This window comes from Phyllobates terribilis, unplaced genomic scaffold (genome assembly GCF_046119375.1).
Source record: "Phyllobates terribilis strain yellow unplaced genomic scaffold, ASM4611937v1 Scaffold_8__6_contigs__length_399053987, whole genome shotgun sequence".
NCBI lineage: Eukaryota > Metazoa > Chordata > Amphibia > Anura > Dendrobatidae > Phyllobates > Phyllobates terribilis.
In genome coordinates this window covers 80,875,983-80,938,029 of record NW_027362768.1, presented here as the reverse complement: position 1 = coordinate 80,938,029, position 62,047 = coordinate 80,875,983, and the positions used below count along the sequence as shown (strand labels likewise).

General features: G+C 43.6%; 2 protein-coding genes across 3 annotated transcripts; one reads left to right on the top strand and one right to left on the bottom strand.

Moving 5' to 3' along the window:
* Positions 1 to 1,443: 1,443 nt before the first annotated feature.
* Positions 1,444 to 18,153, bottom strand: DBT (dihydrolipoamide branched chain transacylase E2). Its single transcript, XM_073643041.1, has 11 exons — positions 18,024 to 18,153; positions 15,432 to 15,540; positions 15,121 to 15,196; positions 13,394 to 13,575; positions 9,372 to 9,496; positions 7,814 to 8,054; positions 5,106 to 5,272; positions 4,440 to 4,517; positions 4,158 to 4,349; positions 3,989 to 4,060; positions 1,444 to 2,291 (listed from the first exon to the last, which is right to left on the bottom strand). The coding sequence occupies exons 1-11, from the start codon at positions 18,072 to 18,074 to the stop codon at positions 2,124 to 2,126; spliced, it is 1,461 nt and encodes a 486-aa protein (XP_073499142.1). The 5' UTR covers positions 18,075 to 18,153; the 3' UTR covers positions 1,444 to 2,123.
* Positions 18,154 to 18,452: 299 nt separating this feature from the next.
* On the top strand, positions 18,453 to 49,056 carry RTCA (RNA 3'-terminal phosphate cyclase). 2 transcript variants are annotated; one of them, XM_073643040.1, is made up of 12 exons: positions 18,453 to 18,698; positions 20,381 to 20,482; positions 22,762 to 22,862; positions 24,557 to 24,700; positions 26,103 to 26,226; positions 29,472 to 29,530; positions 32,187 to 32,328; positions 39,860 to 39,984; positions 40,301 to 40,359; positions 40,489 to 40,583; positions 41,448 to 41,552; positions 47,028 to 49,056. In XM_073643040.1, the coding sequence occupies exons 2-12, from the start codon at positions 20,432 to 20,434 to the stop codon at positions 47,118 to 47,120; spliced, it is 1,098 nt and encodes a 365-aa protein (XP_073499141.1). In that variant the 5' UTR covers positions 18,453 to 18,698; positions 20,381 to 20,431; the 3' UTR covers positions 47,121 to 49,056. The 2 variants fall into 2 exon arrangements, with proteins under 2 accessions (XP_073499141.1, XP_073499140.1); XM_073643039.1 differs by having other exon boundaries at positions 18,456 to 18,698; positions 20,384 to 20,482.
* Positions 49,057 to 62,047: the final 12,991 nt, after the last annotated feature.

The following is a 62,047-nucleotide window of genomic DNA, read 5'->3' as shown; positions in this document are numbered from 1 at the left end:
ACTTTTAAGGACATAAGGATTCAATCAATTTTTTTAAACAAATTTTTGTTTGTTAGGCAGCTGTAAGGGTTAAAAGTTGACCTGCGATTTCTCATTTTTACAAAACCATTTTTAGGGACCACATCACATTTGATGTGACTGAGGGGTCTTTATGACAGAAAATACCCAAAAGTGACACCATTCTAAAAACTGCACCCCTCAAGGTGCTCAAAACCACATTCAAGAAGTTTATTAACCATTCATGTGCTTCACAGGAACTGAATCAACGTGGAAGGAAAAAATGAACATTAACTTTTTTCACAAATTTTACTTCAGACCCCAATTTTTTTTTTTTAAGTTTCACAAGGGTAAGGAGAGAAAATGGACCCCAAAATTTGTTGTGCAATTTCTCCTGAGCCCGCAGATACCCCATTATGTGAGGGAAAACCACTTTTTGAGCGCACGGCAGGGCTCGGAAGGGAAGTAGCGCCATTTGACTTTTTGAATGCAAAATTGACTGGAGTCTAGAGTGGACGCCATGTCGCGTTTGGGGAGCCCCTGATATGGGGGGTTTCCACTGTTTAGACACAAGTGACCCCATTTTGGAAACTAGACCCCTCGAGGATTTTATCAAGGGGTATAGTGAACATTTTGAACCCAGAGGTACGACACAGAATTTGATAACTTATTCAATATGATGACCTAATGTTGTCATTAGTCTTGAGCGCAAGTGCTCGCTACTTGAGTTTGCATCGGGTACTCAGGTATGCACCAAGTATCGCAGGTGCTCGAGTCCCCACCCACATGTTTCACAGTTATTAGACACCCAAAAAAAAACATGCGGGGATCGCAGGCAATACCCGCGTGTCTTTCTTGGCTGTATAACATCTGCAAAACATTGGGGCGGAGACTCGAGCATGTCACTCGAGCACCCACTATACTCTGTGCATACTCAAGTAGCGAGCACTTGCGCTCAACACTAGTCGCCATATCATTTTTTTTTCTTTCCTCTTGAAAAAATCCCAATCCTAACCCCAAACCCCAACGGCAAAGAATGGAAAAAAATAGATAAAAATTCTAAAATAAAAAATATATAACTAACGGGGGTGAAAAAGGGGGATTTGATTTACTAATTTTTTGCTTTTGATCATTGTGATAGACCCTGTAGAGAGAAATCATTGTAAGCAGGGGGTACACTTTTTTCTCTGTGATCACGTTATCGGGGACAGGAAAAACCGGCCTTGATCACGTTCTCCGCTACCCCTAGCAGCTTAGACCCCAGAGACTTTCCGACTCTGGGGGGGGGGGGGGGGGGGGGCGCTACAGTCTTATCCTCGATCGCCTTTTTAAAACGGCAATACAGCAATGAGGGAATAAGGCCCCTTAATGGTCACCATTTTAATTCGTATCCGCGGTCGTTAAGGGGTTAAAAAAACAACAAAAGAAACACAAAACAAAAAAGAAAACATTTTTCAACGGTCCCATTTTATTCATTTGCACCAGCAGCGTTGAGACGTACGGGGACATGGAGTGCAAGTCTCTTTTTAGTATCACTCTGCACAAATCTACACATTATTACATCCCACAGTATTACAGACACAGGCACACTCAGCACAGTAATCACAAGGTTTGGATTGATCGGTATGTAGTGTAACAGTCTGGGATGCCGTCCTCCCACTGAATGACCTAGAACCTCAATGTCTGATGAGGCTCATGCAGCAGCGGTGGCAGACCTAGGTTTGTTCCGCCTTAAGAATGGGCTCCAGTACATTTCAGGGCAGATTTCTTCCATGGCTGGTTTATAACACTAACACTTACAACCGGACGTCCATATTGGAAGAACACAATAAAGAGGGAAACTTACATTAGCGTGTTGTACTGGTGGGCACTGCCTGATGTCCGTATAGCAGATGTCCTTCAAAAACCATTTTTTGGTGTATGAACACATACTAAGAGTTAAAGGACCCAACCCCCGAGCAGCTGGCCTGTACTTGTGCTTATGACATATTTGCCTGTAAGGCAGTCAGATTTAGGTGGCTCCCACTGGGTGGGAAAACAAGTTGAGGTTTTGTTATGGTGGGATGAGACCCCTATCCCTGTTGATGGAGGAAAAATAAACGCCTCCTCCCCTCCCTTCACAGATTTCATTTTAAATCCAGGAGCATGGCAGAGGGATTCTCCAAGTACGTTTTCCATAGGTTAGAAAATCGGGACATCGTCGCACCGTCGATAATCCTGTGATCTGCGGACCAGCTGATGTTGAGGATTTGGGCTTTCACAACCTGCCCCTTAGAGTCAAACCGTGGTACAACCTGTAAAGTAGAAAAGTGAGAATTATATATTTTCTTTCTTTTATATATAGTCTTATCCACAAGGAAGAAATAAAAGAATACTGTTGCAGAAGCATAGCAAAGACAAGACACAGCAATAATGCAGAAGCTAATAGTCCAGAGTTGTAATGTGGGAACAATGGATCGCATGCAAATTAATAGGCAATTAGTGAATAGCTGGGGGTTTGTCCGGGGACCAGACAACACCTCCTGCCTGACAGCATCCGTGGCTCTTCTTTTGATTAGCGGACCTGGCGCTACGTCATCGTTGGGGTGTGACGCACAGGCGACATCGCACCAGGCTGAATAATCAAAAGTAGAGCTATGGATGCAGTCAGGCAGGAGGCGGTACTCAGGGCCCCCATCCAGTTACTACAGATTACCGATGCTGCCAATGGACAGAGTCCTGGGAAACAATTCGCACCAACTCAAATACTAAACAGTGTAGGTCATGGCAGGTGGCCATCTGATTGTTATAAATCAGGAAGATCACCTTCTTTAAAAAGCAAATATTTGGGGATTTGAATCCTGCATTTCTAGAAATCCAACTTTTAATTTTTCCACTGATATGGGCAAATTCTAGCTTGTTTTTTTAGCAGGATGAGATAGATTTTTAAAAGCTTAATTGTTGGGGTACAATTTATTATTATCAGCATAACACAGTTGTATGTGCTCTTCTACAGTTTACCCCTTCACCCTGCTAGACAAAAGGATGTGTGTTATACTGACAAGAACGATACACTGCAATACATAAGTATACAGACATATGAAGATTATGTTCTTTTGTTTCAGGCCCATTATGAGGTTTGTTATGTAATATATTTATATTTTTATTTCACTGTGCGAGATAGATAGATATATATATATATATATATATTCGTTCTCGTAAAAGTTTTATGTGGGGCTATAATAAAAAGGTAGAAAAAATAAATTTGTGCCCCAAATATTAAGCCTTTAAAAATCTCTCTCATCCTGTAAAATCTATCATCAAAACTAAATTTATACGACTATATAACGTCCAGATTTTCTCATTTGCAAATCGTGGTCCAACAGGTGTAAGGGTGCTTTCACATTGTGTTCAGGCCACACCTGTTCGGGCGCCCTTTGCAGGCTTATGTCTCAGACTATAAATGGTGCCGGCAGAGTGAACGAGCGTCAATTTTGAACATGTACGCCTACTGGAGGCGGCTATCAGACGTAGTCCACTACATCTGGGTGTCCGCCTCCGGTAGGCGTACACTCTTGAAAATTATGTACGGCAGAACGTGCGTTCGCTCTGCAGGCACCATTATAGTCTATGGCCTTGTCGGTGCATATGTCCGAATCCCGCTTTGGGGGGTGCGGGCAGGTTCAGATATAAGCCTCCAATTGGCCACCAAATAGGTGCCTGAACGCAATGTGAAAGCACCCTTAGACAACAGCTAAGGCATGTGTATATTCAGCTTATCTATGGCTGAATGATTACATTGGGAAGACTACACTGCTGGAGCCGGGACCTCTCCACTTCTGAACTCTGGTAGTAAGATGCAGTGCGGCTAACAAGATGGATGAGATTTTCTAATGGTCCTATCACCATGTGATATAACTGTCCAGCTGGCTTAGAAACATGCACAAAAGAAAAAAAGTAACAAACAAGAATATTACTTTAAAAAAAAAAAGAAAACAAAAAAGGTACCAACCTGCAGTTTCCCAATGGCTCCAATTGCCACCTCCGGGGGCATAATTACAGGCTTTGCATATGTACCTCCAATCTACAAAAGGGAACCAAACAAAGAACAGTATAGTCATTACCCTGGGCTAAGATTTTGCATGTTTTTGTGGATATGAAGATTGGAGCAGCCATCTTACCGAACCAATGTTGGAGAGAGTAAAGGTGCCTCCTGTCAGGTCTGCAGCCCCCAGCTGTCCTAAAGACCCAAGTTTCTGCAAGCGGTTCAGCTCCACAGCAATATCAAAAATGCTCCGGACTTGTATATTCTTCACATTAGGGACAATGAGCCCCTGTTGGGTATCCATTGCAACCCCAATATTGTGAGCAGCCTAGGAGACACAATATTTTCTTCAATGACCTCTCACAATCTGGACTCCTACGGATGTGACAAACGTTGGGTTTCAGGATTAAGAACCAACCTTATAGGTGATATTCTGACAGTTGTCATCCACTGAGGCATTGAGTATTGGGTACTGCAGAAGTCCAAGGCTGGCTGCCTGTGGAAACAACGACCAGAATGAAAATTTTCAGGTCCAACTTATGCCAATGGGGCTCATGTAGTTGGGGTTGTCCAATCTGTGCTGGGGATAGACGTGGCTCCCCGTGACGAAGCCCTCATCTATCAGACATTTATGGCCTATCCTGCCAAGCCTCCCAACAATTACACTTAGTCAATAAATCCTCACTTATTTGTTTTTTCTATGGAGCGAGGCCTTTTCTTTGAAGCTTCAGTTGTGAGGACCTTATGCATTGCAACAGCCCAGACTCTCATACACAAAGATTCTCCATTTCTCATCATTAATACATACCTTTTTCCAACACTAAAACCTGTGGGTGATGAATGGCAGACAAATGGCATCCAACATACGTAAAGGTTTATAGAGTAACCATCACACAGATATCAGGATCTGGATGAGCAGCACATAGGAGCAACCAATTAGGTAAACTCATACATTTCTATACGCCTTCGACCATTTCTGTGCAGAGGTATCAGATATTATTGTGAGTGCTGTGTGGATTCCTTCCATGTTATCGGCACTGCTACGGTATACATATTTATTTAGGACTGTTTGCTTAAAACTCACCTTGAGGAAAAAAGGCATAAATGACAGCCGGACTCCACGAGATTCAGCCCAAGGCTTGAGGTCCTCTCGGAGCTTGACAAGTGTGGTCATATCCACCTCATCACAGTAACCAAAGTGGGGTATTTTTAGGGCCGAGGTCATAGTTTTCACCATGGCTTTGTGGAAACCTGAGAATAAAGAACACAGAAAAAGAAAGCATCAGAGAAAGAACTAGTACGAGAAAAATGCTAGAAGGCAGCATAATACAAGGAGACAGATAAGTGCTAGGTGCGATAGACCATACATTCACTATTAGTGACTTTATTCTAGGCTAACAGGGGCAGATCTATTAAATGTGCCTCAATGGTAATACTTTAGGAGCCCTTAGATATAATTGTGTTTGCCACACCACTGATGCCCCCTACAATGCACAGCCTCAACAGCTGCAGTTAGCAGTAGTAGGTCTACTACATTACGTTTAAATCATAACGGAGTTTAAGACTACGTTCAAACAATGAGTATTTGGCGAGGTTTTGATGTTGCAGATTTTTTGCACTATTTCTGTCATGGGGATACCGTGACAGAGAGGGGCCAGAACTCCTGCACTTATTAGAACTGCTTTACCATCCTATTAAAACAGTGCAGGTTTCCTTGCTGTCATGGCAAGGGTTAATCAGTTCAGTTGATCTCCTGGAGCTCTCCATCCCGAATTGTCTCAGCTGTTCTGTGTTGGCCACTCCCCTCTGGTATACATGCTCGGCACTTGGGAGTTGCCAGTTACTGTTCTACTTCCTGGTTTGGTGGTAAAGGAGAAAGTTCAGTGTTTGGACTTGGCTCCTGGAGAGTTTTTCTGGAGGTTGCTGTGTGGAGTTTAGTTTGCGTGTTTTTCTTTATCCTCTTACATTTGGTTTCCTCTTCCTATACCTCCTCTGTTTCCCACTGTTGTTTTGTGAGTATTTGTATGATTGTAGTTTTCTTTTATCCCTGTGTTAACCCTGTCTGTCTGGTTAGTGTTTTCCTATACACTTCAATCTATCACCTCCCTGGGTGGGGGAGTGATCAGATAAGGGTTAAGATAGGAGCATAGCAAGGTAAGTGACCCCGGCGTCTCCACCTTCAGGAGTAATCCGGGGGACAGTGATAAATTAGGGCGCCTTGAGTTTGACAGATCGGGTAAGTGCCCACAATCCCTCGTCACTACATGACAATTTCTGCACTTCGTAAATTAGGTGCGTTTTTTTCATTGCGTCTGAGTGATTTTTTTTATTGCGCTTTTGACTATTTTTTGGACTCTTATTGGCATGTCAGGTTGTAAATACAGCTGCTTCATTCATAGTAATGGTGTAATTTAACCCCTAACTAACGTTTCTAGTAAACGGCCAGGATAGGCCATCAATGATTAGGTCATCACCCATTTAAAAATGTATATTCTTTCATAATACACTGCTCAAAAAAAATAAAGGGAACACTCAAACAACACATCCTAGACAACTCCTGGACAGTCTGTGGTGCAACATGACAATGGTGGATGGAGCGAGACATGATGTCCCAGATGTGCTCAATCGGATTCAGGTCTGGGGAACGGGCGGCCAGTCCATAGCTTCAATGCCTTCATCTTGCAGGAACTGCTGACACACTCCAGCCACATGAGGTCTGGTATTGTCCTGCATTAGGAGGAACCCAGCGCCAACCGCACCAGCATATGGTCTCACAAGGGGTCTGAGGATCTCATCTCGGTACCTAACGGCAGTCAGGCTACCTCTGGAGAGCACATGGAGGACTGTACGGCCCTCCAAAGAAATGACACCCCACACCATTACTGACCCACTGCCAAACCGGTCATGCTGAAGGATGTTGCAGGCAGCAGATCGCTCTTCACGGCATCTCCAGACTGTCACATGTGCTCAGTGTGAACCTGCTTTCATCTGTGAAGAGCACAGGGCGCCAGTGGCGACTTTGCCAATCCTGGTGTTCTGTGGCAAGTGCCAAGCGTCCTGCACGGTGTTGGGCTGTGAGCACAACCCCCATCTGTGGACGTCGGGCCCTCATACCACCCTCATGGAGTCGGTTTCTAACCGTTTGTGCAGACACATGCACATTTGTGGCCTGCTGGAGGTCATTTTGCAGGGCTCTGGCAGTGCTCCTCCTATTCCTCCTTGCACAAAGGTGGAGGTAGCGATACTGCTGCTGGGTTGTCGCCCTCCTATGGCTCCCTCCACGTCTCCTGGTGTATTGGCCTGTCTCCTGGTAGCGCCTCCAGCCTCTGGACACTACGCTGACAGACACAGCAAACCTTCTTGCCACAGCTCGCATTGATGTGCCAGTCTGGATGAGCTGCACTACCTGAGCAACGTCTGTGAGTTGTATAGTCCGTCTCATGCTACCACGAGTGTGAAAGCACAACCAACATTCAAAAGTAACCAAAACATCAGCCAGAAAGCATTGGTACTGAGATGTGGTCTGTGGTTCCCACCTGCAGAACCACTCCTTTATTGAGGGTGTCTTGATAATTGCCAATAATTTCCATCTATTGTCCATTCCATTTGCACAACAGCATGTGAAATTGATTGTCAATCAGTGTTGCTTCCTAAGTGGACAGTTTGATTTCACAGAAGTTTGATTTACTTGGAGTTATATTCTGTATTTTAAGTGTTCCCTTTATTTTTTTTGAGCAGTGTAGTAGGAGAAAATGTTGCTAGAAAAACTTAGCACATTATTATGTCCATTACCTTTCAAGGGCTCGGTGACATCCTTTCCTGAGAACACGATTGGTTGGGTAAAGGATACTGGAATGGCGGGAGCTTTTTCTTGCTGTATTGGTTTGGAGACTTCTTTTTTGGGAGGCGGTGGTATGTCCATTTTGGGAGAAGGTGGCAATATGGCGCCTGTTTGCTTAGCCAAAAAGTTAAGAATGTCCTCTTTTAAAATACGTCCATCCCGGCCGGTGGCCACCACTTCACTAAGCTTTATCTGAAGAAATTGGACAGCAAACACACAAAACACAGTAAATCTTTCTACCCATCATCAAGAGTGATTTATGCATGATCTCAAGTGTCAAGTCATTTATTAGTGTCCCTTAATTAACGTTCTACCGATTTCCTGTGGGTGCAGCCACCTTTGCAAACAGTAAAACCCCAGCAGCTTGCGGTGGCAGAAGATGGCATTCAATGGATACATATTTCTATGGCTAGGTTTGAATTCAACATGGCCAATATCGAGCAGTAATTGTGGTTGCATTTACATTTATATTGAGGGAGAACCAAGACAGAGTGATTAAAACCAACATTGAGCTTAGTCAGCAATATTACTATTCAAATTCATTTTATTTTCACTCCAATATTCTGTAGTATTAATGAATTAAACCCACAGGAATAGCTTTGGGTAGTAAGTAGTGAGGATGCATCAGTTTTCTTTATTTACTGGTCAATTCCTCCCCAGAATAACAACTTAAAATTCAAACACTGCCTCCTAACAGGTTTCACCTGTCCAGGCATCTTCAGGGGTTACTGTGGTAATAGCGTTGTATGAGGTGCAGACAGAACTTTAAAAGCTCATATTTCATGTCAGTAGGGTTTGTCTGGATGGAGAATAATTGTATGAGCTCTATAAAGGACAAGTAATATAAACTAACATACACAACTGGTGGATAGCGCAAGATGTAGCAAAATTCGCCAGCTTGTTTGAAGTGCCAATCAACTTAATTACAGGAGGTGGCATCCCAGTTCGGGGTATGATTAGCTAGTGACCTTACCCGTTACTGACAAACACAAACTCTTAGAAAGGGCTGGCTGCACCTCACATAATATAATAGCCTTAGTAACCCCTGAAGAAGCCTGGACAAATGAAACACGTTGAGGCTTAGTGGGCAGAATTTTAACTTGGCCTATAATTAAACAAATTATGCACTGAAAATATACACTACTCTCACAGTGATTGTAAGTTTTCATTCATTGATACTCCAGTATGCAGGATTGAAAATAGAGTGAATATGAAGAAGTAAAAACAGCTGACTCCACAGAGTTCCTTAATCACTCTTTCAATATAATTGTAAATAAAAGTTACGTTTTATTATAATTGACAATGCATAATATTAATAGAGCAGGGATAATAGACAATTTTTGCTTCAGATTGCACGGATATCAACTAAAATCAAAAACAGTATTTTAGACTTGAATACATGGAGGACATTGAGCCAGAATAGCAATCTTTGGTAGCCATCAGAAGCCCTGCCAATGTTCTCATCTATTAATCATGGGGCCTTTTCTAACAGAAACCAAGGAGACTTACATTGTTCTCCAACGCGAGGCGTCTAACAGAAGGAGTGGCCAGCGTTTTATGTCCCTTTATTTCTTGGTGTGTGTGCTCCTGGCAGATTGGAGGAGTCTCCACCACATCTTCTTCAGATGCCACATCTAGGGAGTGTAAATCACTTTTTAATAAAACACGTGCAGAGAAAGCATGGCTTATACATGGCTAACATCCAGAACATTTTAACTTTAACTACTGCAATACTCAGCTCCAAGGTGCGGCAAAACTCTGATATTCCATGTGAAAAATTGCATAACTTAGAGGCTTTCCAAAATAGTCACCAGGGACCATAGCCATCACATTTAATGAATGTCCCCCTAAAATTTCACTAAGGCTGGTGATAGTAAAAAGTGTGTAGAGTGCGTCTCCGATAAAAAGCAGAGACAAATCATCTGACTGTACAGCGCGTTTCTAGGTTTAATCAGGTTAAAAAAAAAAAAATGGGAATGCGATATTTCTACTGCAAGGGGGCACAAAGGGAGACATCACTGCTGTAATGTATTATATTTTTGAGATACTGTTACTGGGAGAGGGGAGGACAAAAGCAAGGTACTGTAGGGTACCAGGGTGGCACTAAGGCATGTGGGGAGGGTGCGCTAGCAGCCATTGAGGTCTGTGCCTTACATTCTGCAGGGACGAGTCGTGGCTGGTAGGAGTTATGGCGGTCTGCGCCGGATGAAAAAGAAAAGCCAATTACTTCAACTGGAGACGTCACTGGATGCATCTGTACTGTATACATATAAATGTTCTGCATACCACCTATGTATAACTGGTATCTACCACCACAAGGTCACTGGGGTAATATCATTCTAAGTTCAGGGTTTTTAGTTAATCAGCATGGTGGGATTATTCAGTCATTAGTGTATAAGTAGGTAACATATGGTCATAGTGAGGCTATATGTCTCCCTTGTATGTAGTATTATTGGTATATTAGGTTATGTTCAGTAACAAGATGGCGGTTAAAAACAAAACGGGGAAACAAACGTTTCTTTATAGACTCCAGCAATGCCACCAGCACCAGGGCCATGCATCTCAGTAGGATGCTGGTGGTTCAGCTGGGGGCCGGGTCCTTGTTATTTTTCTCCCAGGGCTCATAACACTCTAGTTATGCCACTGGCTTAGGAAGCCTTTACTGTACATTATGGCTTGCTAAAGTAGGAGAAGCCCCTATAAAAAGGTATATGCATGACCCTTATACTTTCCAATGTTTTTTTACCCCTTGTAAAGGCAACACACAATCCAATTTTCAGCCAATAGAAGAAAAATAGTAAGCTTGGAAACTTTGGGTAGGAGCACAAGTTAAGTATTTACTGCAGACATTTCTGCATCAAAAATGTGTGTCCTGGCAGGAAAACTGCTGCCTTGCAAAAGAATGTTTTTTTGTATGCGTTTTTTCCCCCCTCAGTTATTACAGTGAAAAAAGCTTCAAGAATTTGCATGCTGCAGATTTGAAACTGCTAAAAATATGCAAGGAAAAAATAAGCAATGTATGCATGAGACTTCAGGAATGTCATCCGCTTTGCTGGTACTAGGAAATCCTTCATTTTTTTGTGACAAAACTTCACAGAAAAAAAAAAGCAGCAATATCACAGGAAATACTTAAACGTGTGCACATAACCCTAGGAGTATAACTTGTGATGAGCCCAACTGAATGTTACCAGAGAGTAGTCTCTGGGGGCGTGTACTTCTTCTGCATGAGGTTGACCAATCGTAGGCAGGCAGCATCATGCAGGGGAGAAAAGAAAACGCCCCCTTCTATTTGACATAGAATTAAAGGACATGAGCATTTTTTTTTTTTGAACAGCTGAATATTTTTAATTATGCCATATTGCAAAAGGTTTTGTTTTTTAACCAAAAATATAAGTATTTATGCAGAGATATAGGGAAAAAATATATAGTACAGACCAAAAGTTTGGACACACCTTCTCATTTAAAGAAATTTCTGTATTTTCATGCCTTTGAAAATTGTACATTCACACTGAAGGCATCAAAACTATGAATTACCACATGTGGAATTATATACTTAACAAAAAAGTGTGAAACAACTGAAAATATGTCTTATATTCTAGGTTCTTCAAAGTAGCCACCTTTTGCTTTGATGACTGCTTTGCACACTCTTGGCATTCTCTTGATGAGCTTCAAGAGGTAGTCACCGGAAATGGTTTTCACTTCACAGGTGTGCCCTGTCAGGTTTAATAAGTGGGAATTCTTGCCTTATAAATGGGGTTGGGACCATCAGTTGTGTTGTGCAGAAGTCTGGTGGATACACAGCTGATAGTCCTACTGAATAGACTGTTAGAATTTGTATTATGGCAAGAATAAAGCAGCTAAGTAAAGAAAAACGAGTGGCCATCATTACTTTAAGAAATGAAAGTCAGTCAGTCCGAAAAATTGGGAAAACTTTGAAAGTGTCCCCAAGTGCAGTTGCAAAAACCATCAAACGCTACAAAGAAACTGGCTCACATGAGGACCGCCCCAGGAAAGGAAGACCAAGAGTCACCTCTGCTTCTGAGGATAAGTTTATCCGAGTCACCAGCCTCAGAAATCGCAGGTTAACAGCAGCTCAGATTAGAGACCAGGTCAATACCACACAGAGTTCTAGCAGCAGACACATCTCTACAACAACTGCTAAGAGGAGACTTTGTGCAGCAGGCCTTCATGGTAAAATAACTGCTAGGAAACCACTGCTAAGGACAGGCAACAAGCAGAAGAGACTTGTTTGGGCTAAAGAACACAAGGAATGGACATTAGACCAGTGGAAATCTGTGCTTTGGTCTGATGAGTCCAAATTTGAGATCTTTGGTTCAAACCACCGTGTCTTTGTGCGACGCAGAAAAGGTGAACGGATGGACTCTACATGCCTGGTTCCCACCGTGAAGCATGGAGGAGGAGGTATGATGGTGTGGGGGAGCTTTGCTGGTGACACTGTTGGGGATTTATTCAAAATTGAAGGCATACTGAACCAGCATGGCTACCACAGCATCTTGCAGTGGCATGCTATTCCATCCTGTTTGCGTTTAGTTGGACCATCATTTATTTTTCAACAGGACAATGACCCCAAACACACCTCCAGGCTGTGTAAGGGCTATCTGACCAAGAGGGAGAGTGATGGGGTGCTGCGCCAGATGACCTGGCCTCCACAGTCACCAGACCTGAACCCAATCGAGATGGTTTGGGGTGAGCTGGACCGCAGAGTGAAGGCAAAAGGGCCAACAAATGCTAAGCATCTCTGGGAACTCCTTCAAGATTGTTGGAAGACCATTTCCGGTGACTACCTCTTGAAGCTCATCAAGAGAATGCCAAGAGTGTGCAAAGCAGTCATCACAGCAAAAGGTGGCTGCTTTGAAGAACCTAGAATATAAGACATATTTTCAGTTGTTTCACACTTTTTTGTTAAGTATATAATTCCACATGTGGTAATTCATAGTTTTGATGCCTTCAGTGTGAATGTACAATTTTCAAAGTCATGAAAATACAGAAAAATCTTTAAATGAGAAGTTGTGTCCAAACTTTTGGTCTGTACAGTATATATATATATATATATATATATATATATATATATATATATATATATATATATATATATATATATATATATATATATATATTTTTTTGTACTGTGTTAGCCAGTAGATCGAAAAATATTTAGATTTGAGAGTCCTCAGTGGTTGATACCGTTTAATGGCTAACTGAAAAGATGGTAACAGATTGCAAGCTTTCAGTTAGCCATTAAACGGTATCAACCACTGAGGACTCTCAAATCTAAATATTTTTTTTATGCAGAGAAAAACTTTCCTTCAAATTGTTCAGATTTGTATTTTTACTAATTGAATGCTGTGTTAGGGATGGGGCTCATATTCAATTCCTGACAGCACTAGGATGGGAATGGTGCAGTATTATTCTGAATTAAGTATATGACTGTAAAAATCAAACTAAGGTGGAGATGTCATTTTATTAAAAATCTGGACGAGACGTCTGACACAGCAGACTTATTCACAAACCTTTCACAACATCTGTTTCAATGTCCACCAAAGGTTTCCCAACCAGAGCAGTGTCCTCTACATTGTAATACAGCTTCCTGACAACCCCATCATAGCGGCTGGTGATGGTCACTGAGGCTTTGTCACTTTGAACTTCACAGATACTATCAAACTGGGACACTGTATCGCCTTCCTTCACATACCTAAAAAACAAACAGAACTTGATAATTAAAGAGGTTGTCCACTACTTTAGCATTTATAACAGCGGATCGGTGGGGGTGCTGGAGCCTGACCGATCAGATATTAATGACCGTTCCTAAGGAAAGGTCATCAATAGTGATGAGTAGGGTTGAGCGAGTATGTTCTGTCCGAGTATGCTCGGGCTGAGCTCCGAGTATTTACAGCTGCTCGGTGATCAGGTTAAATCCTCCCGTGTGCATGATTTGCGACTGTTTGACAGTTTTAATACATGTGAGGAAAGTCTGCTTCTTACACATTCCTCACATGTATTAAACTTGTCAAACAGTTGCAAATCATGCACACGGGAGTGATTCAAACATATCACCGAGCAGCTATAAATACTCGGAGCTCGGCCCAAGCATACTCGCTGAAAGGGTTAATAGAACATACTCGCTCAACACTAGTCATCAGAGGAAGTATATACGGTATACTCCAGGGATGAGGACATAAATGTTGATAGTCATCAAGGAGGTCTTATCTTCCTCAACCCTCGTCAGGAACATTCTTACTCTCAACTAGACATCTAAATTCATACGTTTGCAAACAAGGGAATTTTACCCATTATTGACTCCATGCCATCTACAGAAGTAATTTTAAAAGGAAAAGGGGTACTGGTCACTAGTAGATGAGCAAATAAATTTGCAGGATCCTGGTCCAGCCGCCATGTCAGTATTTTGTGGTCACCAGACAGGAGTCCTGCGAATACCCTCCTGACAGCCGGCATCCTCGGCCCTTCTTCTGATTGTAGGCCTCCAACTTTGCCATTGTTGCAGTTATAAGACAGACCTAAAAATCATAAGAGGCAACAAAGATGCCGGCATGTAGGCTCCCATGCGGTGACCACAGAATACTAACATGGCCACTGGTCCAGGCCTTGGAAATGGATTTGCTCAGCTCTACTGGTCATGTGAAACTACAGATTAGCTCAAGATTTCTCTTCCAATTTATGAAGCCTCAAAAGTACAACCTTGACAAATTATCTTCAAAGGTGTCCATAAAACAGAGTATGAGGTCAGTATTAGGTATATAGTTCCTCCAGTTTTTTTTTTTTTTTTTTTTACAAATTCTCTTGAAGTTTTGCCTTGTTTTATTGCATGTATCCAAGAAAGGAGAAAAGATTTGCGTCCCACATCTGGTGGGCTCACTCTACAGTTTGTTGATTCCCATTTCATGACTGTCTAGGTTACCTGACAAAGCTGCAGGTTATCAGATGTGGCAGATCTCCTAGACAAGGAGTACAGCACTTGCAAGCTCTTTATTAGTGTTTGTAAGCGCTGCTCTGAAAGTGGCCGAGTTGCTGGATCTGTCCAGCTTCAGTACCCCCCGAAGTCCTCTGGTGCCGAGGCAAAGCTCGGCTTGCAGCATTGGAGAATACACAGTACAGGCAAGCAGGGCAACTATGCTGCTGGTCCAAATGGTCAATCAGGAGGTAAGCACAAAGCAGGGAGGCTGGGGAGCAGTGTGCTCCTGAAGATCAATCACAAGAACAACCACTTTTAGGGGCTTACCAATCCTTCACCGTAACCTCCCGGATTCCCTCTCCAATGTCGGACAACTTGAACTGCACGATCGAGCCATTCAAGGCTGAAAAATAGAGACAGGTCATCAGATGCTCAACGCTGTGGTAAGGCTTTGAGCGAAAACACTCAATAGTATCGAGCATATATTTCTGATAATGTCACATATCTGGGAAATTCAGCTTATAGCATAACAAGTAAAGTAGATAATATGGCTGCCAGTACAATGTCCCTCCTATACAGTCATTTCACTAGAAGTCACATATCACGTTGCTTGCTAACAGCAGATATTTGGTGCTTACCAGAGGCAGTTCTGAAGTGTCTCAGCTGCAGACTCACAGAAGGAGGCCGCTTCTTGCAGGACTTCACTAGTAAAAACCGGTTACATAGGATCACTTGTCTAACACTGGTCTGGGGAGGAGAGTGTCCAAGATGGTGATCAAAGGCAAAAACATGAAAAATAAAGGTGAAACAGAACCGCAAAAGGTAAACATTATACCACCATCACCTTCTAGTATTCGATCATTCTATATGTGTGATCTAATAGCAGAACCGGTCCAGACAGAGGGGAATCACATTCTGTCCCGCTTTATTTTGTCCATTAAGCCGCAGGTCACTCATTCAGCCTACAGCTGTCTCTCCAGCCTCCTCCCCATACAAATGCATGCTCTATTTGTCAGGGTGTGCATGTGTTTTCAATGGAGAATAAACAAAATGCCCCGACATGCATCCCTGCTCTATGTGATTGCTGGAGAGAGTACAGTGCTCAACTTTTACCAGCAGTCCCATAGAGAACGAATGCACAGCCTTGTTCTCAAATCAGTGGGGGTCCCAGCAGTTAGACCCAAATATCTCCTAACGAATAGATAACTTCTAAAGATGAGCATAACCTTTTAATGTGTATGGGAGTCTACACTGATTGCAAGGAGGACCCTGCTAAAATGATAAAGAAAACAAAAGAGGAAAGAGCAATTGCTACTACGCTAATAACCTACAGCGGAAGGATGAGAACTTAGGGTGACTTTACACTGTCCGACCCATGGCTGCCGTAGATAACATCTAAGTGCAGCAAGTATGTGGTGCTTGATCTTGGATGTGGTGCTTGATCTTGGGCTTTGACCTCACGTAATTAAATTGATGGCTAAGGTTAAATCTCCTGTAATTATGTCTGACACGTCTGGAGAAGATAGAGATTTATCAGAGAGCACAATGCAGCCAACAGAACCACTGGAATTGTTAATGCTTTTTGTGACGACACCGCGTTTATTCTTAATTATGCAAGACGTATTACTCAGTAAGTCCAGGGACATGAGCTATTTGTTCATACGAGCCTGAATGCTGAATTGATGTTTGTTGAATGGTTGCTGATTATCTATTGTATCAGTCCTTGCAGCTTATTGTTCTACTATCCTTGAGGGACAAAGGTGCAGGTTAATTGAACAATCGATGTTTGTTAATTTGGTGAATGCCTGCTGACTACCTATTGTATCAGTTCATGCAGCTTGCTGTTCTGCAAACATTGAAGGACAAAAAATGCAGGTTAGTTGAACGCTTGAACAATAAGAGATGACCTCCTCCCACCCTGTGGATAATTGCCTGAAGGATAGATGTGGGTATAAAAAGGGACCTCTATCCTTCTACAGAGAGACTCTAGAGGACAGCAGCCAAGGCACCATGGCTCCAACCGGAAGAATACAGATTTGATCCACTGCCCATCACTGAACCCGTGGAGACATTTGGAGAACCCAGGTTGGGACAATCAGGTCACCTGTGCACTTTCCTCGGTGTACTCTATCAGCTTCCTAAGCTTGCCGCTATCTTCTCTCTGTGGGTGCCCACCAAAAGAGGGGTGCTACTGGTTGGGGGAGTTGGCCCTGGAAGCCCCAAAGTCGCAGAAGTTCTAATTCCTGGCGAGCCAGAGAAGGGTGACGCTGTCATTTGGACCATCTTGTGTGTTTACTGGCACAGTACTATGTTGTCTGTTGGTGATCCAATAAATTATTACTGCAGTGCGTTACCCTCACCCTGTGTTGTCGGAGCAGTATCCTGCCCACGGTTAAGCAGAAAGGGCGTTCAGTGGGATGAGCCCTGGTCCATGTGGTCTTTTTAAAGACAGCCAGGCCAGCGGACGAGAGCACCCACTGACCCTCATGTCTCCACACTTTTGTATGACCTGGCAATCACATGATTGCTGGGCCTTTGTCGACAGAGCAGTCAGATCCTAGCAGACCCAGATCAGCTTTACCAGGGGACTTCTGTCACTATAGAGAGCAATTTTCCCCTGTAACTAGGATAGATATAGATATAGATTTTTTTTATATATATATATATATATATATATATATATCTATATCTATATATATATATACATACACACACATATACTAGCAGCCCGAGTTCCAGAACAAATAAGTTTCAGGAGCTAGAAAAGTGTGCTCTACATACTAAAAACTAACTCAAATGACCCATGTCTATTCACTTTCAGCCTTTTTACACGATAAACAACAAAGTATCTGTGTGGAAATCTCTCTGTATGCCTTATCACCTTCAGCTGATCCTGTTAAAATCTCGGCCTCAAGAACATTTCTATTCAATGATGTTACAACTAATCGTGTACCATTGCTACAACATGATAATGCTGCCCACCTTAAGTCTAAGGCAATGACTCGGCATGCCTGATGGGGTTAAGCTATTTAAAAATTCAATAGGAAAATGTTCCCTTTCATAGCAGTCATCTCCCCCAGTGCTCAGGGGAGGCTCTATCACACAACCCTGGTCTCCTTCGAGCATACAAGGCACAGGACGCCCGGTGTACGGCACTGTGCACACAGCTGACGGTCACGTCTGTAGCCGCCGCCTCACACCTATAACAATGGACACACTGCTAATCTCACCAGGCGGCCGAATGACCGGCTGCAGCTCCTCAGCGCCCTCACAGCCGCCATCTTACCCGGAAACGCTGAGAGCACCAATCCCGTTAGGAATACTCTTCAAACAACCAATCAGCAGAGATCAGGGGGAACAATGTGTCAACTCCAAGGAGAAGGGGGCGGGAGAGAGGTGTGCGAGGCCGGCAGCCAATCAGAGTGTGAGCACACCACTGCCCGGCTGTCACTGATGAGGGCGGGGCTTGCAGACAGATCAGCCTGATCGCTCCATTAGTGGGCGGGGTCTTATCTAATGTGTCGCCACACTGGGGAACGGCCGCCATGTTTTTGGCTATCTATAATTGTGACTATATTATACACGTTTGATCACACTATGCGGATATTACACGTTACGTTTCTCGTCATCACACACGGTCGTCCCTCTCAATAATATCACTTAGGTAAACATAAGCCGTGTAGCGTCCTGTGCTGTGATCTCGGCCTTCCTATAATGATTGTATTGCTCGGTGCGGCTCAGATGTAACTCCCGGGTTACTCTCTGCAGAAAGACTGTCGGTGTCCGGTATCTTTCCGGCGATAAGAGGGTTAAACACCTAACAGGAAGGGGCGGGAACTACAAGTGTCTGGAGCCGGCGGCTGCACAGAGCAGAGGGTCGGGAGCAGCGGCTGCAGAGCCGGGAGGTGGGTGCTGCCGGCGGATCTGTACCTATATACCCCCCCATCTACCCCATCTATATACCCCCACGTGTCCGGGTGAGGATGGGCGAGCCATGACTGTAGACATCTTTGTAGTCTGTGGCTCTTGGATAACTACAGCTCCCAGCATGCCCGGCTGTACTAGTATATACTGTATAGTACCAGGACACGGCTCTTACAGGAGATTTCCACCCCTGGATCCCCCTTTCTTAAACCCTATAGTCTCCCATATGTAAAATACCCCTGATCACTCCCGGGAATGCGCCATTGCAGCGATGTCAGCACTGTGTCTCCCAGCAGATATGTGATGTTATGTCATGTGAGCACTGCAGCCAATCAACTGCCACTGATGGGTTGCAGCGTTCTGTCAGGCTGCAGCTCATCGGTGGCAGCAGCAGTGCTCACATAACATCACACATGTGCTGGGAGACGCAGTGCTGACATCACTGCAGCGGCGCAGATCTGGGAGTGATCAGATTTTTTATTTAATGTGGGGGATTGTAGGGTTGTCCAGTCAGTAGTGGCCGTCCGCCTATAATCATTGAATTCAATTTATCATTCAGTCCCATTGCTAGAAGTGTATAAAATCCAAGCCTCCTCTTGTATTAACCCTGCCGGGAGCTTTATGTCTTGGGTTTCCATGGCCGAGCAGCTGCATGCAGCCTTACACCACCAAGCGCAATGCCAAGCGTTGGATGGAGTGGTATAAAGCCGCCATCACTGGACTCTGTGCAGTAATGGATCATACTCTTCTGTCTGGCATCTGATGGACAGCCCAGGTGTAGTGAATGCCAGGAGAGCGCTGCCTCACGGTGCGGAGTAGGAGTTATTCTATGGGGATGCTTTTCAGGGGTCGGCTCCAGTGAAGGGAAATCTTAATACTTTCAAGACATTTTAGACAATTGTAGCCTCCAATTTTGTGATGACCCTTCTCTGTTCCCCATGACGGTGCAGAAGGACATAGTTGGGGGTGTCTGGTGTAGAAGAACATGGCCGACTGCACAGTGTCCTGACCACAACCTCAGCAAACACCCTTGGGATGAATGGAGATTACGATCCCGGCCCTCCCTTCCTACATCAGCGTCTGACCTGATAAATGGGTAAAATGCCCACAGATGCCAAAATCTTCCCAGAGGAGAGGAAGCTGTTAGCTGCAGAGGGAAGACCAACTCCATGTTAGTTCCAATGGATCTACAATGGGAGGTGGTAAACGTTCCTGTAGGTGCGATGTGTATATGGATGACCGTGCGCGAGTGCGATGTGTATATAGATGACCGTGCGCGAGTTCGATGGCTGTGGGGTCGGCTTACATATCATTACATAGGGTTAGCTTCACACATATTTCCATTGAATGCACCAATCACAGACTTTTTTTTTTTTTTGCTGGTGCGACATCCATATTTCCCGGCATTTTCTGCAGCTGTCAATCACTCAGGACTGTTTAGGGTGAGATTTGTGACAGTTTTCTGGTGCGGTGGTGTTGTGACTTTTATGCCCACCTCTGATACATGTGTCTGCCCATGAATCTACGATAACTGATGCTTTGTACCTCAGTGGTGCAGCGGGACAGGCCGACATCTGCAGCCACAACATGGCCGGACCAGTTAGGACAGTGATGTAACAGTCTGTGCACTGTATTCCCTATGTCATGGCTCCTATTCTATCAGCAGATACTCATCTGAAGCGTCAGAGACAAATCGAGGACGAAATCGAGGACGATGGCAGAAGAAGGTGGACCAGTGGACGTTGATGGCAGCATTATGGAGGGGGTGAGGGAGTGCAGACAGACTTATGACAATACATCATAGAGACGTTTAAAGAGACCCGGTCTTTGTAGAGTAGCTGTCAATTTATAAAAGCTCTTATATATTACAGAAACTGGATGGTATTGATGATTATAGGTGGGGTCCCTCCCCACCCGAAGCTCAGTCAAAACACAGCGCTGAAGTGCGCAGCTCCTGCATGAGCCTCAAGCACAGGCACTGTATGGGTTAATATACATTAAACCTCTAAGAGCGGTTTATGTGCCCATAGACTTTATTTTGAGCCTCATCAACTCCTCCCAGGTGGGAGCTGCGCACTTCAAAGCGGTCTTTTGACTGATTGGTCGGGGTCTCAAGACCTGTACCCCCCACAGATCAGCAGCACATGACAACACCTGTAATGTAGCAAATCTTTTATTAAAATGATAGTTACACTTAAGGCTAGGTGCACAGTGCACCTGTGGCCACTGTTGGGCATATACAACTCAAGAGGTATACATTCAATGGTGGCCACAGTCTAGATGATGGATGCATAGGTGTCCGTCTACTATAGGGGACCATTGCGAAACAAATGGTAAGCAGGTGCATTACTGTTATATGGAGACTGAAAGAACCCACTTTTGGCTTCAAATTGCTAAATGAGGATCTATTATTAAAGGCTTTGTAGATCTTCACACAGATTTTTATTTTTTTTTTCATTGTTCATTTACTCCCTAAATGCAAGGTTAGGCTATGTTCACACATCTTGGGTTTTTCAGCGTTTTTTGCTGCAAATTTTTATGCAAATTTTCAGCTGCATTTTGCAGTACCAGCAAAGTCTGAGAAACCAGAATTCTCTGTTCACACATCGTGTTTTTTTTTTTTGTTGTATTTTGTGCCTTGGTTGGCTTTTTGGAAAATAGAGCATGTCACTTCTTTCTGTGTTTTTTCACCCATAGGAAGTAATGGGTGGTGAAGGAAAAAAAAAAAAAAACGCTGGAAAAAACGCACCAAAATTTGCATCAGCGTTTTTTTTCAGCATTTTTGATGGTGAAATAGAATGGGGATTCTTTTTTTTTTCTTCACAGAACTTTATGTACATGCATAAATAGAAACAGAAGGACAGTGAAAAAAACGCAGCAAAACCTGGGTTTTTGACGCAGCTGATTTCCTGCCAGAGATCAGTTTTGCTGCAGATTTGTGACGTAAAAAAAAAAACAACACGTGTGAACAATTTTCTAAGTATTCTTTATTAATATGTCCTGCCATTGTCCTGCTGCAGTGTCTTGTGTCTGTAAGTCCTTTATCTAGTGAGTAGAGATGAGCGAACACAAACTTAAACGTTGGGGGTTCGTAAGTGTCCGGTGCTAAACTCCGAACATGGACTTCTCCCGGAATTCTGTTTTACTGTAGAGTTCGAGATCAAGCTGGTACCCAACCCGAACTTTAGACTATAGTTCGGGTTGGGTACCAGAACCTGGACTTCCATCCCTACTAGTGAGTGCTCTGTAAAACAGACACAAATCAAAGCTCCTGCTATTGACTCTCTGCTTCCTATTCCCTCCTCTGTGTTGGGCCTCTTTCAGACATCTGTTTTCTGTGTATGGGTGCAATCTCGGTTATCCATGGATAGCACTCAAACCTATAAGAGTGAATGGGGTCATTCACATGTCTGTGACTTCCCACGGACTTGGTGATCCACACAGAATCCCAGAGTCATGTCCGATTGTGATCCTAGTATTGGATCAAAATCAACAATACAAGTCTATTGTTCAGTAAAAAAACTGAAACTCTGTCAGTCTGAATGAGGCCATAGAAATAGCAGCAAGGAGATGGTTGTACACAGATCTCAAGATTGTGGAGAGGAGAGAAATTATCTGTAGTCCTAGGGAGGGCAGAGAAAACGAGCTGCAGATGAACAGTAAGTGCGGGATAGAAGCTGTGCTGATATGTGTAGTGAAGACAGCAGCACACTGGACACACAATGACCTTCCTATATTACTGGGAGAGACACTCGAAAGAGAAAAATCTGAAACCTGGATTTGACGGCAAACTGCACATCATGAGGTCTGAAAATAATGAAGTCTGCAGTATGAAACTGCAATATTCTAATTAAAGGTCATTTCTCATGCGTAAAACATTAATTTTTCCCATGTCAAAGGTATCCATCATTTTTAAACTATACACCAGGTAAACCTATCTACGAATGCCCTTAGCCCCACAGAGTTGCACTGCTAGTACATTTCTATAATACAGGTGACAATAGCTCACGTGCTTCTTTTTTTCTCTTAATCGTCGTGTTATAGGGAGGTCAGATCCTGCGTATCTGCACTGCCCTGAGCTGTCTTCTGGGTATTCGAGTGCGAGTGTCAAAGATCCGAGCAGGGCGAAGCACGCCGGGATTAAGGTAGATCGTTTTTTTTGTCATGTTTCATTACTGTGAGGAACAGGTCACTGCTTTGTTGTGCTGTTTTGATACGGTTTTAGAAAAACAAAGGGCATGCAACTTATCAAAACTCCAGCATTTATTTATTTTTTTTAGATTTTTTTTATAAGAGCTCAACAAGGCTGCTAGCTATGTACATCAGACGGTTAATGCGTTTAACAACTTCTTTTTAAAACGTAGATAGAATCTGCTTTTAAATAAAAGTATGAATGTAAGACATGTACATCTTTTTAGTGGTTCCATCTTCGCTTCTGCCCCCTCTCTGCATGTGACAAGTTACGTGATCAAAGGATTATTCCCAAAATCACTATGTGGTCTTATAATAATGTACACATGTATTCATTTGTGTCAACATAACCATTGTGTTTTTATTGTTTTTTTTTAATCTGCCACATTTGGTCCATTTAACCCTCCAATGGCTGCCCCTCCAGTCTATATTTACTCTCCAGTTGCCATTAAAACCATCCTGCTGTAGTTCCATTTCTCCTGGTCGATCATGCGCAGTGCAAGGTCTCTGGCTTCCTGCCAGGAAAGCTCGGCTCTACCTCCACTTCTGACATAATATATGCTACTTGTAGAATACACTCTATGCTCCTGTGCACTTTATGCCTGACCCGTTTTATCTTCTGCCATCTGCATCAGTACAGCTTCCTGTGCTTTTACATCGTTGCTCTATTAGTTGGTTTTCAGCAGAGCGCCACTGTCCTCCACTCCTCCACAAAGAAGGTTGTAATAACTTGGCTCAGCAGAGCTGTCACAGGCAGAGCTGAGCTGTGTTTGATGTCTGCAACAGACAACTCAGTGATGTGAAACTGCAAATGCTGCTCTATTGATGCATATGGGAGAAGATAAAATATGTCAAATACATGACCATATAGTGCAAAGAGGAATATAGTGAATTAGCTTGATGATGTGCCAAATATCTTTGGTGGATGCAACTCTGTATGGTGGGGATAGTCACTAACACAAAGGAGAGGCAGGCAGGGGTCTGCAGAACTGAGGAAAAGCAGGGTGCTGTTCAGGAATATGGTTTTAGCAGTGTAAGAATAGGATTGCTCATTCTGCTACATGAAGCTGGATGCATAAAGGGGAAACAAAGAATTATTAACAATAAGTATGCATTTACTGTGCTTTGTGAAAAATAATATAATTGGTAGAATAACCCTTTAAGAGTCTAACTGATGGGTTCAATTTATTAGCGGTGTTGGACTCTTTTTCGTCCCTGTATCTGATGTGATGGAGAAGGGTGCTGGCTTATCTAATTAACTGAGCCATAGTCACATCATTAGCCATATGCCTGTATGGAAAGGAGGAGAAGGCTTCCTGCCTGTGTTGCAATATTCATAGAAGAGGCGTTTCCAGCACCAGGACAGGGGTGCTGGAATAGTACAATCTGCACAGATTTAGATAAAGTATATTAGTAAACTCAATTCTTGCATTTTAACTACAGTAAATATTCTTTTTCTCCCATTGGACAACCCCTTTAATGCACATACCGCACACTACCTTTAGGTAAAATTGTATTCTATAATGTTAAGAAGCTTCAGTGTAGGGAATCGTCAACCATCTATTTGCCACCACAATTAGCGTTGATTTCAGGGGGACGCAGGCTGCATATCTGTTTGCCTATGTGTCCATCGTCCTTTTCTTCATAGGCCACAACATTTATCAGGACTGGAGACTGTTCGGGATTTGTGTGCTGGCCAATTGGATAATGCTGCAATAGGATCTACGGAAATAAACTTTACCCCGGGAAGAATAAAAGGGGGATCTCTGATCGCTGATACAAAAACTGCCGGGTTAGTAAGGACATTCACTTATTTTTTTTATGTTCTTAAAATGTTAAGTCTTAGTAATATACAATTCTAAAAATATGTTTTCCAGACTCCTAAATTAATACTTAATGCAATTATTGTATTGTATTTGTCACCAGATTTTCCAATACAAAGTTTTAAACTCCATCTTTGCCCACCTAGCCTGATTGACAGCTCCTCAGTGTCCCTCGTCTTGCTGAGATCTCACAGCGCTCAGTACAAGCTGCAGCGGTCAGTCAGGCTGGGTAGACAGAGATTTATTACATGTATTTTTGACTTATTTGCTATTTTACTGTTTAGCTGGACTCCTAAAATGCTCTTTTTTAATTTCCGGATTGTGCAGCCATTTTGACATGGCTTTTTAAAGTAAGTTCCCCAGTCTCATTAGGTCTAAGAAATCTATTTAATAATGTATGCAGTTTATATTGTGAAATCTGGTGATGGATCTGCTTTGATATAGAGAGATGTAATCTGGTGATGTGACTGTCATATCTTGTGCTTCCAAATATTTTTGGTAGTCACAGGGTAGGGATGCAAGCAGCGATTGCTGTGGGGTCATTTCTTTTCTCCACCTAGGACGGACCTAGTGAAACAAGAACATTTTTTAATGAAGGTATATTGTAAATGCCTTCATCTATACTTTTATGATTTGTGTAAAGGTAATAAGATTTTCTTATTTAGGACTATGGTTTGTCAGCAAGAAAACACAATTTCTTAAGTCATAATTTGCTTTAGCGTTAATTTATCTCCCTCCTCATAGATTGTAAAAACAAGCATTTCTGCAATTTGCTGCTTATTAATGTTTGAAGCCATTCTTTAGATATTATTAACACTTTTGTTTACACTTTGTTGCCTAGGAGACCGACCACCGCTGTTGTCTAGCTTGTAAGCACTTTGCTGAAGCTGGTAACATGACGCTCCAGCGATCCTAAACTGCTTCAAAACAGTGTTTACAAGCTCAATAGAAAAGTGCTTTTAAGCAGTGCGCGTGTTCTGCTGTCTATCAGAGGTGGTCGTGCTCCATGACAACAAGCGGTAAACAAAAGAAAAGTGTTAATATCTCAGGAATAGTAAAAACCTTTCAGAAGTTGTACAATTGCTTGTGTTTACAAGCACTATCCAACAATGCCCATTTATGAAAGATGGGAATAAAGTTTTAAAGGGGTTGTCTCAACACAGACATTGGTGGCCAGGATAAGATGCCATTCATTTCTGATTAGCCAGGTTCCAAGCACTAAGATGCCATGTGGAAACAGGTACTTTTCTAGCAAGGCTGTGACTTTTTCTAGCAATTGATGAGGGTCCTGTTGGTCAGGCAATGCTACCACCAGTCTCTTTAGCTGGCTATTATTCTTCCTCTGCTGACCCCCTCTCGCTGTCTTTGTAGGAGTGTGTGCCTATTACTTCAGGTCTCCCTTCCCTGCGTCCTCTTTGCTGAAACCCCTTCTGAACTGATCTTTAAAGGTGGCACAAATGCGGAGATGGCCCCACAGATTGACTATACCACAATGGTTTGTATGCAGAAGACATTGTAGCCCTGCTCATGTATGTACCTTACTTACTGCCTCCTCCTATTTTGCGGTGTGCTATATTAGACTGTTAGGAATTATTTCCTATGATTCAGACAAGACTGAAACCAGTAACAATAAACCAGTGTGATCTGAGAACTGGGCATTTCTATAGAATATAGACAGTGTTTGGGCCTATTGAGCCCAAAGGTTTCCAGCAATAAAATCTGAAATATCTACATTTTAGAAAATAAATTACAGGATTGTATTAGATTAGAAAAAGAGATTGACTTCATAAAGACTGAAGCAAAACCAAAGAAATGAGCCGGAACACATGTTGGTATAGGTGTACATTCACACTGTGGCCACTAACAGACAAAACTAAGGATAAGAACAAAATAAGCAAATGCCCCGCAGAAAATCAATTCATCAGGACTGAGCTGCAGTTTTTTTTTAAATCTTTCAAGATTAAATATACCAGAAAAGAGTTGGTGACCTCCCCGGAGCCGGTCTACCAGTGCGTGTCTGGTGCAGCCATATCTGGAAGATGATTACACAGGATGGTGTAGCAGGAACTTCAGATCATGCGTCCTATCTCATCCCTGGTCAGACATTCCCCAGGATATATATATATATATATATATATATATATACAGTACAGACCAAAAGTTTGGACACACCTTCTCATTTAAAGATTTTTCTGTATTTTCATGACTATGAAAATTGTACATTCACACTGAAGGCATCAAAACTATGAATTAACACATGTGGAATTATATACTTAACAAAAAAGTGTGAAACCACTGAAAATATGTCTTATATTCTAGGTTCTTCAAAGTAGCCACCTTTTGCTTTGATGACTGCTTTGCACACTCTTGGCATTCTCTTGATGAGCTTCAAGAGGTAGTCACCGGAAATGATTTTCACTTCATAGGTGTGCCCTGTCAGATTTAATAAGTGGGAATTCTTGCCTTATAAATGGGGTTGGGACCATCAGTTGTGTTGTGCAGAAGTCAGGTGAATACACAGCTGATAGTCCTACTGAATAGACTGTTAGAATTTGTATTATGGCAAGAATAAAGCAGCTAAGTAAAGAAAAACGAGTGGCCATCATTACTTTAAGAAATGAAGGTCAGTCAGTCCGAAAAATTGGGCAAACTTTGAAAGTGTCCCCAAGTGCAGTTGCAAAAACCATCAAGCGCTACAAAGAAACTGGCTCACATGAGGACTGCCCCGGGAAAGGAAGACCAAGAGTCACCTCTGCTTCTGAGGATAAGTTTATCTGAGTCACCAGCCTCAGAAATCGCAGGTTAACAGCAGCTCAGATTAGAGACCAGGTCAATGCCACACAGAGTTCTAGCAGCAGACACATCTCTACAACAACTGTTAAGAGGAGACTTTGTGCAGCAGGCCTTCATGGTAAAATAGCTGCTATGAAACCACTGCTAAGGACAGGCAACAAGCAGAAGAGACTTGTTTGGGCTAAAGAACACAAGGAATGGACATTAGACCAGTGGAAATCTGTGCTTTTGGTCTGATGAGTGCAAATTTGACATCTTTGATTTCAACCACCATGTCTTTGTGCGACGCAGAAAAGGTGAACGGATGGACTCTACATGCCTGGTTCCCACCGGGAAGCATGGAGGAGGAGGTTTGATGGTGTGGGGGTGCTTTGCTTGTGACACTGTTGGGGATTTATTCAAAATTGAAGGCATACTGAACCAGCAAGGGTACCACAGCATCTTGCAGCGGCATGCTATTCCATCCGGTTTGCGTTTAGTTGGACCATCATTTATTTTTCAACAGGACAATGACCCCGAACACACCTCCAGGCTGTGTAAGGGCTATTTGACCAAGGAGGAGAGTGATGGGGTGCTACGCCAGATGACCTGGCCTCCACAGTCACCAGACCTGAACCCAATCGAGATGGTTTGGGGTGAGCTGGACGCAGAGTGAAGGCAAAAGGGCCAACAAGTGCTAAGCATCTCTGGGAACTCCTTCAAGATTGTTGGAAGACCATTTCCGGTGACTGCCTCTTGAAGCTCATCAAGAGAATGCCAAGAGTGTGCAAAGCAGTCATCAAAGCAAAAGGTGGCTACTTTGAAGAACCTAGAATATAAGACATATTTTCAGTTGTTTCACACTTTTTTGTTAAGTATATAATTCCACATGTGTTAATTCATAGTTTTGATGCCTTCAGTGTGAATGTACAATTTCCATAGTCATGAAAATACAGAAAAATCTTTAAATGAGAAGATGTGTCCAAACTTTTGGTCTGTACTGTATATATTTGGGGCTGAAAATAATTTTTGGAATTTGATTTAATTGAAAAAAAAAAGACTTTTGGCTTTTAAGGCTATTTGTTTCTCTGCAAATTGCTAGCTGCAGAATGAGATGAACTGAGAATCTGTCAGAGAGCTCGTTCTGATGGGGGTGTTAGTAATTTTTTTTTCTCTCTCTATTTCTGAGCTCATTTTAGCTGATTTATGGCCACAGACTACATCAAACCTTAAATGTGATTTATAAATCAGCTGAAAAGCTCAGTAAAGGACAAATACAAGAGTTACCTGACTCGCTGATGGATTCTTAGTTAATTGATTATGCAGCCAGCAATAGACAGAGCAGCACAGAGGCTATACAGGATGATCTGTGCAATATTTTTAATGAAACCTAATTGAGAAAAATATTTTTAGCTCAAAATACATTTATTTAGGTAATAATAAAACTATTGCCCTCAAAGGTATCTATATCCTTTATCATGCACCGTCCCATAGAATACCAGGACCTTGGACGGCTGTTAGTGCAGACAGAAGCAATTTCCTTCATATCTTTATGCCAAATGTGTCTATAGGCTAGAATGGGCCTGGTGTACGGCAAAATAAGTGTAGGTCGGTATATGTTTTGGATTTTTTACAGTATTAAAAGGGACAATTGACTATACTTTTCAATTGGGGGTGAATTCACCAGAAATCTAAAATATTTCTTTAGTGGGGGTTAATAAAAGCTGTAAGGCACACACTTGTATATCCTAGGTATTAATTTCAGGGTATACATTGGGAGGTATTTCCAGCATATATTGTATGTCAGATGTGCAACCTAAAGAAGGATAGTGTGAAACTCAACCTGCCCTAAATTAAGGGTTAATTGGGTCATCCTTGTTGCCACGGTCATTTTGATTGTATCTTGATTTATATCCTGGATTTTATTTGCATTGGTCGTTGATGTTTTGTTTTTTTTCCCCTCCTCAGGTTTTTAAGCCGATGACTGAACATTTCTCCTTTAAATTAGATTGTGACATCAGGAGAAGGTGAGAACAGCTACGTAAACCAGGTTGGAAATGTGGAGCTGTCAATCACTGGCCACGGCACAGCACATTAGGAAACCATTACATCCCAGTTAAAAGGAACCTGTCATTAGATTAATTCTGCCCAATCCTCGGGCAGCGTGAGTCAGAACCTGGCCACTCCATTACCAAAAGATATCTTTGTCTCTGAAACGCCGTGTGTAAATAAAGTCCTGTGAATCATCTGGAGTCAGTCAGGGAGAAGCGGCCGGGGGTGGTCAGATCTTTAAATTATGTTTGTTCTGAAACGCGTGGGCTCGGATTCGTGCTGCGCATAGTTTGGGCAGCATGAATCTAATGACAGGTTCCCTTTAAAATAATTATAGAAATAAGGGGGCAAACCTTTATTGGTCTAAAGTGCCACACTGTTAGATTCTACCCCTCCTTAGGGACACAATAAAACCTAAATGGGTGCTAACAGCTAAGACTAAGGATGTCAAATTCAAATACACGGAGGGCCAAAATAAAAAACTTGGACAAAGTCGTGGGCCAACCTTGATATTTATTAAAAAAAAATGTCAACAATTGAGGAAGTTTTAACTTTTCATCAAATATAACAATGAACCTTTTCATATGGAAACAAACTTAAAGGCGTTGTGTAACGAACAAGTACATTAAGTTAATTTTAATTAATAGATCTTCAAATAAAATAAAGACGTAATCACAAATGGGACATACTGGAATAATATAATATATTATTTAAGAGCAGTAAAAAGCATATAGCCCAATGGCCTAATTTAAATGTAATCAAAAAGAATAAAAAAACCTCGAATTAATAAATAATACAGATAATAAAGTGTGATGCCAACAAAAGTATCCCTCAAACAGTTTGATACCCCCACAGTGAATTCCTCCACAGTACCCTCCACACGTACCGTATGATGACCCTACTGTATCCCCAACTGCAAAGTGTGGTGACCTCAACACAGTATGATGCCCCAACTGTGATCCCCACATAGTCCTCCACACAGTATAATGGGCCCCACATAGTCCTCTATACAGTATAATGGGGAGGGGTGGTGCCGGCGTCCTGGGCAAAATATAATCACCATGCAGGCCAGATTTGACCCACGGGCCAGAGTTTGACATGTCTGGCTTAGACTCAACAGCACTGTATGTAATGAATGTTTGATGGGTGCTGGTGTCATGTCTGGGACTCCCACTTATGGAGATAAAAAAGGGGGTTCCCTGTTTGGCACTCCAGAGAAGAGAAGGCACCGTAGCTGTACATGCACACTGCTTTCTTCATTGTAGTTAATGGAAGTCATGGAAACATCAGAGCATTTCTCAACTACAATGCATGGAGCCATTCATGTGCTTCGGCATCCTGTCTCCTCCTATAGACATTCAAACCTCCAAGATATATTTATCTTAGATAATAACCTTTTAAATAATATGAAAACTTTTGAAGTCGTTTTTTTTTTTTTCTTAAATGCTTGTATTTGGGCTGAAAATCATTTTTGCCATTGGGTTTCATTAAAAACTTTTCACAGTTTGGCTTCTACAGACTTTTTGATTCCCTGCACATTGCAGTCTGCTGAGAATCCATCACTCAGGTATTCTAATGGGGCGTTTAACTTTTATCTGTCTTTTTTATTTTTATTTTTTTTTCCTCAGCTTCTATTATCTGATTTATGACCATGTCAAAGTTTAACTCAACTTTGATGTGGTCTATAGTCCTAAATTGGTCCAGAGGATATCAGAAAAGGATAAATAACAGTTACAAACTCCTTGTCAGAATGAGTGGACTGATGGATTCTCCGTTAACTCCAATCTCTGTGCAAAATTTTTAGTGAAACCCAATTGCAAAAAATGTTGTTTTTTTTTTTTTTTTATCCAAAAATACTTGCATTTAAGAATCATAACATTTGCCTTTTGAAGGTGTCCCATTTTTTTTATTTCTTTTGTTAAAGAAGTAATCTGGATGAAGCTGATTCTGTTATGCCTCGTGCTAAACTTTATGGGAACCTATAGTGTCCAAAAACACTATTATCCTGCAGGAATAGGATTAATTGTGTTATGGAGGTGCGGCACCTGGCAGAAAATTAGCTTTTTCTCCTGGGAGCCGCCTGCTTTCAGTCATGCAGGCATTCTGGTGCTGCTACATTCACCACTTGCAGCGCTGAGGCCAGCGGCTATAACCACGCCCCAGCACTGATTAGCAGCCGGCTCAGAGCTGGCTGTCAGTCATTAGCGGGCGAGCTTACTGCGGCCGCTGTCAGTGCTGTGAGCAGTGATTGTAGCCATGTCTGCAGGACTGAAATTTGGCCGCTCCCAGGAGAAATGAAGTTCAGTACAGAAGCTGAGCACCTTCATAACACTATTAACCTGAAGATTAACCCTATATCTGCAGGTTTAGTATTATCGGACATGTCAGTTTTCCTTTAAACCAACGATGCATGAATTCAATGAACCCTAAAAGGGGAATGCAAAAGCAAAGTCTGCACTAATCCCAATATAGCAGAGATTATAACCGGATTACTGTTTTAAAATAGAAATTCTACAGCCCCACAGTTATGTTGTTCATAAGTTTCTGCCTCGCAGTGCCCCCGTAACGATGCTCATATGAAGCGACAAAGTAAAAGTTTCACTTTTTTTCTGTTGTGTTTTTGTTCTTCAGGGGTTACTACCCTCGTGGAGGAGGGGAAATCTTAGTCAGGGTTTCCCCTGTCAAATACTTAAAGCCAATTAACTTGACAGATCGAGGATCAGTCACAAAGATCTATGGCCGAGCATTCGTAGCCGGTGTTCTGCCATACAAGGTGAGTGCACATGTTACAACCGGTGCAAAAATGGGGGTGCAAGCCGGCAATTTGTGAGCGTGTTACAAATGAGATTTCTACGTTCTAGCGGACACCATGCCTGGGAATCCCATGGATGTAGCTCATAATGTCTACTGCCCGCCTTCAAGCTTCTGGCTCTTGGACCTGTGTAACACTACACTTTTTTGTGTTGTCCTTGATGTATCCGTTTATAAATACAAATGTATGCATTTAAGTGCAATTTTTGTTTTACTGTACATAAAATACAATAGTAAAAATGTATGTCAAATGCATATCCATTTGCTGACATGTCTGTTTTGATCCGGGTTTATATACAAGATGCAAAAACAGTTTGTTGTGCTTTTTGACCCTTTTAAAGAAAAACGTATGAAAAATTAAATATGGCAGAAAACAGATGTAAATGACGCGCCCCCTGGGCCAGTGCTGTAGTGCGGCGCGCGTGCGCGCGGGGAATACCCGGAGCCGGATCCGATGGGGGTAGTAGTCTTCGTGTGGCGGTGACCCGGTCCGTGCCCAGGGTGGTCAAACTAAGTGGCAGTTACTGGTATGATGGTATTAGTGTCCGACTACGCCACCCGTTGAATGCGGCTATGAAGCCGCCGCTGCAGGGCAGTCCGCTGAGGCCGGTGGTACGGATGTGCAGCGTGGATGGTATAACCCCCAACGGGAGGGGTATGGCCTCAGGGCAGAGGATGAGGTTGATGTTGGGAGTGATGGTGTGGATGTCCCAGCACTAATGGTGCGACAAGGAAGCACGGAGACGCGAGGGTACAGTTCAGGGTCTTTACTGATGGTACAAGGCAAATTCCCCCGGGAGTACTGGCTAGTAGTTGGGGCCTGGTTAGTCTGCGAGTAAGCCGGAGTTCCCCTGGCCAGGTGGAGTTGTAGGCCTTCCCGTTAGTCTGTACCCTTCCTGGCTACCCTGCTTTCGGCGGTTACAAGTAGCCCACGTCCCTGGGTATACCGTGTGGTGCTCACCCGTATGGCTGGTGACCTGGGGCCTCCTGTTAGCCTCCGCTCCGGGATGGCGGTGCTGGTCCCTTCGTTGTGACTGAGCCTCCGGGCTTTTATGGCCAGAGGACCTGGAATCCCCTGCCGGATGGATTCTGCTGCTGGGTATATCTTAGTCCCCACAGCCTCGGACTCCTGTGTCCGGTTTTAGTACCTTCTCCCAAGGCGAGCTCTGCACAGCTCCAGCCCCTGGCGCTTCTCCTTGGCTCCTACAGAGCTCCTGAGGTCTATCTGTCCCTGTTTCTGCGTGTCCAGACCAGACTCCGTCTCTGTCTGGAACTCCTCTCCTCTAACCCTGCCTCAGCCCCAGTTTATGTAGGGGAAGTTCTTCCCCTCCCAGGACTGGGCAGGAGGTGTGGCATGCTTAGGATTCCTGCCCAGGAGACCTCCCACCTGCTCACAGACGTAATATTGCTATTACTGTGGAAACCAGACCCCTGGGGTGCCACATAAACATATTGTCATAAGTCTGCATCTGTGATTTTTTTTATTTTATATATTTTTTTTCCTTCCAGAAAACAAATGATCTCCGGACACTCCACCCAAGTACAGTGGGGGAAATAAGTATTTGATACACTGCCGATTTTTACAAGTTTTCTCACCTTCAAAGAATGGAGAGGTCTGTAATTTTTATCATAGGTACACTTCACCTGTGAGAGACATAATCTAAAAAAAAATCCAGAAAATCACATTGTATGATTTTTTTTTTTTTTTAAATAAATAAATTGCATGAAATAAGTATTGTATCACCTACCAACCAGCAAGAATTCTGTCTCTCACAGATCTGTTCGTTTTTATTTAAGAAGCCCTCCTACTCGGCACTCATTACCTGTATTAATTGCACCTGTCCACACACTCAATCACACTCCAACCTCTCCACCATGGCCAAGACCAAAAAGCTGTCTAAGGACACCAGGAGACAATTATAGACCTGCACAAGGCTGGGATGGGCTACAGGACCATAGGCAAGCAGCTTGGTGAGAAGGCAACAACTGTTAGCACAACTATTAGAAAATGGTGGAAAGTCTCGTTAAAGGGTCAATTGTGACTTATAGGATTGCTGCTTCCAATAAGTGTCGCTACAGAGTTCAAGTCCTCTTCATGTCTGAAGAGGAAATTTGCATAGAAAATGGAAGATACCATTTAGTCAGATGAGACCAAAATAGAAAGTTTTGGTATCAAATCCACTCGTCGTATTTGGAGGAAAAAGAAGGATGAGTACAACCCCAAGAACACCATCCCAACCGTGACGCATGGTGAGGGAATCATCGTACTTTAGGCTGCTTTCCTTTCTGCAAAGGGGACAGGACGACTGCACCGTATTAAAGGGAGAATGGATGGGGTCATGTATTGCGAGATTTTGGCCAACAACCTTTTTCCCTCAGTAAGAGCATTGATGATGGGTCATGGCTGGGTCTTTCAGCGTGACAATGACCCGAAACACACAGCCAGGGCAACTAAGGAGTGGTTCCGTAAGAAGCATTTCAGGGACCTCTAGTGGCCTAGCCAGTCTCCAAGCCTGAACCCAATAGAAAGTCCTTGGAGGAAGATGAAACTCAAGGTTGCCCAGGAACAGCCCCGAAACCTGAAAGACCTGGAGAAGATCTGTATGGAGGAGTGGGCCAAAATCCCTGATGCAGTGTGTGCAGACCTGGTCAAGAACTACAGGAAACGTCTGACCTCTGTAATTGCAAACAAAGGTGTTTTTCTATTGTATCAAATACTTATTTCATGCAACAAAATGTATAATTTTTACATAATTAAATTGCAATGTGATTTTTTTTAGATGGTTTCTCTCACAGGTGAAGTGTACGATTATTACAGACTTCTCCATTCTTTGTAGGAGGGAAAATGTGCGAAATTGGCAGGGTATCAAATACTTATTCTCCCCACTGTAGTTTAAAAAAATAAATATTTTTTTTTAAAATGTAAACATATGAAATACGTTTGCATCCATCTTCCATAGACTCCCATGTTAAATTTTTCATCCGTGTTATGTGAAAAAAGATATGCTTGCTTTAACCGGTTCCCGACCGCCCACTGTAGATAAACGTCGGCGCTGCCTGGGCTCTGTGCAGCGCCGACGTTTAAAAACGGTGGGTGGTCTCGCAGTGCTCAGGACCCTGGGTCCTGCAAGCACTGCGATTCCGGTGCAGAGCGTTAGCTCTGACAGGGTACATCATCGGGACCTGATTAGATCAGGTCCCAGTGATGTTAACCCTTTGCTGTCTTCTATATGCTGCGATCTATAGTGATCGCGGCATATAGGAGACAGCAGGAAGAGAGGGGGTCGTCTTACTTACCTCCGAAGACCTCCGTTTCGTTTGAGGACCTGGGGTTGCTATGGCAGCTGGAGGTCACATGACCGCCTCCAGCTCTGCCATATATGGTGTCCTTCCTGTCTGGCTTCAGCCTGTATGTAGCTGATGCCAGACAGGAGACTGACTGAAACAGTCAGCAAAGATCTCATGTAATGTAATACATGTCTATTACATTACATGAGATCAGTGATCAGAAAAATAAAAATTAATGTCCCATACAGGGACTAAGTAAAAATGTAAAAAAAAAGTTTTTAAACTATTAAAAAAAAAAAATCACAAAATAAATAAAAATAAATAAATAAAATATTAAACCAATAAATCCGTATATTATTACAAAACCAAAAAAAGTACACATATTTGGTATCGCCGCGTCCGAAACAACCCGAGCTATAAAACTATCACACTAATTAACTCCTTCTGTGCACACCGTAATAAAAATAAATAAAAAACGGAGCAAAAAAATATGCTTTTTCATCATATCGCCAAACAAAAAGTGGAAAAAAATGCGATCAAAAAGCAGAATAGAAATAAAAATGGTACCACTGAAAACTTCATCTTGTTCTGCAAAAAAAAGCCGCTATACAGCTCCATCAGCTGAAAAATAAAAAAGTTATAGTGCTCAGAATAAAGCAATGCAAAAAAAATATTTTTTTTTCTATAAAATAGTTTTATTGTGTAAAAGCGCCAAGACATAAAACAAATACAGTAAGTGTAGTATCGCTGTAAACGTACTGACCCGAAGAATAACGCTGCCTGATCACTTTTACCACACGCAGAACGGCATAAAAAAAACTCAAAAAAACAATTCCTGAAGTGTTGGTTTTTGTTAACTTTACCTCCCAAAAAACGGAATAGAAAGCGATCAAAAAATGTCACGTACCCAAAAATGGTTCCAATAAAAATGTCAACTCGTCCCGCAAAAAACAGAGTCATGTGACGGCTTATCGGCCGAAATATGGAAAAATTATAGCTCTCAAAATATGGTGATGCAAAAACTAGATTTTGCAAAAAAAGCGTCTTTTAGTGTGTGACAGCTGTCAGTCATAAAAACCCGATATAAATCTGGTATGTCTGTAATCGCACCGACCCGAAGAATAAAGTAATCTAATCAGTTATATCACACTAGGAACGGCATAAAAAATAAATAAAACAAATATTATTCACCTGCTACTGATTTGTTTATTATGTCTCCCAAAGATCCCAGTAACGCTCTGCTCACATTTATCCTGTGCTCTGCGCTGAGCACTTACACCAGAGTTTCCGTGTAAATCTCTGAAATACGTGATTCAGCTGGAACCCATGATGGAAGATTCCCTGTAATGAGGCAGATATAGGCCACTGTGGACGCCGTCTAGCCTGGGATCCCACGGTGTCATTTGTTTTAGGCGTGCATAAAAGTGCATTTGGCCACAGTTTTGTGCACTTCTGAAAAAAAGGACACCACTAAACAGAGGCCAGACGGAGTCCAGAGTAACTCTGCTGCCTCATTACAGTGAATGGATCCCGCAGGGGTTTCATCTGAATTACATCACTTGGAAATTTAGATGGAAACCCCGATGTAAGTGCTCAGCCTAGAGCGCCGGATAAATGTTACGTAAAATGTTCCCAATAAAAGCTTCAACTCAGTCCTCAAAAAAAGCTAGTCCCCACTCAGGTCCATCATCTGTTAAAAATATAAGGGACTTCCAAGTTACTGGTAGCAGAAAGGCTCTGGAAAAGCAAAATGGTCCTTGCCCCCCAAAAGAAATTCAGAAAATTTTGTGCTCCCAAATCCAAATGCCTATTCTACAATAATTTGTTCTCCAATTGTCAAATAGCACTCCTTCCCCCTCAAATCTCACCGTATGGCTAAGTGGTACGATACAGCCACATATGGGGTATTGACACTTTTAGAAGAAATTGTGTGACACATTTCGGCACCATTTTTACCCATTGCCCTGTGTGAAAATGTAAAATCTGAGGGTAAAACATTTTTTTGTGGTAAAAGTATAATTATGCTTTTTTCACTGCCCAATGGTATAAATTTAAAAATTAAAAAATGCTCACTACTTCCCTAGATGAATTCCTTGAGAGGTGTAGTTTACAAAATGGGGTCACTTGTGGGGGTTTCTGCTGTTTCGGCATGTCAGTGACTCTTCAAATGTGACATGGTGTCTGCTGCCTATCCCAGCCAACATAGCGCTTCTTTCTCTTCCGAACCCTGCCGTACACCAAAGCAGTGGTTTTCCCCCACATATGGGGTATCGGCGTACTCAGGAGAAATTGTACAACAAATTTCATGGTGCAATTTATCCTGTTTCCCTAATTTTGCATTATCATAAGGGTATGAAAAACATTTTTTATGGGAAAAATGTGAAAATTTTATTTTTACGGCTCAATATTATAAACTTCTGTGAAGCAGCTGGGGGTGCAAGGTGCTCACCACACATCTAGATAAGTTCCCTAAGGGGTATAGTTTCCAAAATGGTGGCACTTGTGGGGGGTTTCCACTGTTTAGGCACATTAGGGGCTCCCCAAATGTGACATGGCGTCCGCTAATTATTCAAACAAATTTTACATTCAAAAAGTCAAATGGCGCTCCTTCCCTTTCAAACCCTGCCATGTGCCCAAACAGTAATTTGCCTCCACATATGGGGTATCAGCGTGTTCAGGAGAAATTGCATAACAAATTTCATGGTGCAATTTATCCTATTACCCTTATGATAATGCAAAATTAAGGGATGAAAAACGGTTTTGTGGGAAAAATGTGAACATTTTATTTTTACAGCTCAATATTATAAACTTCTGTGAAGCACCTTGGGGTTCAAGGTGCTCACCACACATCTAGATAAGTTCCCTAAGGGGTCTAGTTTCCAAAATGGTGTCACTTTTGGGGGGTTTCCACTGTTTAGGCACATCAGGAGCTCTCCAAACGCAACATAGCGTCTGCTAATTATTCAAACAAATTTTACATTCAAAAAGTCTAATGGCGCTCCTTCCCTTCCGAACCCTGCCGTGCGCCCAAACAGTGGTTTTCCCTCACATATGGGGTATCAGCATGCTCAAGAGAAATTGCACAAAAAAATTTGGGGTCCATTTTTTCTTGTTACCCCTGTGAAAATAAAAAAAAATTGGGTCTAAAGTAACATTTTTGTGAAAAAAGTTAAATGTTAATTTTTTTCTTCCACATTCCATAAATTCCTGTGAAGCACCTGAAGGGTTAATAAAGTTCTTGAATGTGGTTTTGAGCACCTTGAGGGGTGCAGTTTTTAGAATGGTGTCACTTTTGGGTATTTTCTGTCATAAAGACCTCTCCAAGTGACTTCAAATATGATGTGGTCCCTAAAAAAATGTTTTTGTAAATTTTGTTGGAAAAATGAGAAATCGCTGGTCAACTTTTAACCCTTATAGCTCCCTAACAAAAAAAAATTTTGGTTCCAAAATTGTGCTGATGTAAAGTAGACATGTGGGAAATGTTATTTATTAACTATTTTGTGACACATCTCTCTGATTTAAGGGCATGAAAATTCAAAGTTTGAAAATTGCAAAATTTTCAAAATTTTCGCCAAATTTCCGATATTTTTCACAAATAAACACAAGTTATATCGAAGAAATTTTACCACTATCATGAAGTACAATATGTCACGAAAAAACATTCTCAGAATCAGGGGAATACGTTGAAGCGTTCCAGAGTAATTACCTCATAAAGTGACAGTGGTCAGAATTGTAAAAATTGGCCCGGTCACGAAGGCAAAAACAGGCTCTGGCGCGAAGTGGTTAAAAGGACTCCAGGGTTATGTAGTCCTCCATATACATGAACTCTGTATTACCCCACCACTGATTGGCAGATTTCTGTGCACAGTGCATAGGCAGAAAGCTGCCAATCAGTGGTGTGGGCGGGGTTATACAGAGCTCAGCATTCAGAGAACTCAGGGATTTTATATTAATAAAAAAAAAAAAAATGCAACACGCAACCCAATAAATGACACATCGCTGAAATCAGGATCTCTGCCCCTAAATTATGCTGTTATCAGATGGGGTAGAAAAAACTTGGTGACAGATTCCCCTTACAATGTATTTGTTTAAATCAATTTTTCAAAGGATCATATTCCTGGTTTACAGTATGAAAACATGTAGCTATTAAAGATGACTAAAATGCAGAATATATAAGTAAAAGCTTCATGCTTTAATTTCCGTAGATGGTGAAGGACATGATTTCGGCTGCTGTACGCTGCATACGACGGGAGCTCCGAGATCTCTATGTGAATATCCAAGGTGTTCAAGAAACCGGAGACAAAGCAGTAGGAAATGGCAGTGGGATTATGTAAGTTTTCCTTTTCTTTATATGCAAACACTCGTCTAGCCGGCATACTATATCCAGAAACACTAAACTTTCCTTACTAGCAGTGATCCTCAATGTGTCTATAGGCTAAGAACAATTCCTGACTAGTGTACATTACTATGCAGAATAGAGACATGGCATGTACTCCCTGGTGTGGATAACCTAGGTGCTGGGCATGAAGTATAGATAATGGAGGAGTGTGGGGCCTAGACCAATATTGGACCTTGTCTCCTGAAGAAACGTGATGACTACCAGCATTCGATATGAGACGCCCTCTATTTTTCCTTTTCTTTTACAGAATCGTTGCAGAGACCTCTACTGGTTGTTTATTTGCAGGGTCATCTCTCGGACGGAAAGGTAATTTTTTTTATTATTATTTATTTTTTTTTTTTTTAGATTTTATTTTTCAAAAGTTGTTTTAATAAGAAACTGGCATAATGTGAGTGAAATTAATCATATTTTCGATTATATAAAAACTTTTCGTAGGTGTACCTTCAGATCGCGTCGGTGCGGAAGCTGCAGAGATCCTTCTCCGAAACCTCCGTCATGGGGGCTGCGTTGATGAATATTTACAGGACCAGGTAGTTTAACTAAAAAACATTTACCCACCGTTATAGAGAAAAGTAGGTTTAAAATAAAATATCTGAACACAAATGTAGACAATGCCACTGTCTGCGAATATTGGTGGTGATCTAGTGAGTGCTGTGCAGCCGGATATCAGGCGCAGTACTACCAAGAATGGCAGCTTGTTGCACACTGTTGATGTTGCCAAACCGGAAAAATAGGCCGACACAGCTGTTAAAGTGCAATGTGTAGGTGCACGTTCACACTGTGGCCATTAATAAACACCATGAGCAAATATCCTGCAGTAAGTAAATAGTAGTAATACATGTCAGAAACTTGGGGGGACTTAATTGACGCTATTTTGATCTAAAGCGTAAAATCCATCCACCGCAACAAGGTGGACCCACTCAGTATTGTCCTAACTCTAGTATCTCCCCTCGCTATGTGCCAGCAGGCCTCAACGTACATGAGCACAGTTTATTTAACCAAAGTCCGCTTTAATTTACATCTTCCTCTCTTTGGTTTTTCAGATTGTCTTTCAGTCTGGCCCCAGCACAGAATATAGGGTCATGTGTATGAAAACCAAAAAGTTCCTTTTATTTGTAGCAACTATTGATGAGCAAGCATGCTCAATAGTCTAACAGATGTGACACATGCAGCGACTGTTGCTGAAATGCCGAGCATGCTGAAACTACTCGGCGAGTACCCGAGCCTGCTCGTTTAAAGGGTTAAACGAGCACGCTCGATCATCACTAGTGGCAACCACTCAGATTCTGAGTTTTCTCTTCTATAACACCACACCTTAAAGGCTAAACTTCAGTTGGTTTTTATAGTCAAAAAGTACAAATTAACTTTTTTCTTTTTATCTCTTTAATCTCCAGTTGATAATTTTTATGGCACTGGCAGATGGGGTCTCAAGGATCAAGACCGGACCCCTAACACTGCACACACAAACAGCCATCCACTTTGTAGAGCTACTCACTAAGGTAAGAATTATTTTGCAACTTAGTTTGTGGCAGGTCTCAAACAAGGAAACAGGTTTTTGGGCTAATATGTCTTTATTTTTTTTTTATCAGTGCAAACCTATGTTTATAAATGATTGACAGGTGCCAAATGCACTTGAGTCTGAAACATGTACAAGATGTCTGTAAAGGATTAACCTGTTGTGGGCTGGGGGGCTGTACACTGTGTTTGCTCGCTAGCTGAGGTCGTCCTTTTTGCAGGGGTCTCTCCTACTGATACCAATGTACCGGGAGCTGATTAAAAACTTTAGTGCATTTATATAACTGTTTATGTGGCTGGTAGCATGGCATATATCCAGAAGAAAACTGGGAAATCTCTCCACAGTGGGGCACGCCACGATGCAGTTGGAGGCATATGTACAGTAGGATGTCGTAGTCTCCAATATTACGCCTTTATGCCGTCTAGGAATTGTACAGAGCTGCGGCCAGAGACCTAAAGCCTTATCGACTCCAAATAAATTATAAAGAAGCACTCCTGAATATTATATTTTTTTTGGTCCAATAGTAAATTACATTTTGCAAATATTAGTTCAACCAGTTCTCTAAATGCTGAGCTAACCCCTGATTGGAAGCTTTTTGTCTATGCACCGTGAACACAGAAAGCAGCCAATCAGTGGTGTGGGAATGGTTTGACTACCTGATGGCAGGATGAGTAGTCCTCTAGTGATAATCTCCTGCTGATAAAACTCTAAATTACTTACCGGTAATGTGATTTTCCTGAGCCCATGACAGCACCTACAACGAGAGAGGGGATCCGCCCTTCCAGGACAGGAAACCTACAGAATAAAAGGGCGGCACCTCTCCACCACCTCTGTTGTTTACAGAGCATGAGAGGACACTACTTAATAGTTATATATCCCATGATTTTTCCTTCTACACACCGCGTGAATCAAACTCCATGAAGGAAATGAAGTGATCAACTTCTAAAAGTGATGGGAGGAAATACAAGGGTGCTGTCATGGGCTCAGGAAAATCACATTACCGGTAAGTAATTTAGTGTTTTCCTATCACTCATGACAGCACCACAATGAGAGATTTACAGAGAAAAAACTTTAAAGTTAGGGTGGGACCACAGCGTGTAGAACAGTTTTCCTAAAGGAAAGGACAGCAGAAGATCCCAGATCAAGCCTATAGTGTCTATAGAAGGTGCAAGGTGAAGACTGAATCTCAACCTTACATAATGCTTGATGGGGACATCCGCTTTCTTATTTTTCTGCCATGGATTCCTGGATTAGCACAGAAAGTAGGGTGCACAATTTCCTGACTTCTATGGAAATTGGAAGCCATCTTCGGAAGATAGGGTAGCTCCTGAACCTACCCATCTTCTAGGATCCGTATAGACAAAGGATTAATCGACAAAGCTTGAATGTCACTAACTTGCCATGCTGAAGTCAGGGCCACCGGGATAATAGTCTTTAATGTGAAGACCCTGAATCCATGGGTTCAAGTGAAGGCTTGTTAGAGCCGTAAGCACTGGATTCAGATCCCAGGGTGCCATCTTTGGACTGAAAATGGGCCTAGATCCAAAACTCACTTTCACATTCCTTGCTTATTCAATGCAGGTTGGACACTGTTCCAGTAGTCTACGGCTGAAAAGGTCCACCAACCATTCTCTTCCTCTTTATATGAGGTAAACTATTGTCAATGCCTCTTCCTTCGATATGACTATACTACTATAATTCTCCATAAAGCCTTAAGGCTCATTAACATCTGAATGGAAGGACACAAACTGAAAGCCTAAATCCTTATTTAATGCCAAGAACTATTCTCAGGAAATTTGATGTTTCATGTGAATTGGAACCTGATTGTATACCTCCTTAAATGCCTATACTACTATATCGCAATCTGGAACTGCAGATTTACTAGCAGATCTTATAGAGTCCATTTCCAATGATCTAACTCTCAGGAATCTGTACAGCCCCTTCGGGTTGTAGCAAACCCAGGTAGGCCTGGGTTAAATAATAATAGCTTTACAGGTCTTGATTAGGGCACCTGGAGAGCTAAGCACCAGAGCAGGCTAGGCATTCACCTTAGTCAGACTGCTGGAAAGCAGAGCAGATGGTATGTGTCTTGGAGCTAATCGGAGACACAGGCCAGACTCCACAAGTATCAGTGGTTGCCCTGGATAAATATTGTTTTATTTGATCAAGCTGGGTTAGCTGAGTTGTATATGAGTAGTCAGGGTCTGTCCTATTTAGTCAGAGCTTGGACAAGACCAGAAATATTAATGTTTATGACTTCTGTGCAACCTGTAAAAAACAATAAAACTGCGCTCTATTGGACCAAACCCACAATGGCTGTATGAGCACTACATGATGCCTCCTACCTTTTAACAATGAAACCCTACAAGGTTAATTATTAACCTGCAAAACTTAGGAAGCACTCTTATTGTCACCTGCCTCCAATCGGCATTCCACCGAGCACCAGCCAGGAATACTGCCACCCTCTGTCTCAAAATAGAGGCTAGGATATTTTCCCCCTGAATTCGGTAAGCTTGCCATGAACAGTTTACAGTTGCTGAACTTGGTTTTGTCAGACATAACTTGGTTGTGGAACCAATACCTTTACAAAGAGGGACTATGAGGCACAGGGGCGGTACAAGGCACAGAGGCACCCTGAAGCACCGAGAGACACTGAGGCCCCATGAGGTACTAAAAGGCACTGCAAAGCGCTGTGAGGCACTATGAGGTACTAACAGGCGCTATACGGCACTATGAATGCACCATAAGGCACTATGATATGCTATGCTATGAAGCGCTACGAAGAGCCATAAGGCGCTATGAAGTGTTATGAGGCACTATCCCATTAGGCACTATGCCATGAGGCACTATAAAGCACTATGAGACGCTATACTGTACTATAATGTGCTTTGAGACATGATGATGCGTTATGAGGCACTATAATGTGCTATGAAGCACTGTACCATGAGGCACTATGCTATGATGTGCCATGAGGCGCTGTGCTATGATGTGCCATGAGGCGCTATGAGGCACTATGATGTGCTATGCTATGATGTGCCATGAAGCACTATGCTGTGCTATGAAGCACTATGCTATGACGCACTATGATGTGCCGTGAGGCACTATGATGCGCTATACTATGAGGCACTATGCACTAAGATGTGCTATGATGTGCCCAGAGGCGCTGTGAGGCACTATGATGTGCTATGCTATGAGGCACTATGCACTAAGATGTGCTATGATGTGCCCAGAGGAGCTGTGAGGCACTATGATGTGCTATGCTATGAGGCACTATGCACTAAGATGTGCTATGATGTGCCCAGAGGCGCTGTGAGGCACTATGATGTGCTATGCTATGAGGCACTATGCACTAAGATGTGCTATGATGTGCCCAGAGGAGCTGTGAGGCACTATGATGTGCTATGCTATGAGGCACTATGCACTAAGATGTGCTATGAAGCGCTATGATGTGCCCAGAGGAGCTGTGAGGCACTATGATGTGATATAAAGTGCTATGATGTACTCAAGCGCAAAGAGGCTTTATGAGGCACTGCGCTCAGATTTTTATTTAAAAGAGCAATCCCTCTGAATGAAGGATAAACCTTTCCTTTGGGTGGTAAATCTCAATTGTCAGACTAGCCCCACCCGAAGGAGCCAACTGATGAGATGCAGCTAGACAGCAGACCTTCACAGAGACCATGTGCTGTATTAACACCATGTGCCGTCCTATGGATGGAGTAAACAGACTGGAGGACAACAGTAAAAACCTCCTGAGTGTTACTTTAACATTTACTGAGCAGATAGAGGCTCATTTTTGTGGTAAATTCTGAAGGCCAATCATGAGGCTCTGTGCAGCCCATACATGTGGCTAACTTTAGCCTAGAGGTCTAAGGTCCAGCTTCCGTCCTGAAGCCAAATTTAAAGCGCGAGGCCCTTGGTCCAGATGGGGTCTTACAGAGCGCGCACACACCTATTTTTGAGTTTTGCGCTAACATCCCTCAGCCTTTCCTAGTAACCATAATAAGGAAAGGGACCCATAAACAAGATAAACATTCACAAAGATAACTCGCCACCAGCTGGACCAAGTCACAGGCCTGTTCCTCTCCATCCGGCGATGCCTGAGCAATATTGGGGTGGTCAATCCCAGGCAGGGGCGCCTCCAATAGTGTGCCGATCAAAGCTGGAGCTGCCGACCCCAGGTAGCGGCGCAGCTCAACAGGTGCTTCCATTGATGTGCAGAGCTGAGCTGCTGACCCCAGACTGGGGCGCAGTTCCATAGCTACTCTCACTGATGCACGGAGCTGGAGCTGCCGATCCCAGACAGGGGCGCAGTTCCACAGCAGCTTTTCCACTGATTCACGGATCTGGAGCTGCTGACCCCAGGCAGGGGCGCCACTCAGTCATATCTGGATCTTCAACAGGTAAGCCTGTCTAAGGTTCTCCCATCAAGGACCCTCTGGTACGCTCGTCATCAAGCCCGCAGGCTGGTACAAACAGTAGCCGGAAACATGTTAGAAGACATGGGTCTCCGCTATTTCTTATTTCACCGGCGTGCGTCTTAGGGCACGATTTCCTGGATAGTGTCCTGCGCCTCCAGCAACCGGGATGCGCGGCTGGCAGGCCACCATAAGGTAATGGTGCGGCTGCTGCTCGCGCCTGTCCGACTTGGAAACCGACCGGCCCAGGTCTGGGAATAATCTTCTCTTCTTTCTTCTGCCGCCGTTTTAACAAGGTTCCCCCTCAAGGACGGGAAACCAACTGAGGTGGTGGAGAGGCGCCGCCCTTTTTATTCTGTCAGTTTCCTGTCCTGGAAGGGCGGATCCCCTCTCTCGTTGTAGGTGCTGTCATGGTTGATAGGAAAATAGTGATTTTTATAAAAACTACATCAAGCATCTCAGTAAGTGACACATTGCTGGAATCTGGGTCTCTGCCCCTACATCATGCTGCTCTCAGATTAGGTTGAAAAAACCTGTTGACTGATGCCCTTTAAGGTTTCCCGAAGAGGTGCATAAAGAGCCTGACTTACGGGCCATACAGAAGATGCAATATGATTTAGAAAAGCAGAATGTGGGTCATATGTTACTACTGAAAAAGAGGATTAAATGTCAGGAGTAAAGCACCTAGCAGGAGAATTAACGGCACTACTATCTGCTGGATGCTGATTACTATGAGACCAAATGCTTAACACTTTCCCAGCATCTGTAATTTCTATATCAATGTTCTCCAGTTGGTTAATTTTGGCGGGAGAACTTCTTCCTGCAATGTCACCTGCGATGTAAAGCACAGGGGAGATAACTTATTCTGTATTAATCTCCCCTTGTATCTCTGTGCCTCTTGCACAGCTATGCTCACCAGGCTGTATGGTGGCACAAGGCTCTGCAATACGCAGAGATGTGGATCGGAGCGTTACTACTTACTCCCTCTTAGTGTCTAATCACTATATTATTCTTTTATAAGAATTTCTGTTTATTCCCGACAGGCCAAATTCACAGTGACAAAGTGTGACGAGCCGGGCACAGACTGCTTTATCATAGAGTGCCAAGGAGTGGGCCTTCAGAACAAGAATGTTTGACCACTGTCCAAGAGTACCAGCACCGAGTATAGCACAGCATGCAGTGACCACAGCATGACACTAGAGGGCAGGGCGCATCGAGTACTTTATTCCTATTTTTCCAGCTTTACCAGCTGATTCTGCCTGAGAGGGAATCAGGCGGCTTATCTGAGCATGAAACGGACTTTGAGTTATGGGCATTTTCTGCTTCGTTGTTTTATATAATGTATGGCCTGTGTGTGCTAAGAAGAGAAAAACCAGCACATTCTCACCCCTGGTCCCTTCTCTTTCTCTATCACATAGACTGGGTCCGCTGCTGGTCTCCTTTACTTCTCTTCCAGACTAGTCCACTCTTAAGCACTGCAACCAATTTGATTGGCTGCAGCGGTGAAACTTTGGTCTTCAGTGAGACCACTGATCTGCTGCAGCAGTTACATACTGACCAGGTCAGAGAAGGACAAGGGACCAATGGGGGACCTGGCCAGTGAGATGGAGGAGTAACAAGAGATCCATGGGTGAGGACGTGCTATTTTATTTCTGCATACTACAATCAGGCCAGACGTTAATTTAAGGCTCCTTTCACATTGTTCTGGCCCATGTTCAGTGGTCTCTTCAGGGCTTGCATTCGTACCCCCCGCAAAACGGGATCATGTGTATGTGCTGACGGGGCCATAGACTATAATGGTGCTGACAAAGTCAACGTCTGCTCTGTTGTGCATCATTTCCGGGCGGGCGGATGCCCAGACATAGTAGACTGCGTCCGAGTGTTCGCCTCCAATAGGCACATGCACCCAAATTCCTATTGGCGAAGGTTTTGGATGAAAGCCCCAACGGGACCACTGAGCGTAGTGGCAAGAATGCAATGTGAACGTAGCCTTAGGGTTATTCCCTTATCTCCATAGATGGATGTTGGGTGGTGCTTGTAGAAACAAACACTTTTGTAATTTGCTCCTAATTATAATTGGCAGCTGTTCTTGAACTATTAACTCTTTTGTTTACAACTCGTTGCCAAATTACTTGTGTGTACAAGCTCTATCTGAGAGTACTCCTTTATGGAGAAGGGAATAACCCTTTGAAAGATATGGGTGGAAAACCCCTTTAATGTTTTACTACTGCGTGAATGATCTGTGCCAGGCCTCCAAATAAACTGGGGGAAAGAACTAATTAGTAGGTTTTATAATAAGAAAAAACCTGATGCTGCACAGAGCCCTGTCTGAACGAGGCAGCGATCAAGCATGTGCACCGCATCCATTCATTGTCTATCAGATGCTGGAAATAGCCGGGCTGCGTACTTCTGACAGTGTATCGCAAAGCTAGATGGTGGAAATGAATGACTGGAAGCATTACAATTCATCTTTCTTTGATCATATAGATCTTCCACCTTGACTAGAATCAAAGTTGGACAATCACTCAATTATATTAAAAACAAAACACTTACATAAGAATTCATCCGAATCTGGCACTTCATCCAGGTATGACATAATTGACCATTCATTGAATGAGCCGCCTATCAGAAGAACCCATCAGTAACACAACTTGAAAGGGCAAACATATTCCATATAAGAGAGACCATAAAAAAGCAGATGTATTAAATCTTACTGAAAATTAAAATACAAAGTATATGTTCTACACCTGATAGAGGTGAGGACAGTACTTGATGACAGAAGACAAATCAAGATGGATGTTCCGCAGCTGTTTACCTGTTAAATGCTGCTGTCAGTCTGTGACCATGTCATTTACAGAGTGCGGCCTGTGGGGTGCGCTCTTCTAGCCAGCCATCTGTGACGCAACGATGGGCTGACGTGAATAGGAGACTGTGATTTTTGCTTTATCTAGCAATATTGCGGTATTATTGTTTAAAGTACAAGTGATCAGACGATTGCAGGTTTAAGTCTCCTAAGGGGTAACAAATGCAATTAAAAGTGAAAAAAAAAAAAAAAGCAAACAACAAATAAAAGTTTCAATCACCCACCTTCATTAAAAATGAAGAAACAAAAAAAATGCGCTACGCCTGTAAAAGTCGGATCTATCAAAAATTAATATGCAAATTGCCTCTTCAGAGACTGAGGACTTGAACTCTATAGCGCCACCTATTGAAAGCAGCAATCCTACAAAATTAATCAAAAATTAATAAACCCTATCAGTAAACGGTGTAACAAGAAAAAAAAATCAAAATGCCAGAATTGCATTTTTTTTGTTCAGCTTAAAAAAAACAAACCAAAACCCATACATGTTTGGCACTGCTGTAATCATACGAACCTGGAGAATCATATTGCCGTATGATAAAACTTCCAAAAAATTATTGTGGAATTGTGCTTTTTTTTTTTTTTTTGCTATTTCACCGCACTTGGAATTTATTTTTTACCACTTTCCAGTACATGACATGATAAAGTTGATGGTGTTATTCAAAAGTACAACTCCTATCACAAAAAACAAGCCCTCATATGTTGATGTAAATGAAAAAAGTTATGGCTCTTGGAAGAAAGGGATCTAAAAAACGAGGGTGCAAAACCGGATAATTTCCCAGGCAGGAAGAGATTAATCCTATTGGGCCTGAAGAACTAAGTACTCACGTGATGCAAGACAGATCAAACCCTCAAACTTGAATCGGGACACTGTAATTCTTCATTTCTCCTGTGGGGGAGCTGCAGGGCAATTAAGTTTTCCCATAGAATACAGCGGATTACTGGGAATTCCAGCAAGGAACACACATTCTGATTAGGGACTCCTTATACACAGCAGCAAGTGAGGATTGTCCAAGGCCTAAAGGCTGTGTAATTAATGTAGAACAGAGTTGTAAATGAGTGGCATGGTGGCTTCAAGCAATCTGCAATGCCATTCTCTGCGGCCCCCAAACATTGGGTCACAAACATGCTTGATGACTCCAAAGTCACCGCAAAAAAAAAAATCCACATCCTCCTGGTGCAGAAAGTAGATTGCCTTCAGTAGACATTTTCTCATTTCTCATTATGAGCGCTGTCCCCATTGCGGCTCACGGTCTACATTCCCTATCCTTATATCTTTGGAATGTGGGCGGAAACCGGAGAACCCGGAGGAAACCCACACAAACACAGGGAGAACATAGAAACTCCTTGCAGATGTTGTCCTTGGTGGGATTTGAACCCAGGACCCCAGCGCTGCAAAGTGCTAACCACTGAGCCACCGTGCAGTACTATCATATCCGTCTCAGATGGGAATACCTGTGTAAGATTAATTGCAGCCTTTGTGAGTCGTGTAGTCTGACCATCGGACCCTCAAACCAGAAAAGTATATGCACTTCTGATCTAGAGGGTTCTGGTGCTAAATTGATGTCTAGTTGAAAACTATATAGTTGCGGTAGATAAAGCTCTATATGGCGGCTCATATGTGATGTGACATAGAAATTTTAGCATGTTGCCGGATGCTGCCATGAGATGGCAGCAGAGACTCGGCACCCGTGCTTCTTGTAGCAGGCTGATGATCCACGCCAGTGTTAGCTGTGGGATTAAGGGATTACCACAACGCTAATGCCAGTGTCCTAAGTTTCCTCTGCGCTCACAGCGTCTGGTTACAAATGAATCTTTTTTATGCATGAATTCTACAGGGGTACTGGAGAGCAGTGGCCTTTACTTCACCCGGGACAAAAGGTGAAATGCACTACCCTCATCTAGTATCTAAATACCCCAGGCCTGGATAGATGGCTTTTTAGCACCAAGGGCAAATGCCTCTGTCGTCTCCCCCTAGTTACAGCCCTGGTTGCTGTGATGGTACACAGATGACTTTATAGAATAGAGAAAGAGTTTTAGGAGTTGTCCGTTAGATCCCATAAAACCAGATTGTTGGGAGGCTGGCAGCAGGGTCTCCACCTATTCTAAGACTAGACTGGTACCACTTTACACTTTGTGTAGAACAGAGCTTTACATGTACAAAGTACTAAAAATAAAGACTTGTGTAGTCATCCTCACTGTCTCTGAAAATGCTTTCATATAAAGTTTACCCCTTAGGGATATAGAGACTGATTCATCATTGCCGGCTTCTTGAAGTCACCTTTTTCCAGCTTGTTGTATTTGCTGATGTTTTTTAGCACCACATTTTTCAAAACGGCGCGCACTGTTCTTGAATTTGGTGCAAAATCAAAAATGTGCTTTATTTTTATCTTTACCAATTTTTTTTGACTTTTCACCAAAAGTCAAAACCCTTTAAAAAGTCCCATGTTTCTTTAAAAATGTGCCGAACTGAAAACTCCTCCCGCAACCTTATGGCAGGGAGGGAATGTATGAGATGCACCAAATGTGACACGTGGTAAAAGCGCATTATATAATGATGTCTAGAACCGCTGGATAAACAGTTATTGAGAAAGCGAAAAAGACTTAAGAAAGACAACTTAGTAAGTGGCGAAAAATGTATAGACAAAAAGGTGCAAATACTAAAAAAGGAGCAAATATTCCAGAAACATGGAGAAACAGCAGTGATGAATCTGGGCCATAGGCCATGCCCCCACTATCAGTATTCGGTCAGTATTCGGTCAGTATTTTTCTCAGCAGTGGGAGCCAAAACCAGGTGAGGAACAATCAGAGAAAAGGTATAATAGAAACAAGTCACCAATTCTGCTTTTATCACCCACTCCTGGTTTTGACTCCCACTCATGAGAAAAAATACTGACCGAATACTGATAGTGAAGCCGTGGCCATATTGTGAAGATACAAATCTGTCACCAGGTTTTTGCCAACTAATCTGATAGCAGCATAATGTAGGGGCAGAGACCCTGAGTCCATCAATATATTATTTACTGGGCTGCTTGCTGTAGTTTTTATAGAAATACTGTTTTGTCAGCAGGATATTATCTCTAGATGATTACTTAGACTGCTGCCATGTAATTCAACCATGCCTCCATCACTGGCAGATTTTGTGTATGCTGTGTATAGGCAGAAAGCTGCCAATCAGTGGTGTGGGCAGGGTTATACAGGGCTCAGCATTCAGAGCACTGCTAGATCTGCAGCAGAGAAAACAGTTTTTAATCAAAACTGCAGCACACAGTAAAGTAAGTGACACATTGCAGCCCCTGCATTACGCTCAGATGGGGTAGCAAAAACTTGGTGACAGATTTAATTTAAAGATATATTGAATATTTTACCAGTGGACACATTTCTAATTTTTGGGGGTTGTAGAAAGAAATGAAGCGTGTGTTTGCGTTATTACATTTTAGATGTTTTGCAGGGATTCTGCACTGAGCATCCTCCTCATCGTGGCACAATAATATGCAGTTTACAATACAGAAGAGATCTGTGTGAATTTCAGGGCATGCTTCATCCATATTAATCTGTGCAGATTTACTTCCGCCCTGTGGAAAATTTCCACTCGATGTGGCATTGCTTAAAGGAGACGTTTAAAGGCATCCACATAGCACCGGCACTGTGTGAAGCAAGGCAGAGCGCAGTACAGCAGAGGGGATGACTATGGCAAATATGTTTGAAAATTCAGAGTTTGAACTGATGTCCTGATTACAAAAATGTTGCACTTGTGAATTTGCTGCATTTATGTCCCATATCCAGGCATGATGTCAGAGACGGTAATAAAAGGTCAGCAGTTTTGTTGATAAGTTCATTGCAGTAAATTCTATATCGGCTCTTTATGACGTGTGATATATATTATATGGGCTGGAAAAGGTGACTCGTTCTGACATATGTAAGAGAAAGCCGGGGCCGTGTCATGAATCCGCGGTGCTCCTCACTGCAATGATACATTCTGTAGAGGCCATCGCCTGCATGTCATCCGCATGACTGGGACATCGCACCCACACACTGAAGCTGTGCACACCCTGCATCTAACCATCTTCGGCTTCATAAATATTTTTTCTGGAGTCCTTAATGTGCTGACACCCTTGTGATATTGGTTTGTTATGTGATGACTATGACTGCAGAGAGGCACATGATATGGGATCTATTGCTGAAGAAGAAGAAAACAGCCTGACAATTGTAGGGACTTACCTTCTGTCCCATACATTTTAGTGGGGCTTGCTGAAAATCCTATGGTTGATGCCAAACTAATCTCAATTATATATCTATGGAATGTATTTTCAATTGCCGGAATTTTGGCAATAAATTTGCAACAGGAGACTATATCTTTATACAGTACGTCAAAAATAGCTTTTTGCTTGATGTTTACTTGATCTCCAATTCTCCGTTCTACAGAAGCAAGTGAACACTTGTCCATGGATATCTACAAGACTATATATATATATTTATTATGTGCTAGTTATATAGCGCCATCATATTCCACAACGCTTTACAGACATTATGGGCGCTGTCCCCATTGGGGCTTACAGTCTACATTCCCTATCAGTATGTCTTTGGAGTGTGGGAGGAAACCGGAGACCCCGGAGGAAACCCACGCAAACACGGGGAGAACATATAAACTCCTTGCAGATGTTGTCCTTGGTGGGATCTAAACCCAGGACCCCAGCGCTGGAAAGCTACTGTGCTACCCTGTGTAAATCCGATGTACCCTTAAAAGGAATCCCATAAATGACAGGCAAGAGTGTGTGATACCTACCACTAAAACAAGGTCCCCATCCTTCTGTCTCCTCACTGAGATTGGTATTGGATGAAGTGACATGGTATTGCATGACAATTAGGCTTTGTTCACACATCATGTTTTTTTTTGTGTCCGCAAAGCCTGATCTTCAAGGGCATTTTGTTCAGGATTTTTCTTGCAGTTTTGGTGCATTTTTTTTTTCACTGTCCTTCTGTCTCTTTTTATGCATGTACTGTTCTGTGAAAAAAGAACCCCATTCTATTTTGCCATCAAAAACGCTGATACAAATTTTGATGCGTTTTTTTCACCACCCATTACTTCCAATGGGTAAAAAAATGCTGAAAGAAGTGACATGCTCTATTTTCCAAAAAAAACATGCAAGGCACAAAATCCTGAACAAAAAAAAAACCCATGATGTGTGAACAGAGAATTCTGGTTTCTCATAGACATTGCTGGTTCTGCAAAAGGCAGCTGAAAATTTGCATAAAAACTGCATCACAAAACGCTGAAAAAAACACGATTTGTGAACATAGCCTTACTGTTCCACTCAATGTCTTTGGGACAGCACACTGAAAAAAACACTCACTTATGCAAAAATAAAAAAAAGGATGTGTGAATCAGTCTTCAGACTGTCTAAGGCCTGATTCACACATTCTCTTTTTGCTTTCACATACTTGAAAACCGTCTGGTTTTTTCAGTGTTCTGGACCCATTTTCAGCCCTTGGGTCACTTTTTACAAGCCTTGTTGCATCCGTTTCTAATCTATTAAAAAAAAAAAAAAATCTCCGCTTCTCCTACCCAATAAACTGTAAAATACTGACAGCACACAGATGACCACTGTGTACTATTCATTTTGTTTAGGAGTCCATTGACTTGCATTGAGGTATTTTTTTCACAAATCAAAATCAAAGTAGGGTATGTCTGCGTTATCCTTTTTTTTTTTTTGCTGACAAAAAAAAAAAAGGATATGTAAAAAGGGCACATTGATTTGATGGGTCCTTGATTTATCTGCAAAAATAATAACATATGTACCATAAATATTGATGTGTGAAACCAATGTAATACTGAGCTGGGTTATTTCACGATTGAAGCAGCAGTGGTCATGTGCGACCATACAGCGACATTCAATCTCTGCATGGAGGAAGATTGGTGGAGCTGAAACCCCCATTAGAGACCACTATCGTATTACAAAAATGACTCAAACATTATAAGAACCCCACTGGTATAATCTGGATTTCTGTAATCTTTATTATATTAGTTGCTACACTGCTCAAAAAAATAAAGGGAACACTCAAATAACATCCTAGATCCGAATGAATGAAATATTCTCATTGAATACTTTGTTCTGTACAAAGTTGAATGTGCTGACAACAAAATCACACAAAAATCAATGGAAATAAAATTTATTAACCAATGGAGTCCTGGATTTGGAGTCACCCCCAAAGTTAAAGTGGAAAAACACACTACAGGCTGATCCAACTTTGATGTAATGTCCTTAAAAAAAGTCAAAATGAGGCTCAGTATTGTGTGTGGCCTCCACGTGCCTGTATGACCTCCCTACAACGCCTGGGCATGCTCCTGATGAGGTTGCGGATGGTCTCCTGTGGGATCTCCTCCCAGACTAGGACTAAAGCATCTGCCAACTCCTGGACAGTCTGTGGTGCAATGTGACGTTGGTGGATGGAGCGAGACATGATGTCCCAGATGTGCTCAGTCAGATTCAGGTCTGGGGAACTGGCGGGCCAGTCCATAGCTTCAATGCCTTCATCTTGCAGGAACTGCTGACACACTCCAGCCACATGAGGTCTGACATTGTCCTGCATTAGGAGGAACCCAGGGCCAACCGCACCAGCATATGGTCTCACAAGGGGTCTGAGGATCTCATCTCTGTACCTAATGGCAGTCAGGTTACCTCTGGCGAGCACATGGAGGGCTGTGCGGCCCTCCTAAGAAATGCCACCCCACACCATTACTGACCCACTGCCAAACCGGTCATGCTGAAGGATGTTGCAGGCAGCAGATCGCTCTCCACGGCGTCTCCAGACTCTGTCACGTCTGTCAGATGTGCTCAGTGTGAACCTGCTTTCATCTGTGAAGAGCACAGGGCGCCAGTGGCGACTTTGCCAATCCTGGTGTTCTGTGGCAAATGCCATGTGTCCTGCACGGTGTCGGGCTGTGAGCACAACCCCCATCTGTGGACGTCGGGCCCTCATACCACCCTCATGGAGTCGGTTTCAAACCGTTTGGGCAGACACATGCACATTTGGGGCCTGCTGGAGGTCATTTTGCAGGGCTCTGGCGGTGCTCCTACTGTTCCTCCTTGCACAAAGGCGGAGGTAGCGGTCTTGTTGCTGGGTTGTTACCCTCCTATGGCCCCCTCCACATCTCCTGGTGTACTGGCCTATCTCCTGGTAGCGTCTCCAGCCTCTGGATACTACGCCGTCAGACACAGCAAACTTTCTTGCCACAGCTCGCATTGGTGTGCCATCCTGGAGGAGATCCCACAGGAGACCATCCGCAACCTCATCAGGAGCATGCCCAGGCGTTGTAGGAAGGTCATACAGGCACGTGGAGGCCACACACAATACTGAGCCTCATTTTGACTTGTTTTAAGGACATTACTAGTGTTGAGCCACCCCCGTAGTGTTCGAGTTCGGTTCGGTTCGTCGAACACCCGTGTGTTCGCCGAACTGTTCGTCGAACTGTTCGTCGAACACCTTCGAACACCGTTAAAACCAATGGCAGGCAAACAAAAACACATAGAAACACATAGAAAACACCTTCAAAGGTGTCCAAAAGCTGACAAACTGCTCAGAAGACACAACTAACACATGGAAAAGTGACAAGTACATATAGTCATGCGAAAAGAAAAGAGGTGGAGGAGTAAAAGGAGGGGGAGACACAGATATAGGCATGTCATGCCCTTCTAAAATCCAAAAAGTGAGAAGCCGAGACGGCCAGTCCGCTCCTGCCCGTGCCACCTCCGTGTCGCCGGGTTTGTGCCAGAGCCGCGGTGAACCCTGACGGCCAGCCCCCCTCTCCCAATACTGGTGCCTGTCCGCTGGTGGGTCGAGAGAGCCCCCCTGTGGTGGAGGCAGCTCTAAGCTTTTTAATTTAAATTGTCCCTCTAATTTGAATGAATACACTTTAAATCCATTTACAAGGATCTATTGGAGGGCAAGTCTCATGCCAGCAGCCGCGTAATTCCAGCTCCAGTAGCGTCCACTAAAGCTGCTGCAGTTAAAAAGCTTTTATAAGGATCGAGCTCGGCTGTCCACCGCAAGGCATCCTAGTGCCAGTCCCAGCCCCTATGCCTTGGGGTGCCTCCTGATGCTCTTCACTAAGTATCCCGTGGTCCCGAAGCATTTCCTTTGAAAAAATTAAGTGTCCAAACTACAGGTGGTGTAGCTTGCTTAACAGCCGGGATAATCCGCTGACTAGCAGACACTGCTACTAGGCACAAAGTATTTCCTGGGCTAGATGCAGTTAAAAATTTGTAAGTAGATACTCTCGTTGGATGCTGAGAAAGCATTCCATAGAGTCTCCTGGCACGCCATATATGATTCTCTTAAAAAGCTTGGGGTAGGGGTCTAGGGGACCCTTTTATAGCCAAAATCATGGCCCTGTATCACAATACGTCACCTAGGCTGAAGATAAATGGAACTGTAGCACCGAGGGCTCGGTTGCTACAGACGTATTGCACCTCACCCAGAGGTGTGATATCTCACTCTCAGATAAGGATGGAGTGTGGATCAGGACCCGACACCTGCATGCATTACACCACATTGCCGTGGGGCAGGGCGACCAATATGCCCCTGAGATGGGCACGACAGTCCCTGTCCCTGGCTGGAGTGGGGGGAGGGAACACTGAGGAAGGGGAACCCTGCAGTGCAGGAGCAGGGAGGAAGCAGTTCCTGGGTGCATTGAGAAGGGAGTATAAAAGGTGGGCACCATCTTAGTTCAGTGCAGAGAAGTCTGAGCAGAAGTGGCAGGGAGCAGGGGCTCTGCATGAGCTCTGCTCCGGAGGCGGGCCTAGTAACAGAGGCCCAGGCCTGCAAGAGGGAGAAGGAAGGAAGAGGAGCGGAGAAGGCTCCAGGAACGAGGAATGAAGGGATCCCAGGGGTGCGGACGGGCGAGTCGCCACCGCACGCCCGAATCCACCTGCGTGGAGGCGTCAGGTCAAAGGGGGAGACCGGTCCCCGAACTAGTGGAGGCAGGAAACGACCCTCAGCTAGAAACCGGAGGCTCTGACATTTTATGTGGCGCAGCCCCTTGCTCCACCCGCTAGGAAGGCACCACATAGGGTCAGGGAAACTGGCGCCAAGTTTACCAAGAGGAGGCCCGAGGCAGCCGGACAGAAGTGTTGGTAAGAAAGGCCAGACAAAGGACACACAAAGGGGGTCCTGTGAAGCGCTCCAAAGTTATCTGGGAGTTGTCTGAGCCCCTCACCTGGTGAGCACAGTACGACGTGGGCAGCCGTTACCTGCAGACGTGGTCTGGATAATAAGAACTGTGAGTAAAGGCCCTGAACTGCATCACTGACTCCGTGTCGTTACTGCTGCTGCCCTGCACCATCACCCCCATCCTCCGCATACACTGCCCTGAGGCTATACTCCTCCCGTGGGGAGTTATGCTACGCTCTGCTGCACCCACAACACCAGCCTTAGCGGTCTGCCCTGTAGCGGCGGTTCACTCTGACCGCAATCCACGGGTGGCGTAGTCGGACATTTAAACATCAAAACCACATAAATAGTTCCGCCACTGGTTTGACCGCCCTGAGCCACGGAACCGGATCGCCGCCACGAAGACTACAACCACCAGCATCCACCAAAAAGGGTCCGGCTCCGGGTGTCCCAAGGCCCAGGGGGTGCGTCAGAACATTTTCATCACCTTTCACAATCACCAATGGGACAAGGCAGGGATGTCCTCTGTCCCCTCTCTTATACATCCTAGTGACGGAGCACCTGCTCTCATCAATTCGCCATAACCCCAATATTAGGTGGATTGAGGTGGGAGGCACCGAGTACAAGTGCTCTCTATTTGCTGATGATGTCCTAGTATATATCACTCAATCACATATATCCATCCCTGCTGTTATGGCTGAAATAGATCACTTTGTTACATGGTAAAATTTTAAAATCAATGCAGCGAAGTCTGAGGCCCTCGATGTCTCCCTCCCTAAATCCATATAGGATTCCATCCAGTCCAACTTTCCCTTTGCCTGGCCCTCACAGGGTATCAAATACTTAGGAATTCCTATTCATAGAGACCTCTCCCATCTATGTTATCTTAATTTTGGGCCCTTTATTGAACAATTCCATACAGACCACGGTTGGCAAGTTGGAACTGTGAGATTCACTACGTGCACCACTGGTATTTTGTGGAAAAGCACATGTAAGATTCTGCAACAGTCTCTGCTGATACTCCTGCATGCGTGCATCCCTTTCTATGGCAGGAATAATTTCTGCAAATTTACTTTTGTACCGGGGATCTAACAGTGTGGCAACCCAGTAGTCAGGATTATTTCTAATTCTCACAATTCGAGGGTCATGTTGCAGGTAGTGCAGCAAGAAGGCACTCATGTGTGTTGCGCATCCAGGAGCACCAAGTCCCTGTTGTGTTGGTGGCGAGGTAACAATCATGCTTCCTTCCTCTGTCCTCTCCCCCCAACCTCGCACAACAGAAATGTGATCAAGGTCTCCCTCATCTGATGAGTCTTCCATCAGTTCGTCCTCCACTTCTTCCTGGGCTCCTGCACCTTCCTCACTAGTTTGGCTGCTACCATGCGCCCTGGTAAAATCATCTCCCCCACCCTCACATGCCTGCCGCCCTGGTGCTGCCGACCGTCTGGACCTTGCAGATGTTAGCCCTTCCGCATACAACTCCTCCTCCTCTACTTCCTCCACCTCCTCTTGTGCCACCACCTGACTCCGAATTCTGTTTAACATGTGCTCCAGCATGTAAATCACCGGAATAGTCATGCTGATAATGGCATCGTCAGCACTAAACATCTTCGTCGCCATTTCAAAACTGTGCAGAAGGGTGCATAGGTCCCTGATCTGAGACCACTCCTCCAGCGTGATTTGCCCCACCTCTGAATCTCGTTGGCCCAGGCTATACGTCAGAACGTATTGCACCAGGGCTTGTCGGTGCTGCCACAGTCGCTGCAACATGTGCAGAGTTGAATTCCACCGGGTAGGCACATCGCATTTTAGCCGGTGAAGTGGCAGGCCCAACGACTTCTGTAGAGATGTAAGTCGCTGAGCTGCGGGATGCGAACGGCGGAAGTGAGCACACAGCGACCGTGCCCTCTGCAGAAGGCCATCTAGTCTGGGATAGTGGGCTAAAAATTGCTGGACAACCAGGTTCAACACGTGAGCCATACAAGGCACGTGTGTGACATTGCCCCGGCGAAGGGCCGCACCCAGGTTTGCAGCATTGTCGCACACGGCCTTCCCTGGTTTCAGGTCCAGTGGAGACAACCATTCATGAAATTGGTTCTCCAGAGCTGACCACAACTCCTCAGCTGTGTGACTCACATTTCCCAGACATTTCAATGTAAAAACCGCCTGATGACGTTGAGCCCTACTGCCAGCATAGTAAGGAGGTGTGCAGGATCCCTTCTGCGCAGTTAGAAAGCTTGTGGCATGACCAGACAGGCTTTGGGTGCAGGTGGAAGACCGAGAGGAGGTTGAGGAGGCAGAAGCAGTGGAGGAAAAATGACATAAAGAGGATTGACGCACAACTCGTGGGGACGGCAAGACTTGGACAGCAGCCCCTTGTCCTGCTGTCACCATAGTTACCCAGTGCCCAGTCAGCGACATGTAACGCCCCTGTCCATGCCTACTCGTCCAAGTGTCTGTGGTGAAATGCACCCTGTCACACACAGAGTTTCTCAAAGAAGCGGTGATGTTGTGTGCGACATGCTGGTGGAGCGCAGGCACACCTTTCTTTGAGAAGTAGTGCCGACTGGGCATCTGGTACTGGGGCACTGCGACGGACATAAGGTCTCGAAAATCCTCTGTGTCCACCAGGCGGAAAGGCAGCATTTCTGTAGCCAAGAGCTTGCAGATGGTGAAATTCAACCTCTTAGCTTTCTCATGGCTAGGAGGAAATGGTCTTTTACTTGTCCACATCTGAGGGACCGAGGGCTGGCTATTGTGCTTAGACGGGGTTGATAAGGGTGTCCCCGGCAAACTGCCGGTCTGTGAGGAAGATGCAGGCGGACATGTTAGGTTGCCTTGATCCAAAGGTGGTGCTATCGATGTCGGACAGCGCTCAAGACCAGCTGGTGTTACCACCTCCAAAGAAAATGATGACCTGCCAATCACGCTGGCTGTTGCGGGTAAAGAGGTGGCAGGTCTGCGCCCCAAAACAGGTGTGACTGCTGTCCCCCCAGTCACAGAGGATGAAGAGGCCGCGGATGCACAAGATATGGCAGACGGTGGTTGGCCCGGCCGGCTAGACCGCATTGTAGCACACTGAGCTTCCCACTGCAACTTATGCTTCATGTCCATGTGCCGGTTCATGCATGAAGTACTCAAACTATGTATTTTTTGGCCTCTACTTAGCTTTTGCTGACAAATGTTACAGATAACACGAGTTGGGTCATCTTTATCGATCTGAAAAAATGCCCAGGCTATGCAAGGCTTAGCACCCATGCGACCTGAAGAGCCACCACGACTTGTGGTGAGAGGCAGAGTTGTGTTTGAGGATGCAGTTGTTGACGTGCTTCCAGTACTACGTCTCTGTCCAGGAAGGCGCAACCTGACCTCGTCGTCACTAGCATCTTCCTCCACCTCCTCTGCTGACCTCATCTCTTGGCTGACTGTGGGTTGACAGTAAGTGGGATCTCCGACCTCATCATCATCACCCTGTGCGTTATCACACCCGTCGTCCTCAGAGCCAACCTGTTCCTGCCCTGACAAAAAACTAAAGTTGTCGCTCCAATCAGGTATTTGAGTCTTATCATCGTCTTCCTCATTGTCTCCACCAACAGGAGTTACAGTTTGGGAATGAGGGTCTACATTATGGTCAGAACCTTCTGCGTCTGGTCCTGGATCCGACTCATAAAGATTCTGGGCATCAGTGCAGATCATTTCCTCGTCTGGATTCACAGAAGCGCTGGAGTCGACCTCTGATTCCCAGGCTATAGTATGAGTAAACAGCTCTGCAGACTCAACCATCTGTTCTACCTCATACTCAGACGGGCAGCTGGAGATTTGGGAGCTGTGAGGAAGCAAGTGCGATTTGGGTGACACCTTTGAGGACTGGAGTATTTGTGATGTTGAAGTTGATGTGGAGGAGAGCCCACTTAAAGGAGCACTTGATATCCGTTGAAGCACCTGCTGTTTTTGTGCCTCATCTGGAATTTGTAGCGATTGGCGTGGCCGTAAGAAAGGGATCTTATCACATTGTCCGCTAAAAGAAGTAGA

Coding starts and splice junctions, on each gene's coding strand:
- DBT (XM_073643041.1), bottom strand. CDS start 18,074: ATGGCGGCTGTGAGGGCGCTGAGGAGCTGCAGCCGGTCATTCGGCCGC. Junction 9,497..13,393: donor TGAAACAGATGTTGTGAAAG/GTTTGTGAATAA, acceptor TACACTCCCTAG/ATGTGGCATCTGAAGAAGAT. Junction 4,061..4,157: donor CTCTCTCCAACATTGGTTCG/GTAAGATGGCTG, acceptor TCCCTTTTGTAG/ATTGGAGGTACATATGCAAA.
- RTCA (XM_073643040.1), top strand. CDS start 20,432: ATGGCAGAAGAAGGTGGACCAGTGGACGTTGATGGCAGCATTATGGAG. Junction 29,531..32,186: donor GATTGTGACATCAGGAGAAG/GTGAGAACAGCT, acceptor TTTGTTCTTCAG/GGGTTACTACCCTCGTGGAG. Junction 41,553..47,027: donor TTGTAGAGCTACTCACTAAG/GTAAGAATTATT, acceptor TATTCCCGACAG/GCCAAATTCACAGTGACAAA.